Source organism: Girardinichthys multiradiatus, chromosome 22 (assembly GCF_021462225.1).
Source record: "Girardinichthys multiradiatus isolate DD_20200921_A chromosome 22, DD_fGirMul_XY1, whole genome shotgun sequence".
Taxonomy (NCBI): Eukaryota; Metazoa; Chordata; class Actinopteri; order Cyprinodontiformes; family Goodeidae; genus Girardinichthys; species Girardinichthys multiradiatus.
In genome coordinates this window covers 43,618,406-43,690,494 of record NC_061814.1, presented here as the reverse complement: position 1 = coordinate 43,690,494, position 72,089 = coordinate 43,618,406, and the positions used below count along the sequence as shown (strand labels likewise).

General features: G+C 42.6%; 3 protein-coding genes and 2 long non-coding RNA genes across 5 annotated transcripts; 4 read left to right on the top strand and 1 right to left on the bottom strand.

Annotated features, from left to right (window-relative positions):
* Positions 1–2,890: 2,890 nt before the first annotated feature.
* On the top strand, positions 2,891–11,362 carry LOC124859602. The gene is made up of 8 exons (XM_047352489.1): positions 2,891–2,981; positions 3,939–4,028; positions 4,105–4,194; positions 7,821–9,899; positions 9,978–10,682; positions 10,783–10,946; positions 11,049–11,161; positions 11,233–11,362. Exons 1-8 carry the CDS (start codon positions 2,921–2,923, stop codon positions 11,360–11,362), a joined length of 3,432 nt encoding a protein of 1,143 aa, XP_047208445.1. The 5' UTR covers positions 2,891–2,920.
* A 510-nt stretch (positions 11,363–11,872) lies between these two features.
* LOC124858928 lies at positions 11,873–17,531 on the bottom strand. Its single transcript, XR_007035976.1, has 2 exons — positions 17,403–17,531; positions 11,873–12,184 (listed from the first exon to the last, which is right to left on the bottom strand). It is a non-coding gene; the product is annotated as an uncharacterized LOC124858928 (long non-coding RNA).
* A 10,502-nt stretch (positions 17,532–28,033) lies between these two features.
* On the top strand, positions 28,034–30,311 carry LOC124858905 (D(1)-like dopamine receptor). The gene has a single exon (XM_047351241.1). The coding sequence runs from the start codon at positions 28,034–28,036 to the stop codon at positions 29,513–29,515; it is 1,482 nt and encodes a 493-aa protein (XP_047207197.1). The 3' UTR covers positions 29,516–30,311.
* Positions 30,312–40,824: 10,513 nt separating this feature from the next.
* On the top strand, positions 40,825–50,331 carry fgfbp3 (fibroblast growth factor binding protein 3). The gene is made up of 3 exons (XM_047351257.1): positions 40,825–40,977; positions 44,136–44,409; positions 49,399–50,331. Exons 2-3 carry the CDS (start codon positions 44,141–44,143, stop codon positions 49,841–49,843), a joined length of 714 nt encoding a protein of 237 aa, XP_047207213.1. The 5' UTR covers positions 40,825–40,977; positions 44,136–44,140; the 3' UTR covers positions 49,844–50,331.
* Positions 50,332–62,984: 12,653 nt separating this feature from the next.
* LOC124858924 lies at positions 62,985–67,188 on the top strand. Its single transcript, XR_007035972.1, has 3 exons — positions 62,985–63,243; positions 65,600–65,765; positions 65,975–67,188. It is a non-coding gene; the product is annotated as an uncharacterized LOC124858924 (long non-coding RNA).
* Positions 67,189–72,089: the final 4,901 nt, after the last annotated feature.

Genomic DNA, 72,089 nt, shown 5'->3' with positions numbered 1-72,089 from the left:
CAGCTCTCTAAATGAACCTATATGATTCTGCGCGGACGGAGACGTCGGAGGGGGAAATGTGCTGGCGCTCTGGTAAAACTCCTCAAAAGAGGACTTCGCACACCACTGCCTTCAATCCATCTGGCAAATGTCCACTCTCTAAGCAACAAGATGGACGAGCTGCTTCTCCTCACCTGTAAAAACACAGTTCTCTGCTTCACCGAGACATGACTGAGTGAAAACATCCCGGACCGAGCACTGCTGATGCCGGACTTTCAGCTGTTCAGAGCGGATCGCAGCGTGGAGCTATCGGGGAAGAGGCAGAATCTGCTTTTATATAAATGAAGGTTGGTGCAGAGACGTAAAAGTGCTGGGGAAAACATGTAGACCTGATCTGGAGGCATTTTATATAATCTGTAAACCGTTTTATTCACCAAGAGAGTTTTCCTCGTTTATAATAATCGGCTCATATTTTCCACCACATGGCTGCGCTTCTGCCGCGGAAAATCATCTTGCTGAGCTGATTACAGACATGGAGAAAAAATACATGGACTCTTTCATCATAATACTGGGAGATTTTAACAGAACAAACCTCTCCAATGAACTCCCCAAATACAGACAACATATTAAGTGTCCCACCAGAGACAAAAACACACTGGACCATTGTTACACAGCTTTAAAAGACTCATATCATGCTGTTGCCAGGGCTGCTCTGGGTTTTTCAGATCATTATCTAATCCACCTATTGTGATTATGAATCTGAAAATATTATTTAATATTTAATATTAATATTTTTATATTTTATCAAATAATATTTGGGTCTGTTAAGGGTTGTCCTGTGAATACCAGCCCAGTAAGGCGATGGTTTTAGGACAGAATAGAAAGGTGTGAGACGAGCTCTGACATTATTGAACAGCATAAACTCTGCACATATATGGAATGAATTCACACAATTTCTTAAAATACAAGAATTTATTAACAAAAATAAGTCAACTCAAATTCAAACATATTTCAATCAACAAACTCTTTACTTCTGTCTTTACTTCCATCCCCACTCCTCTTCTCTCTGTACACAAATGACTGCACCTCATCGGACTCGTCCGTGAAACTCCTTAAGTTTGCAGATGACACCACTGTCATTGGACTGATCCAGGACGGTGATGAGTCTGCATACAGACAGCAGGTGGATCAGCTGGTCCACTGGTGCAGTCAGAACTACCCTGAACTGAACCCACTCAAGACTGTGGAAATGGTGGTGGACTTTCGGAGAACACCACCCCCATACACCCCCCTCACCATCCTCAACAACACTGTATCAGCCGTGGACCACTTCAGGTTCTTAGGAACCATCTCCGAGGACCTGAGATGGTCTTCACACATAGACACTGTTCGAAAGAAGGTCCAGCAGAGACTGTACTTCCCGAGGCAACTCAAGAAGTTCAACCTTCCACAGGAGCTGTTGGTCATCTTCTACACTGCCATCATTCAGTCTGTCCTGTCTTCATCCATCTCAGTGTGGTTTGGATCATCCACAAAACAGGACAGGTCCAGACTGCAACGAATAATCAGAGCTGAAGAGAGAATAATCAGGACTGACCTTCCCTCCATCCAGGACTTATACAGGTCAAGGGTCAGGAAAAGAGCTGCTAAAATCTCTGCAGACCCCACACACCCTGCACATAAACTGTTTAGAGTTTTACCTTCAGGTGGCGCTACAGAGCACTGTTTACTAAAACCAGCCGCCACAGAGACAGTTTCTTCCCCCAGGCTGTTTCTCTGATGAACATTTAATAGAGTACAAAACAACAGCATACAGATGTTACAAATGTACCTTTTTTATTATATATGTGTATATTGTATATTGTAAATTTGTATATTCTTTAATGCGAAAACAAAACCAAAGAGCAAAGTGTACCGGAGTCAAATTCCTTGTTTGTATGTACGAACTGGGCAATAAAACTGATTCTGATTCTGAAACCTACCAAGTACTTTCCTGGAATTTTCAAGGAACTACCTAAGTTCTTTCTGTAACTTTTCTAGATGGTACTGGGTACTTTTCAGAACTTACTGGTTACTTTATGGAATTTCTAACAATTTACAAGATAAGTTCCTTGAACTTACTGTGTACTTAAGAAAATTTACTAGCTACTGTCCAGAGCTTGCCTGGAATTTAATTTACAGGTTACTATCTGGAAACAGTCGAGTGATTTCAATGAAAATATTTAGGAAGTTTGAAGAAAAAGTACATGAATGTGTCAAAAAGGTTCTGAAATATAACCTGTGAATTATGTAAAAATAACGGATGTATCATGCAGTTCTACCAGAACCATTTAAACGTTTAGGCTCCTGTAGATGGAGACTTTTTGAGCTCATCTGCTTTCTTTAGGTTCTGTGTTTGTAGTTCTGACTGCAGAGCTGACAGACTGTTCACAGAACTTCCTGTTGGGCCTTGCAGCTGCAATGCATTGCTTCCGTCCTGGTTAACACCAAACATCATTTCTGTGACTTTTAACTCATCCAGAAAGCTGTTTGGTGGTACATTTTTCCTTTTCTTCCAACATCTTTTATTTTCCTGTGGATATTTATGGACCATGTGTTGCTTTGGTGAACGTAGTTGATTTTAAACAGGTTTCATGAATAAAGTTGGTCGGGTATAAAAAAGTGTTCCCAAACCTGTTCATCCTTAATTATGTCATAGCTGTGGGTTTCACTGCTTTATTCGTTCTGCAGCACGTTACTGAGTTTCAACCTCAAAAGGACACAGGTCAAAGCAGCAAAAGGATTCTGACAGACAGGCTGTGGTTTCAAACCCGACTACAGCCTCCTAAAGCAGAACCGGAACAGTGCAAAAAAACACACAACAGATGGTTCTCAAGAAGAAGTTATCTCTTTAGTTTCACTATCAGTTCTGCCCGCAGGTTGGCTGAGATCTTTGTACAGCATGAGGACAGAATCCATGGAGCTGGCTGGGATCCATAATCCCAGTGTTTGCGGGTCTGCTGGTAGGAGTTTGTCTTTGTTTTCGGTTTTCCGTTATGAAAGGTTTATCCACAGGTGAGTAGTAACTAGTTACATTTACTCGAGTAACCTTTTAAAACAAAGTCTGCTCCATCCGTCTCAGTCGTGTCCTTGGGCAAGACACTACTGCCACCTTGTCTGCTGATGGTGGTCAGAGAGGCCGGTGGCAGCGATTGTATGACAACATAAACTTGTTTCTGTCTGGTGAGACACAGAAACATGTTTTAATGTTATTCTCATGTCTGCTGAGACTGGCCAGTGAATTTAAATTGTACATACAGTCGCTGGAAATACTTTGCACTCTTCTGATATGTATAAATTACTGCATGTAAATGTTGGTTTCTAAGGTTTTATCTTGTGGAAAACTGAGATTTAAAAATGTGCGTTTCTTTTGCCCACATTTTTAATTTCGTATTGATGTGATTTATTTGTACTCAGTTTTTATTTTTTATTCTAAGTACCAGCACCTACACCTAATTTTATATTTTGTCTGTATGATTACATCATTTAAAAAAAATAAAATCAGATTAATCTTAATTAATCAGAATACTCAAGTACTCAGTACCTAAGTACCCTTTTTACTAAATACTTTTTATTTTGTGACTAGTTTTTACTTCTACTTAAGTCAAAATATACTGAAGTACTTCTACTTTTACTTGAGTACAGGTTTTTGTACTCTACTCACCTCTGGGTGTATCAATGTGACCAAGAAAAACCCTAATGGAGAGGGATCATGGCTGCCCAAAATAAAAGCTGATGCAGAACAGTCACAAATGTGTTTTATTTTGGCTTTAGTTAACATATCATCTTTTTGTTTTCCTTTATTTTGTTTTTTATTCGAACAACAACTTTTACACTTTCTAAATGTAAAAGACAAACTTTTGCATTTGACAGGACTTTCATAAAATTTAGTTTAAAAGTCAGATTATTGTCTGTTTCAGGTGATCTTGAGGAGGATGAATGCATAAATGCAGCCGTTGGCATTGTGCTCAACCAGCCTACAACTCCACCTGGACCACAGAGAAAACGTAGTTAAGCAAATAGTTTTGTTTTCGCTCATTTATTGGATACTTCTCTCTGGTGTCTCTAATATTATTTTCCCATTAGATAACAGGACTCCATCCATCATACGGTTACTGTCACCAGTAGCCTTCTGTTGGGTTGTGTTGGTAATAATCACTGGTCTGCGCATCCATTGTAAGTATAAATTATGCAATCCTCATCCACATCCTGAAAGATTTAGATTTCATAATAACAAGGAGTGTGCATTGTCTGGGATCATTTGAGAGAAAATCATAACTCCCCTTGGAAGTCTGACATGGTGACGAAAACAAGACTTTACCCCAGAAAACCTAAACACGCCAGTAAAATGTAAACCCAAAATAAAATTAGATGCAGTTCAATCCTTTTAAGCTCACATAGAACTAAATACTGTTTACATTATACTTCTACATTATTATGACAGTAATTTCATTGGTTACAGAATCAGTGTCAGAGCTGACAGGCCAGTGCTGAATGCGTAGGATACAACATATGGTGGTTATTATTGGATGTATTACCAGGAATAAAGTGTTTATGCTTCCATACAAGCTGTTTCACTTGAACTGCTAAACTAGTAACACCGAGTCCCTCCGACTAGTTGTTGGCCTTCCACCATCTGTCTCCTACTGGTACTGTAACTAATGTTTACTTCAAAATATCTGAACTGTCCCTTTAATTGGCTAATAGGTTCACATCTCACATTCACTTTTGATGCTACAGATGGTGCTTCATCCCAAAGTCTAAACTCCATCCTGCATGTTTACAGTTAAACCCAGAAGTAATGACCAACTTGAGCAGATCCAGTGTTCTTTTAAAAACGAGGCAGTAGAAGAACCAGAAGGTTAAGCACAGCGCTGACTGGAGAGTGGATCTGTTGAGCTGAATTGGAGGCTCCATAGTTCAGTTAAATTATTACTGGGATAGTAAACATTCACAAACACATACTGGAAGTAAACATGCTGCCAGAATTGGATGAAAAGTTGTTTTCATCTGTTGTCCATGAATTCCCTGATTTCAGAATCACCACGAAAAACAATGAGCAATTATAAAAAATGTTATTACAAAATAAATATACGAAAATCAAGCAAAATTTGAATTTCAAAATTTCAAAATTTTGAAGAACTCTCCTTACAGCAGGTCTTGTTGGATGGTAAGAAGTTGTTATGTGAACAAACTGACTAAATGGAGAAGTCAGATCATCAAGAACTTTATACAAAAGAAGATTATTTGCATGTTAAATTGTGTTTTCCCAGGTCAATAAGTTAGATTTTTTTTCTATTTAACAAGGCTGAAAATATACTGATGTCTGACGTAAATAAAGATGGTAATAGATTCAAAGTTGTAACAATGACTGGTAACTTGGTGGTTGGGCAGTAATATGAAAGACTCATCTTAGCTGCTTCTACTGATGAGAGATTTCCTACAAACATGAACTTTTGCGACCTTAACTTTAACAAATTTCTCTTTAATGTTTAGCTTTATATGAAAGTTCAAAATGATTTACAATTTTAAAATAATAGTTTTCCAAAATAATTTGTGGCTTGTGCCCAGATTCAATAACATTGAGTTTATAGTAACTCTATATGACCTTGAGAATAGCATTGATCTAACCAGGCTGTACCTTGAACCAGGATCATCTGTATAAGAATGGAATATTACATCCATAAAATACTCTGGGAGATTACATATGTACAGAGGATCAGGCAGCAGACAAAGGAGCAAACCTCGGTGACCCGATCTCTGAATGCTTCGACTGGGGGACATTGAATGTCACCTCGCTGTGGGCAAGGAGTCTTAGCTTGTGCAGAAAGTCGACGGTATTGACTAGAAATAGTCGGGCTCGCCTCCACGCACTGTGCGGGCTCTGGAACCCAGCTCCTCGAGAAAGGTTGGACTCTCTTCTACTCTGGGGTGGCCGGCGGGAAGGGGGCCATTCCAGAGTCCCTCAAGTCTCTGGATGTTGTGGGGGCTGTCATGGTTGACACGCCTCTTCAACATTGCGTGGTGGTCAGGGGACAGTGCCTCTGGACTGGCAGACTGGAGTGGTGGTCCCTCTTCACAAGAAGGATGACCGGAGGGTGTGTTCCAACTACAGGGGGATCACACTCCTCAGCCTCCCTGGTAAGGCCTATGCCAGGGTATTGGAAAGGAGAGACCGGCCGATAGTCAAACCTCGGCTTCAGGAGAAGCAGTGTGGTTTTTGACCCGGCCATGGAACACTGGACCAGCTCTATACCCTTTACAGGGTACTCGAGGGTTCATGGGAGTTTGCCCAACTGGTCCACATGTATTTTGTGGACCTGGAGAAGGCATTCGACTGTGTCCCTCGTGGCGCCCTGTGGGTCACGAGGCCATCCGGTCTCTGTACAAGCAGAGCAGGAGTTTGGTCCACATTGCCGGCACTAAGTGGGACCTGTTCCCGGTGCATGTTGGACTCCGGCAGGGCTGCCTTTTGTCACCGGTCCTGTTCATAACTTTTATGGACAGGATTTCAAGGTGCAGCCAAGGATCAGAGGGGGTCCGGTTTGGGGACCGGTGGATTTGGTCTCTTCTTTTTGCAGATGACGTGGTCCTGCTGGGCCCTCTAGCCAGGACATACAGCATGCGCTGGGGTGGTTCGCAGCTGAGTGTGAAGCGGCTGGGATGAGGATCAGACCCTCCAAGTCTGAGGCCATGGTTCTCGACCGATAAAGGTTGGCTTGTTCTCTTCAAGTTGGAGGGGAGTTCCTGCCTCAAATGGAGGATTTCAAGTATCTTGGGGTCTCGTTCACGAGTGAGGGGAGAATGGAGCAGGAGAACGACAGACGGATCGATGCGGCTGCCGCAGTAATGGGGGCACTGTGCCGGTTCGTTGTGGTGAAGAGAGAGCTGAGCCGAAAAGTGAAGCTCTCAATTTACCGATCGGTCTACGTTCCTACCCTCATCTATGGCCATGAACTTTGGGTCATGACCGAAAGAACGATATCCCGGATACAAGCGGCCGAAATGAGCTTCCTCCGTAGGGTGGCCGAGCACTAGAGATAGGGGGAGGAGCTCGGCCATCCGGGAAGGGCTTGGTGTACAGCTGCTGCTCCTCCACACCATGAGGAGCAAGTTGAAGTGGCTCGGGCATCTATACCGGATGCCTCCAGGACCCCTCCCTCGGGAGGTGATCCATTTTCCAAATAGGATTTTATACATTTAAGTGACCTGTCCAGGGTGTACCCAGTCTCTCGCCCATAGACTGCTGGAGATAGGCACCAGCTTCCCCATGACCCACTATCGAATAAGCGGTAGAAAATGACTCACTGACATTTAAGTGTATACACAATCTAATCTAAAAAAAAAATTATGGAAGAACTCTTTCACTGAATGTGCCACATTATTCTGAAAAAGAAAGAATGGTTCCAACAACAGCACTAGTATCTAACAGACCTTTCTGTAACAGTTCCAAATAAGGCCACAAAAAGTTGCTTTGAAACACAGAAACTAATAAGGTAAACCAGGGATTAATGCTCAATTCACCATTTCCTCACCTCTTAGGGCCCAACCATTAGCAAATGCTAACACTTGGGCCCTGAAGAAGCAGTTGGTCCCTGACCAGGTCTCCACATCGCCTCTCACTGTCTCCATTCTTACAGGGGTACTCAAGTAATGATGATTAGTTCATCATTATGTCAAGAGAACTCAGAGTTCATCCCTGATTATGTTAGCACTCATCCGGCAAATAAATTCTACTGGAATGTATTTTACTTTTGTCGAGATTAACCTTAATAAAACTAAATACATTTTTGACATCCTAGATACTTCGGTCATTTCTGCTAAGTTGAAGGACTTGGAGGACGTCAAGCAACAACTCAATTTTCTGAAATTCCCAGAAAACTTGAAGGAAATTGTGCAGCTGACTGCAGTTAATCTGCGACTGAGTGAAGAAAACCACAAGCTAGCAGCTGAAGTCCAGATACTACAAGCAGATTTATTGAGATTACTGCGAAAACAAGACACCTCTACAAAAGACTGGAGAGAACCCCAATTTGAGTGGACAACACCGATGCCTGAAGAACAACGCTACTACTACAAAACACCCCGTCCTTACACCAACAGACCACGCTACTACATCACGCCCCGTCCTTACACCAACAGACCACGCTACTACATCACGCCCCGTCCTTACACCAACAGACCACGCTACTACATCACGCCTCGTCCTTACACCAGCAGACCACGCTACTACATAAGACAAAATCCTTTCAAGAGACCACATTACTACTACATCACGCCCCGTCCTTACACCAACAGACCACCCTACTACATCACGCCCCGTCCTTACACCAACAGACCACGCTACTACATCACGCCCCGTCCTTACACCAACAGACCACGCTACTACATCACGCCCCGTCCTTACACCGACAGACCACGCTACTACATCACCCCCCGTCCTTACACCAACAGACCACGCTACTACATCACGCCCCGTCCTTACACCGACAGACCACGCTACTACAACATCACCCCCCGTCCTTACACCAACAGATCACGCTACTACACCACACCACATCCTTACACCGACAGACCACGCTACTACATCACGCCCCGTCCTTACACCAACAGACCACGCTACTACATCACGCCTCGTCCTTACACCAACAGACCACGCTACTACATCACGCCTCGTCCTTACACCAACAGACCACGCTACTACATCACGCCCCGTCCTTACACCAACAGACCACGCTACTACATCACGCCTCGTCCTTACACCAACAGACCACGCTACTACATCACGCCCCGTCCTTACACCAACAGACCACGCTACTACATAAGACAAAATCCTTTCAAGAGACCACATTACTACTACAACATACCCCGTCCTTACACCAACAGACCACCCTACTACATCACGCCCCGTCCTTACACCAACAGACCACGCTACTACATCACGCCCCGTCCTTACACCAACAGACCACGCTACTACATCACGCCCCGTCCTTACACCAACAGACCACGCTACTACATCACGCCCCGTCCTTACACCGACAGACCACGCTACTACATCACCCCCCGTCCTTACACCAACAGACCACGCTACTACATCACGCCCCGTCCTTACACCGACAGACCACGCTACTACAACATCACCCCCCCGTCCTTACACCAACAGATCACGCTACTACATCACGCCTCGTCCTTACACCAACAGACCACGCTACTACATCACGCCTCGTCCTTACACCAACAGACCACGCTACTACATCACGCCTCGTCCTTACACCGACAGACCACGCTACTACAACATCACCCCCCGTCCTTACACCAACAGATCACGCTACTACATCACGCCTCGTCCTTACACCAACAGACCACGCTACTACACCACGCCTCGTCCTTACACCAACAGACCACGCTACTACATCACGCCCCGTCCTTACACCAACAGACCACGCTACTACATCACGCCTCGTCCTTACACCAACAGACCACGCTACTACATCACGCCCCGTCCTTACACCAACAGACCACGCTACTACATAAGACAAAATCCTTTCAAGAGACCACATTACTACTACAACATACCCCGTCCTTACACCAACAGATCACGCTACTACACCACACCACATCCTTACACCGACAGACCACGCTACTACATCACGCCCCGTCCTTACACCAACAGACCACGCTACTACATCACGCCTCGTCCTTACACCAACAGACCACGCTACTACACCACGCCTCGTCCTTACACCAACAGACCACGCTACTACATCACGCCCCGTCCTTACACCAACAGACCACGCTACTACATCACGCCTCGTCCTTACACCAACAGACCACGCTACTACATCACGCCCCGTCCTTACACCAACAGACCACGCTACTACATAAGACAAAATCCTTTCAAGAGACCACATTACTACTACAACATACCCCGTCCTTACACCAACAGACCACCCTACTACATCACGCCCCGTCCTTACACCAACAGACCACGCTACTACATCACGCCCCGTCCTTACACCGACAGACCACGCTACTACATCACCCCACGTCCTTACACCAACAGACCACGCTACTACATCACGCCCCGTCCTTACACCGACAGACCACGCTACTACATCACCCCCCGTCCTTACACCAACAGACCACGCTACTACATCACGCCCCGTCCTTACACCAACAGACCACGCTACTACATCACGCCCCGTCCTTACACCGACAGACCACGCTACTACATCACCCCCCGTCCTTACACCGACAGACCACGCTACTACATCACCCCCCGTCCTTACACCAACAGATCACGCTACTACATAAGACAAAATCCTTTCAAGAGACCACATTACTACTACAAAACACCCCGTCCTTACACCAACAGACCACGCTACTACACCACACCACGTCCTTACACCGACAGACCACGCTACTACATCACGCCCCGTCCTTACACCGACAGACCACGCTACTACATCACCCCCCGTCCTTACACCGACAGACCACGCTACTACATAAGACAAAATCCTTTCAAGAGACCACATTACTACTACAACATACCCCGTCCTTACACCAACAGACCAACAGACCACCCTACTACACCACACCACATCCTTACACCAACAAACCACATTATTTCCAGACATCACCAAGTTACTTCCACGGCAGAAAAAGTATAGTAAAATATTTTTTGTGATTAAAGTATCTTGCTAATCCTTTAAATCCATACAAAAAATTATTTCTTACTGAAATTGCTGCTATTGTTACTCTCAGAAAGGCAAACTGAACCTTGCCTGCAAGGCTGGCTCCACTTCCAGTCCAGCTGTTATATGATTAGCAGCCAGAACTATGCCGATTCGAAGACCTGGAACGAAGCCCGAGAGGACTGCAGATTAAGGGACGCAGATTTGGTCATTGTTAGGAGTCCTGAGGAGCAGGTTAGGCTGGAGACATGGTCGACACTTGTATTTAGCCGGCCTCAGCTAGCACATTACCCGCTGCTTAACTATGATTATTGCATAACTGTCTGTTTTAACCAGGACTTGATCTATAAAACAAGCTTTACTGGTGAAGGAACCAGCAGCTACTGGATTGGCCTCAGGATGGAAGGTGGTGACTGGAAGTGGGTCAATGAAAATGTTCTAACACACAGGTAAGAGATGAATCTAAATGTTATGAATAATGGACTCCACCCATGATCTAACAGGCTTCTCCTTCTTTCAGCTATTGGCTGCAACCACCTGCTGAGGAGCTTAACTGTGTGACGTCTGTTAAGGAGGCCAACGGATGGAAATCTGTGAGCTGTGATGACAAAAATGGTTGGATCTGCCAACAAAAAGCTCTGTCTGCATGAATTCTAACAGGACAGCTGAACTTCTGATTATTTCTGTCTGAAAAGAACAGATATGTTTACAATCTCAATGTTATATATCTATGTTGTGATATACACTGCTTATAGTATATCTAGATTTAGGGAGAGTACATATTTCTATATATCATAACATCATAAATCTTTTCAGCTTTAATTTGAGCTTTATTCTAAAAAAATCGGATAAGAAATAAGGCCGCTACAACCATTTTTATGACTCGATGGGTAGTAATGGCGTCTGCGTGCGCACGTCTCCATCTACAGGGGCCAGTAGGCCATGTTAAATCTAGTATTATATCAATGATCTGACACCTTTGTATATTCATGGTGAGACAAACTGCTGTTTAAATAAGTACTATAACTATTACTAGTTTAAACTATTGTTCTGATTCATGGGGCTACAGATTTATATTGTTTTACACACATTTGTTGCCTTTTGCTTTGATTTCAGAATATTCTACATTAAAGAAAATAAAGGCTTCTGTGTGGCTTAAAACATATAGAAGTTGTTTTTATTTCCAGAGAAAAGCTGCAAACCTTCCTTAAGGGTTTGAATGCATGATGGAGTCAGTTAGGCTTGGTATTGTGTTTCACAGAGTTCTAGTTGAGATGAGGTTCAGGTTGTGGTCCATTGTCAGAGTCAAAGGGCTGCAGCTGCATTCCTGTTCGGAGCGTTGATTCGATATGTGCACTGCAGTCTGGACTCCTGGCCTGGGAATCCAAACACGGCAGGGTCAGGACCTCAGCATATCTGATAGGTGTCACGGCGGTGGGGCCGTGGCCAAGCAGCGGTGGGCATAACTGGCCCTGGAATGACAACAAGTTCACTCAGAGAGTTTTCCACCTAATTGGCTAGTGTTTTTACCCAAAGCTGGAGCTTACACAGACCGTTTAACTCGATCAGTGTTCCGTTTTATTATCCGTTTTTATTTGTCACACAACGAGCTGCTGTTGTTCCCCTGAACCCAGACCTCGACGCGGTTCTGTTTTAACAACCTTTCCTTTAAACTATTATGATTGCATTCGATAGTTCAGCAGCAAATCCCAAAAACAAAGATCCAACAAGAAAACAAAGAAGGCACCAACTGAGAGCTGCCCAGACAAGGAAGTTCACAGGTTGGTAGTTATTCAGCGACAACTATAATGTTTTCTGTGCAAATTAAAATGGTCAGCCGAGGGCTGCAGAGCCACTGGACAGAAAAACGTAATCTAACTCACTTGTTATTGAATATATCTGCAAACTAAACTCCATGCAATGTATGAAGTGGTGATAGACCTTTTAAATAATTTGCATCCTTTTAAGAGTAAATAAATTATGAAACATTTGTCTCCTTCAGAAAACTGCTACTAACTTATCTTGCAGTGACAGAAGCTGAAACTGGTTGTTTCTCAGATCTTCTCTGTGCTGCAGGAGTTCCTTTAACTGTTCTGCACATGTAAATGAGCAGAAATAAGAAAAGGCTTGTTTGCCTCCACAGCTGCATTAGAATAATTTCCTCACAGCAAGAAGGTCCTGGGTCTGACTATATACATGAATCCTTTCTGCACGCTGTTTGCATGTTCTCTCTGTGCATGTGTGGGTTCTCTCTGGGTACTCTGGTGTCCTCCCACCTTCCAAATACATTTATGTTAGGTTACTAAACAGTCCAGGATGTGTTGGGTCTGCAGAGATGTTGGCTGCCCTTATCCTGACCCTTGACCTGTATAAGTCCTGGATGGAGGGAAAACCTGATTGTTGGTTGCAGTCTGGACCTGTCTTGTTCTGTAGATGAGCCAAACCACACTGAGATGGATGAAGACAGGACACACTTAATGATGGCAGTGGAGAAGATGAACTTCTTGAGTTGCCTCAGGAAGTACAGTCTCTGCTGGACCTTCTTCCAAACTTTGTCTATGTGTGAAGACCATCTCAGGTCTTGTGAAAGGTTGGTTCCTAGGAACTGGAAGTGATCCACAGTAGATACAGTGTTGTTGACAATAGTAAGGGGAGGGAGTGTCGGAGGTGTTATTTGGACGTTCACCTTCATCTTCACTGTTTTGAGCAAGTTAAATTCTAGGTGGTTCTGACAACACCAGTGTACCAGCCGATCCACCTCCTGACTGTATGCAGACTCGTCAATGTCCTGGATCAGTCCATTAACAGTGGTGTCATCTGCAAACCTCAGGGGTTTCACAGACGGGTCCGCTGAGGTGCAGTCATTTGTGTAGATGGAGAAGAGGAGTGGGGATAGAACACACTGGTGCTGATGGTTCTTGTGCGGGAGAATATGCTACCCAGCCTCACCTGCTGCTGCCGGTCCTTCAGGAAGCTGTTGATCCACTGACAGGTGGAGGCTGGGACGTTGATCTGGGTGAGCTTCTGGTGGAGGATGTCTGGTATGATGGTATTGAAGGCCGAGCTGAAGTCTACAAACAGGATCCTGGCGTACGTCCCTGGGCGGTTGAGGTGTTGCAGGATGAAGTGTAGTCCCAAGTTGACTGCATCATCTACTGACCTGTTTGCTCGGTAGGCAAACTGCAGGGGGTCCAGCTGGGGGCCTGTGATGTTCTTCAGATGCTTCAACACCAGCCGCTCAAAGGATTTCATGACCACATACGTCAGGGCTACAGGCCTGTAGTCATTTAGTGCTGGTGGGTGGTGGGTTACGATGGTGGGTTTCTTGGGTACTGGGATGATGGTGGAACATTTGAAGCCTGACACAATGTCAGATTGCTCCAGTGACTTGTTGAAGATGTGCAGGCTTGTAATGGGTTGTAAACTCCGACCAGAACAAACGAGAACTCCCTCGGTGAAAAAACATTTACAGTCTATAAGAAATGACTCCGGCAGAATAATTACACAAAAAAATGCAAAGTACAAGGGAGCGAAGTACCATCTGTGGTGCCATCTTGGATCGTACCACAACATCCCAACATGTAGCACAAGTCTGTCAGCCCTGTCCTGCTTTATAATATTAAATATTAAAGATACCACTTCCTCTCCTATGGTTTGCTACTTCTTTCACAGAGTTGAAAATCCATATAAAATAAATTCATATAAATGTGTGGCTTACTCAGGAGGCTCATGCTACTTATGAAATTTGCAAACATGTTTTAAAGTTTTGGAGTATTAGTAAGTAATATTTGTGAAGTTAGTAAGAAAAGCCAGGTGTTTCTGGAACCCTGCAGCTCAGCCGTACCTTCCAGCAGAAACATGTTTTACAGTTTAAACACCTTACAGATGTTTGGGCTTTAGCTGACTGAATTTGCATTTTAATCCCTTTTAAATTTTTTGCTCAATCTAAGTTTTATGATTTTTGAAATTTTCCCACAGAATGTTCAGTTTAGTGTGACGATTGACCCAGTAAAATATTAAGAATGTTTTTAAATTAAGACTCCTTTCATGTCCACAGTTTTATCTCCACATGTATCAGTCGTAGGTGTTTTCATCCGCTTTTACCTGCTGTGTTTCCCTCTGCTGTCAGACTTACAACTTTCTGTCCAATCAGCTCACAGGACAGAGACATCCATGAAATGGAAATCCCATATTAAACAGGTTTTTAGGATTTCCTTCTTTCATCTCCAGAACATTGCCAAAATTAGAAATATTCTGTCCAGGAGTGACGCTGAAAAACTAGTCCATGCATTTGTTACTTCAAGACTGGACTATTGTAATTCTTTACTATCAGGATGTCCACAAAATGCAGTTAAAAGCCTTCAGCTGATTCAAAATGCTGCAGCAAGAGTTCTGATGAAAATTAAAAAGAGAGATCATATTTCTCCTATTTTAGCTTCCCTTCATTGGCTCCCTGTTAAATCCAGAATATAATTTAAAATTCTCCTCCTCACATATAAAGCCCTTAATGATCTAGCTCCATCATACATCAGAGATCTGATTGGTCCATATGTTCCTAACAGAGCACTTTGTTCTCAGACTGCAGGTTTACTGGTGGTTCCTAGAGTCTCTAGAAGTAGAATGGGAGGCAGATCCTTTAGTTATCAGGCTCCTCTCCTGTGGAACCAGCTCCCAGTTTTAGTCCGTGAGGCAGACACCCTGTCTACTTTTAAGACTAGGCTTAAAACCTTCCTTTTTGATAAAGCTTATAGTTAGAGTGGCTTAGTTTATCCTGAGCTATCTTCCTTATTTTTTACCTCCGTCTTCTTCCCTCCCTGTTGGTTGGAGTAAGGGGGAGTCAGGTTTCGCCTAAACCGACTCAGTTATGGTTGAGGTGCAAACACACCCTCCATTTCTGCTACCTGTATGACCTCTTCTCTTCTCCAATGGTTATAATCAGTCTGACAGAGAGAGGTATCCCAATCATTGTGGTTTTTAGTATAACAATGACCATCAGTGGGACCCTTTGTGGGGTTCCTTGAGACGACATTGTTGTAAATAAGCGCCGTTTAACTAAATAATCTGAACTGAAACTATCTCTGTAGTTATGCTGCTATAGGCTTAGGCTGCTGGAGGACATAATGACCACTTTCACCCTCTTCGCTACATTCTCACACTACTCTCCAATTTTGCATTATTTGCTGTTATTTCAGCTTTTAACTTTGTTCTCTCTTTTCTCTTCCTAGAAGCTACACCTGGCCTGACTCTGTGTCTACCTGTGACACCTTTCTGGAGAGGGGAATCGTCCGAGCTTCTGCTGGCAACAACTTAATGCTCACCTTCTACAGATGATCCACATGGCCCTGTCTTTCAGTGTTTAACCCTTTCTCTCTCCTAGACATGGCTACTGACTGAGCTTCTACTGTACTAACTCTATGTTCTCTCTTTCAGACTCTAACCTTGAAAACTGGCTCAGAGTTTATCTGTTCTTTCTTTCTAGATGAAACGACTAAAGGAGCTACATCATTAACATTTACTTTTCCTTCCCATAGAAAGGACTCCTGGATCAGTGCTTCTTTGTTCTCTTTGTGTCTCTGCTCTGTTCTCTCAAACCCCCAGTCGGTCGTGGCAGATGGCCGCTCACACTGGGCCTGGTTCTGGTTCTGCTGGAGGTTTCTTCCTGTTAAAAGGGAGTTTTTCCTCTCCACTGTCGCTACATGCATGCTCAGTATGAGGGATTGCTGCAAAGTCAACACCAGTGACTGTCCACTGTCTCTACATGCTCATCCAGGAGGAGTGAATGCTGCAAGTCACTGACTGGATGCAATCTGCTGGGTTTCCTTAGATAGAAAAACTTTTTATCCAATTTGAATAAATAACTGAATCTGACTGAACTGTTCAATGGTTGGGATTAATTGGAATGTATGAACCTGACTGTTGTGAAGAACCTTGAGACGACGTGTGTTGTGAATTGGTGCTATATAAATAAACTTAATTGAATTGAATTGAATTGAAATGTCAGCTGTGAATTTTTCTTTTAAAACTGAAAACGAAGGCTCTCTTCAACCTGTCAGATCTGTTGCAGAACCTTTTGGTGGCCATCAGCAGGTTTTAACAGATGTTCAAGAACTTTTTCATACAAGTTCAAGTTTTGTTGTGGTTACTGTTTGATGGTTGAATTAAATGTTTTATTGTTTCTATCTGCTTTTCTGAAGAAAAGAATGGTGCTGTGCAGAAATCACCATAGCAGCTTATGTCATTTGATCATGGCAGCCACCAGAGACCTCGTTTAGTTTCATTGATTGTTTCATGTCTGATTCTTAAATCAAGAATGAAGTTCAGCTATTGGTCGGACTCTGTCATAGTTTAGTTCATTATTCATAACAAATGAGAAAACAATGCATTCCGGTTTCTTTCTTACATTTATCCCTAACCAAGCATGCCTCAGTCTCCTAATGGAGCAGCATGAAGTATGTTGTGTGTTATTTTATGCATTTCTTAACCCTTTCAGAATCATTCAGTTTTGTTTATCCTCCCAGACTTTAAGGGCAGTGCTGTGTTAGGTTTTCCTTTTTCCACATTTGGGAAGTCTCTGTTTCATATGGATTTTTGGAAAGAAATGCAACTTTAATTAGATTTGTTTATTACCTAAGACCATATTTGTTTGTCCAACCAAACCAGAGTAGTTTTTGGTAGATGCGTTCTGCTTACCTTAGAGGTCTTGAAGAGATTGCAGGGATCAGCTCAGGAACGGTTCAGTTAAAGCCCCTTGGTGTAGAAAGTCTCTGAGCAGAGCTGAAAACACGTCTGACCTGCTTTTGACCTGCTGCTTTATGCGCACACATCTTGCATGACTGGTTCAGACGGCCATTTTTTACAGTGTATCCGTCTGTCCCTGCTGTAAAAGCAGAGCGGCCTGTCTGTGTGTCTTTGTGTCTTTGTGTGAGTGTTGTTGCTGAGTGCAGTGACCTGAGGTTACACTCTCCCTGTTCCCGTTAGGGTAAATATCCCTCTATTAGCAACAAGTGATCTGAAAGCTCCGATCTGTCAGAGCTGCTGGAAGCTTTTAGAGAGACAACAGAGGAAAAACAGCTCCGTCTCTTTAACCCCTACACCAGCGGCTCAGGGCTTTGTTAACACTAGAGGAAGACCCTACTGCTGCGTGAACAATCAGACAGAATGTGGATTATCTTTGTAAGGTTTGATAAGGTCATCTGAGACAGAAAGCATCGTTCTGAATGAGGTCAAAGCAGAGAAGTAAGACCAAATTGACACATACTTCAATATGTTTTATTTTTATGTGATGTGCATACTTGTAAACAGGAAAGAAAATGTCTCATCCTTTCCAATATAAGTGTGGTATTCAGCCTCCTGGGTCAGTACTTAGCAGAACCCACTCTGGCTGCAGGTCTTTTGGAGTTGGTCTCTGTCAGCTGTGAACCTCTTTGCCTGTTCCTCTCTTCAAAACAGCTCAAGACTGGATGGAGAGCATCTGTGAACATCAGTTTTAAAGGCTTTCCACAGATTCTCAGTTGGATTAATTCTGGTCTTTAACTAGGACATTCTAACACATATTTATGACTTAATTTGAACCAGGGGTTCACAGTCCTGGTCCTCAGGGCCCAATGTCCTTAATGTTTAAGATGTATCTCTGCTCCAGTAGGTCAGTAGGTAAGATGCTGGTCCAGCTGCAGGTCTTTTGGGGGTTTGTTTGTTTTCACAGATTCTTGGTTGGATTTATGTTTGGACTTAGACTAGACCATTCTAGCACATGAATTTGCTTTGGTCTAAGCCATCCCATCATAGCTCTGACTGTATGTTCAGGGTCATTGTTCTGCTGGAAGGTGAACCTCCACCCCAGGATCAAGCCGTCTACTGCCTCTAACAGGTGCTTTGCCAGGATCCTGATCTTAGCTCCATCCATCTTTCCATCAACTCTGACCAGGTTTCCTGTCTGCGCTGAAGAAAAGCCTCCCCACAGCATGATGCAGCCACCACATGCCAACAGGTTCTCCCCCCTGAGCTTTAAAACTTCTCCACATCCTTCTCCCTGACCTGTCTGCTGTGTTCCTTGGCCTCCATGATGCCATTTGTTCTCTAACAAACCTCTGAGTCCAGAAACTGAACATCTGAATTTATCCTCAGAATGAATTACATCCTGGTGTTCACTGATTAGGTGACTTTTGAATTTAGATTGAATTTAAGGGTATCGTTCTTTTTAGATTTCAATTTTTCAGTTTTGTTATTTTCTGTCCTCTTCACAATTATGTCCTACTTTGTGTTGGTCTATCATAAAATATATTCATATGGTCGGGGGGTATGAATACTTTTGCACAGCTCAGTAGTTTTCAGTGTTTCCCAGGATTAGGAGAACCACCTCAAGATGCTCAGATGTTCAGAAGATTTATCTTCTTTTGTTCTGGTCGTGAAATGTGTGGTTCCTGCATTCATTTATTCTGCTAATTCAAACAACTCTTATCTCTGCTGCACACCGACTGACACGGTTGCTCTTTCTCTGACCCTCTGCATGCAGCATTAGACCAAAAATGGCTTCTGTCTGGCCTGACTGTAAATATTTATGAATATGCGAGGTGCTCAGAGGTTCACGGTCACATCTAAAAGGTTTACTGCCTGTACACTGTAATCAGTCAGATCACCATGTTCATGTCACGAGTTCAGGTGTCGGTCCTGCTTTGTGATCTCTAGTTGCAAACTTACACTTAGAGGACAGCAGAGGCCTCTTTAACTCTGCTTCAGTTGAAAGGTTTAGCTGCTGGAAAATAGTTTAAATGTGCTTTTTCTCACCAATTTCTAAAATGACTTAAATCTTACCTCAAGTGTACACTTGTCATAACATATTCAACAAAAATAAAGCTAAAGTAGAAAACATTGCTTGCAGGTGTGTGTTAAAACAATGCCTGGGCAGAAAAACATCAGCAATGACCTTCGAGAAGCAGCTTTTGCCGTCCATCAATCTGGGAAGGATTATAAGGTCAGCTCCATCTTGTTCTTGTTCATCTTTGCTACACGTGCAGATATAATAATGTTCCCTATGTTTGAATGAGCCCCTGTTAACCGCACACTTTCAGTAGCCTTACACAGAAACACTGATCGTTTTTCAGCTTGGAGACAATGTTGTTTTATTCACCTGCTTCTCCGGCCTGCAGGTTAAAATCTATCAGACTACGTTTTCCGTACGCTGAGTTATGAATTAAAATTTTCCCTGTGATTCAAAAAATGTGTACATCTGATATGATCAATAAACAGACAAAAATAAAGAGAGGACCGAACCAGCGTGAAGCAGCGTGAGATCACTAAATACAAAACATAAGAACTAAAGCAACACGTCTTTGCAGAACAGAAGTTAGAGTGGCTTAGTTTATCCTGAGCTATCTTCCTTATTTTTACCTCCGTCTTCTTCCCTCCCTGTTGGTTGGAGTAAGGGGGAGTCAGGTTTCGCCTAAACCGACTCAGTTATGGTTGAGGTGCAAACACACCCTCCATTTCTGCTACCTGTATGACCCCTTCTCTTTTCCAATGGTTATAATCAGTCTGACAGAGGGAGGTATCCCAATCCTTGTGGTTTTTAGTATAACAATGACCATCAGTGGGACCCTTTGTGGGGTTCCTTGAGACGACATTGTTGTAAATAAGCGCCGTTTAACTAAATAATCTGAACTGAAACTATCTCTGTAGTTATGCTGCTATAGGCTTAGGCTGCTGGAGGACATGATAAAAACTGGCTCAGAGTTTATCTGTTCTTTCTTTCTAGATGAAACGACTAAAGGAGCTACATCCATTAACATTTACTTTTCCTTCCCATAGAAAGTACTCCTGGATCAGTGCTTCTTTGTTCTCTTTGTGTCTCTACTCTGTTCTCTCAAACCTCCAGTCGGTCGTGGCAGATGGCCGCTCACACTGAGCCTGGTTCTGCTGGAGGTTTCTTCCTGTTAAAAGGGAGTTTTTCCTCTCCACTGTCGCTACATGCATGCTCAGTATGAGGGATTGCTGCAAAGTCAACACCAGTGACTGTCCACTGTCTCTACATGCTCATCCAGGAGGAGTGAATGCTGCAAGTCACTGACTGGATGCAATCTGCTGGGTTTCCTTAGATAGAAAAACTTTTTATCCAATTTGAATAAATAACTGAATCTGACTGAACTGTTCAATGGTTACGATTAATTGGAATGTATGAACCTGACTGTTGTGAAGAACCTTGAGACGACATGTGTTGTGAATTGGCGCTATATAAATAAACTGAATTGAATTGAAACCAAAGAGCTTCTCTGAATCTAGAACTTTACTAAATACATGAATAAAAGTTTTTTAAAAGTGGTTTTAAAAGTATTCACCTGTCCGGCCCGAACATGTTGGTTCTGGGCTTAAAATCAGACTTTAAATCAGAACGAAATAAGTAAAATTAAATTCAGCTCAGGGTGGGTCGATAATTCCTGACTGAAGCTTCAGGGAATGATGAGAAGAAAACTGAGGTTTCTGGGAGGAATCGATTTACTGATGAACATAATCAGGAATCAAGAGGATGAGCTGAACAATGAGGGAAAACCTTTATCCTGTTTAACTTCAGAAGGAAAACTCTGAAATCCTCAAGTTCAACTAAAAATATCTCCCCAGTCCAGTTGGGTTTTTAAAGGCCAGATAAAAAAACTTAACTCTACAACACATGAACCCTGAAGATGAAGATAAGATCTAAAGTAAGCACGAAACGCTCTCACACACTTATCCTGCAGGGTTCAGCAGTTGGTCAGTAGCTTTAAATACCATCCGGCCTCATTTTTGTCTTTTATTTTCTACAGCAAAGAAAACCCTTCGAAATAAAACCCTGTAATTAACTCAACGTTACCTTCACTCTTTCCAAAACAAGGGATTCAATGTGTAACTCCTCTGAGATTCACAACAAAACCAGCAGAGGTTTGTTTTTCACACAGCGTGAGCCATGACTATCAGAGCAGGGTTGAACGTTGAAATTCCTCGTCATTTTGGGTGGAATGATTCTAAATAACGACACTCGCTGAAAGGACCACCTTGTTTAGAAAGCACGGCTAAGAAGGCCCACACCTGCAGGTCATATGAAGGTACCTCATTACCTGCAGCTGTGAATCTGCGTCTGATTCAGTGACAATAAATTGATTAAACTCATGAAAAAAATCATTTGAATCTTGATTAACTTTGCTTGTGTTTTAAAGTTCAGACCCCGGTCAAATTGCAGGTGAGGGGAAGTTTCTTTTTCACCTGTATAACCAAAGTTTGAGGGATTTCTCTTCAGTTGATATTGATATTAAGGCAAGTGTTGCTGCCCATCAGTCTGGGGAGGGTTATAATGCCATTTCCAAACTGATATTCATCATCCTGCAGAGGAATGATTATTTACCCGTGGAAAACATTTCAGACGGCCGCCAGTCTTCCCAGGAGTGGACTGCCCAGGAGATTCAGCCCAAGGTCAGAGCGTAAAGCTCAGAGAAATGACCAAAAACCTAGGAGCTCCGTTTCAGACTCTACTGGCATCGGTTAGCAGGTTAAAGGTTAAAGTTCAGGAAAATGTGAAAAAGCCTGAACAAAGTAAAACACAGCATCAAAATCAGCACAAACACCTCAAACCATTTATCAAGCATGGTGATGGTGTGCTGATGATCCGGGCTTGTTTCCCAGCCACAGGAACGGGTCACCTTCCAGTTATTAAGTGGACCAGGACCTCCGTGAAATACCAGAACATTTCAGAGTGAAATCTGCCCAACAGCTGAAGCTTGGTCCAAACCGGGTCATCAACAGGACAGTGATCCTGAACAGAGCAGCAGGTCTACAGAAGAATGGCTGGAGTTTCCACAGACTGAACTCAGGCTTCCTGCTGCTTCTTAATTTTCAGGACAAGCTCACCTGTGAGCCACTCCCTCTGAACCACAGCGCTTTGTTTATCTACGGCAGAACGAGCTCTTCTTGGGATTGAGCTGCACTGGCGAGTTCCTGCAGAATGCAGCAGACAAACACTCAGTCAGACTCCTCTGTCACTTTACAGCAGTTTGTTTAAAGTCACGACTTTATGCATATATTTATCCGTGCATGCACCAACAAAAGCTGCACACATACACCTGCGTGATGCATAATCATTTACACTAACAGCCCATCCTCCACAGACACACTGAGTGTCTCTCCCCGCCCCTAAATAGTTCAACTAAAACAGTGATTAAGGTTTCAACTCTTCACCCCAACGTCAAAACCGTCAGCAGATCCGCACCAATTGTAATTACAGGCGAGGAGACGGGCGGCGGTCCAGCTCAATCAACCTGCTTGCGTCAAAGGTAACATTGCCTTCACCTCGAAGCAAAGTGTGCTCCAAACACATGTGAATGTTCAAAAAGCACATGTCAAAACAGTGTAGAGTAGCAACCGCTGAGGATTACAGGTCCTTCTCAAAATATTAGCATATTGTAATAAAATTCATTATTTTCCATAATGTCATGATGAAAATTTAACATTCATATATTTTAGATTCATTGCACACTAACTGAAATATTTCAGGTCTTTTATTGTCTTAATACGGATGATTTTGGCATACAGCTCATGAAAACCCAAAATTCATATCTCACAAAATTAGCATATTTCATCCGACCAATAAAAGAAAAGTGTTTTTAATACAAAAAACGTCAACCTTCAAATAATCATGTACAGTTATGCACTCAATACTTGGTCGGGAATCCTTTTGCAGAAATGACTGCTTCAATGCGGCGTGGCTATGGAGGCAATCAGCCTGTGGCACTGCTGAGGTCTTATGGAGGCCCAGGATGCTTCGATAGCGGCCTTTAGCTCATCCAGAGTGTTGGGTCTTGAGTCTCTCAACGTTCTCTTCACAATATCCCACAGATTCTCTATGGGGTTCAGGTCAGGAGAGTTGGCAGGCCAGTTGAGCACAGTGATACCATGGTCAGTAAACCATTTACCAGTGGTTTTGGCACTGTGAGCAGGTGCCAGGTCGTGCTGAAAAATGAAATCTTCATCTCCATAAAGCTTTTCAGCAGATGGAATCATGAAGTGCTCCAAAATCTCCTGATAGCTAGCTGCATTGACCCTGCCCTTGATAAAACACAGTGGACCAACACCAGCAGCTGACACGGCACCCCAGACCATCACTGACTGTGGGTACTTGACACTGGACTTCTGGCATTTTGGCATTTCCTTCTCCCCAGTCTTCCTCCAGACTCTGGCACCTTGATTTCTGAAGTGACATGCAGAATTTGCTTTCATCCTGAAAAAAGTACTTTGGACCACTGAGCAACAGTCCAGTGCTGCTTCTCTGTAGCCCAGGTCAGGCGCTTCTGCCGCTGTTTCTGGTTCAAAAGTGGCTTGACCTGGGGAATGCGGCACCTGTAGCCCATTTCCTGCACACGCCTGTGCACGGTGGCTCTGGATGTTTCTACTCCAGACTCAGTCCACTGCTTCCGCAGGTCCCTCAAGGTCTGGAATCAGCCCTTCTCCACAATCTTCCTCAGGGTCCGGTCACCTCTTCTCGTTGTGCAGCGTTTTCTGCACACTTTTTCCTTCCCACAGACTTCCCACTGAGGTGCCTTGATACAGCACTCTGGGAACAACCTATTTGTTGAGAAATTTCTTTCTGTGTCTTACCCTCTTGCTTGAGGGTGTCAATAGTGGCCTTCTGGACAGCAGTCAGGTCGGCAGTCTTACCCATGATTGGGGTTTTGAGTGATGAACCAGGCTGGGAGTTTTAAAGGCCTCAGGAATCTTTTGCAGGTGTTTAGAGTTAACTCGTTGATTCAGATGATTAGGTTCATAGCTCGTTTAGAGACCCTTTTAATGATATGCTAATTTTGTGAGATAGGAATTTTGGGTTTTCATGAGCTGTATGCCAAAATCATCCTATTAAGACAATAAAAGACCTGAAATATTTCAGTTAGTGTGCAATGAATCTAAAATATATGAATGTTAAATTTTCATCATGACATTATGGAAAATAATGAACTTTATCACAATATGCTAATATTTTGAGAAGGACCTGTAGAGGTTAGAAACAGCAGCTGAGAAAAAGCACAAGCTTCAGACAAGCGCAGATATCCAACCTGTTTATTGTTTCTTTTCTCCACTCTCTATTTTCTTTACTGGTTTATTTCATTCCTACTGTCACCAAGAGCTGCTCAATTATAAACGTTATTTTCCTCTGCGTCTAACATCTTCATTTTAAAGTGGTAGATGTTGTTTTTCTTACTTTCTTTTACCCAATAAATGTATAAAAACTGTTACAATGGCCCAACCCCGTGGAAAGCTTCATCGCTAATATATGAATTTGGAATAAATTATGAGATGGATGCAGCAGTTTAGCATGCTAACACTGGCTGGAAACTATGCAAACAATATGAACAAATCATCCTAGAACCTTGAGGAAATTACAGACCATGTAGGCTCCCTAAAAATAACCTAAACTCCTAAAATAGATAGATAGATAGATAGATAGATAGATAGATAGATAGATAGATAGATAGATAGATAGATAGATAGATAGATAGATAGATAGATAGATAGATAGATAGATAGATAGATAGATAGATAGATAGATAGATAGATAGATAGATAGATAGATAGATAGATAGATAGATAGATAGATAGATAGATAGATAGATAGATAGATAGATAGATAGATAGATAGATAGATAGATAGATAGATAGATTGGCCTTGATATAACCAGTAAAAACTACGACAGCGCAAAAAGACACACAAGAAGAAAAGTGGCGCCATCTTGTGGGTAAATCTGTCTTTACGGCTGACAAGAAGAAAGCAAAATTTCTTCCGTGAAAAAGATTTTTATAATAATTCTGCTATAACTACCTACAATTTGCAATTCATTTGTTTTGGGTTAAATGAAATCCATCAACGTTTTGCTGAAGAAGAGCAAAAACTAAAAAATCAGCAGCAGTCTTTAAACTGCTGCTGATCCACTGAAATGAACAAGTTAAAATAGACTCCTATTTTAACTTGTTCATTTCAATGGATAAAACTGTGGATTTATTGTTTAACGGGGAAGTGGGGAAATATGTCTCTCTTTTTGGATTCTTCCAAATGAAAATTAATTAGGAGACTTTTCACATAAATTACTTTTAAAAACCAAAAAATCCCAAAATAATCCCAAAGCAGTTCCTAACCAAGTTCCTGTTATAAATATCAAGCAGAGCTTTAAAGCGTTAGCTGTAAAGCTGCACTTGTGAAAGTAAATCTGTTGGGCTTTTTCTTGGGACTCGGACAACAATTCTGAGCTACTCTGCTGGACAGGACGCAGTTAAAAAAAATTATAGGATATATAAAAAATGATTTTATCCTCTTCTTGGTGACCAACATGGTGGTGCAAAGCAAAGCGGTAAAACTCTGTAAACATTTAACACATGCATTGGATTAGAGGGAAATGATTTCACACAACTCATCTGCACTGATAGATTAAATATATTAGCACTGCTCAATGAAAAATAAATAAGATCATTACCAGAAGCAAAACTTTGGAAGTTCATTTTCTTTATTTCTTTACACTTTTCATGATTAAACTGAATTCAACCAGCAGAGGGCGATGTGGAATTGAAATAATAACCAGTCGCCTGCTTCCTATTATATTGACAACATATTCACGACAGAAAGCATAGAGATGATTCTTATCTAATTTATTTGACCTTTTAAACAAAAATGAGTAAAAAAATGAGTGGTCTATTTAATAGCATTAATTTGAATGTTTTTGTGAAACTGTAACTTGGCATTGAGCAGGAGACTTGGCCGGAGAAGACCCGAGGATGAAGATGGATCAGTCTCAGGTTGACCCATCATTTCTGCACAGACAGGCCCCTTGTTGCTGTTACTGGTCATCAAAAAGAGGGAGACTGAGACCAAACAACAGTAAGCTCAGCTGTCCAAATGTTTGGACCTGAACAACCTCCTCATTGTATTAAAATACCTGCATCTTCCTTAGCAGCAGGATCCAAGGAGAAAAATTAAACATTAAAATGAAATTATTGTGAAATAATCTGAGAAGAATCTGTTCAGATTAAAAAAGACAAGGATCATTTTTTTCGTTATCTCTGCTTCCAGTTTAACCAGTAAACAGGCCAAACGGTGTACACGATGCCAATGGAAATAAAAAACAGGGATAAGAAAAAAGATGAGATTATTTAAACTTTGATTTGATCAGTGAAACAAAATCATACTCTGATGATTTTATTATTAATTTATACCCAATTCCAGCAAAAATTATTGATAATTGATGATGGTTAAATTGATCGATATGGAATAATCTGAAAATAAAGTAAAATCTGATAAATTACAATAAATAACAGAACGAGTAATAAAATAAAAGAAAGAAAAAATTGAATAAATTATAAAATCAACAAATTAAAATAATAAAGGAAAATAAAAAAATAAGCAACATAAAATTTGAATGAATGAATAATTTATTTTAAACAATCCAGCAAAATATTAACATGGACACATATAGACATATAACTCTGTGAATACAAACACCATATTATACATTTATATTTAGTGAATATGCCTGAAGACATGCTCACATATAAAAACAGAAATACTGCCACAAAATGAAAATATTGACATGAAATAAAGAAAAAATAAATAAAACACATTTTTATTAAAACAGTTAAAATAAATGATTGAAATAAAATAATTGCTTGATTTTTGTTTTGTTCTTGGTTCATTATAATATTTAGCTTCAATAAAAATAAAAGAAACTCTGAAAGCTGAAAAGAATCCAGCAAGCTACTGTTTCAGTATTTCCTTCTTTTATTTGATTTCATTTTGAACCACTTTCCTCCTGCAACAGGAAGCCCTGTTGCTCTGGTAGAACCAGAACAAAAAGTTGTTCTGTGCAGCTACAGAAAGCTGTGAAATTAACCCTTTTCTGAGGCTCAAAATTGACGACAGGAAGACGCTGGCTGACAGTAATCTATTACCTGCGTTGAGATATTGAGCGCTGCAGCAGAGAGTGTGAGTGCGGAGCAGAGCTAAGTCCACAGTGACTCACTCAGCGGTAAAACACGGACATAGTCTTCTCTCAGTGTGGAGACCCACCAGGATTCACCAGTTCAGCAGCTGATCGGCTGTCGGGTATTTTTACTCCTCTGCGGAGGTATTTTTCTTCCTTTGGACTGATTTGTGCTTCAATCTGGGAGAGAAACTGAGAAAATCTGCAAATTCTCATTGGGTTTTATTCTTCATTCAGACAGAGGATGGTTTCTGTTTCAGGTCCATCTGGAGCGTGGAGAGACAAGTTTCATTAACGTTAAATTGTTTGATCAGCTCGCATCAGCAATTCTTCGCTAACCTAATGGAGAACTACACGGTCCGGAATAATTTCACCCAAGTCCTCTCAGATCTGGGTGGGGTGGGTGGTGAGGAAGAGTGGGAGGAGGAAGAAGAGGACAGTGGAGGGGGGCATGGACTGCGCATCCTCATTGGCTGTGTCCTTTTCCTGCTCATCGTGTCCACGCTGCTTGGAAACACGCTGGTGTGCGCCGCCGTCATCAAGTTCCGGCACCTGCGTTCCAAAGTCACCAACTTCTTTGTGATCTCGTTGGCCGTGTCCGACCTCTTTGTCGCCGTGCTGGTGATGCCCTGGGAGGCCATCACCGAGGTGACCGACACATGGCTGTTTGGAGGCTTCTGTGATGTGTGGATCACCTTCGACATCATGTGCTCCACAGCCTCCATCCTCAACCTGTGCATCATCAGCGTGGACCGCTACTGGGCCATCGCCAGCCCCTTCAAGTACCAGCGAAAGATGACCCACCGGGTGGCGTTTGTCATGATTGGGGTGGCATGGATGCTTTCCATCCTTATCTCCTTCATTCCAGTGCAGATGAACTGGCACAGGGCTCAGGAGGAGGTGGGTGATGGGATGATGGAGGAACTAGGGACCATACTGGACAGGAACTTCACAAACACCAGCAATCTCAACAGGAGCACCATGGCAGCCATGAGCTGTGTGGCTAATCTGAACAAAACTTATGCCATCTCCTCTTCCCTCATCAGCTTCTACATCCCTGTTCTGATAATGATCGCCACTTACACGCGGATCTATCGAATTGCTCAGACCCAAATTCGCAGGATCGCGTCTTTGGAACGGGCGGCCGAGCAGGCTCAAAACCAGGGTTACGGTGTAAACAGGAACCAGCAGCAGCACCGGGCGACTGATGAGGCCTCTTTGAAGTCGTCCTTTAAGAAGGAAACCAAAGTTCTGAAGACATTGTCGATCATCATGGGGGTCTTTGTGTTTTGCTGGCTACCGTTCTTTGTTCTGAACTGCACCGTGCCCTTCTGCGACCCGCCGTGTGTTAGTGACACCACCTTCACTGTTTTTGTCTGGTTCGGCTGGGCCAACTCTTCTCTTAACCCGGTTATTTATGCCTTCAACGCAGACTTCCGCCGAGCTTTTGCCACCATTCTGGGTTGCAACCGCATCTGCTCCAACAACACAGTGGAAGCTGTGAACTTCAGCAATGAGCTTGTCTCTTACCACCATGACACCACGTTCCACAAGGAGGCACTGGTTCCTGCACAGCCCCAGCAGCGTCCTCGTAACCTGAGCATCGGTTTAGACGACTGTTTGGAGGACATGAGCGCACAGTTTGACGAGGAGTCCAACATCTCCAATGGTTCTCCGAGCCAAGGCAGGCTTTTGATGCTTCCTGCCACAGTCCAACTGGATGACAACACAGAGATTTCTCTGGAAACAATCACGCCAATTACCTCAGCATTAAGACTTGAGAGTGAGGTTTTCATACCAGGACAAGTCCAACAGGATGGATAGTGTCAAACCTGAACTAAGAGCCATAATGATACAGATGAACTCAACAACCTCGTCATTCCAGTATTAAGGTAGCAATGGTAGTCCACGGTGCAAACTGGCCATCAATAAATGCTCTGAAATTCTGAGATATCCACAAGCGTGAAAGAAACTGTTTTGGCCAGGGTTACTAGGGAAATCACAAGCATTTGTCCTGAACCATCTCGGTAAAAAAGTAACATCCTTTTTTATAAACAATACATCAGCCACAGCTGATCACCACTCTCACCTAGAACAGGACATACATTTGCTTTTACTGCTTTTTGTTCAGTGCCAAAAGGGAAAATAACGTGAGAAAAGGATCTAGTTCACTCCACACCAATGCAATGCACAAATGACTGGTAAGGATGACACACAGGAGCTTGGAGAGCCACCTCCTAGTTTAAATTCAGTGGTTTTTATCATCAACAGTGTGTTAAGTGTTATTTATTCCACCAAACAACTGAATGTTTTAATTAGTTTGTGTTTTGGGTAAACATGTGTGTTCCTCTCCTTAGTGTTTGTGTTTATAAGGGTGTAAAAACTTGTGAGCTGCTCTGTGGAGCACATCCCGCTGTGTTGTCAACCCTACCCTGGCATTAGATGGCAATTCAAGATAAAGATTTCAAACTGAGACATGAGACATTCTTTGCACCAATGATTGTTTGTAGATATGTGAGTATTCTGAATTAAGAAAGGTGTTTGACCGTAAGCAGATGAACGTCCTTGATGGTTAAAAAATGTGGAGACTGTTGGTGCATTTAAGAACAAGCAGCCGCTGAACTCCCACGTGACTGATTTAATTTAATTTCAGCATCATTTGTCGGTGAAATCGTTTTGGGCACCTTTTTAGTTTTAGGCTTTACTGACATCTTTGTATTAAATGTTACAATAAAAGAAGATTGATCTGATGGAGTAAAGAACTGATTTCTGAACAGCTTAGTAAAAATATTACACCCAGTCGGAGGAAGGTCAGCCCTGATGATTCTTCTGCTGACCTGATTGTTGGTTGCAGTCTGGACCGGTCCTGTTTGGTGGATGAGCCAAACCCCACTGAGATGGACGAAGACAGGACAGACTGAATGATGGCAGTGGAGAAGATGACCTGCAGCTCCTGTGGAAAAACCTCTTGAGTTGCTGCAGGAAGTACAATCCAAACATTGTCTATGTGTGAGGACCTGAGAGAGGATGGTTCCGAACCGGAAGTGGTCCACAGTAGACTCAGTGTTGTTGAGGATGGTAAGGAGAGGCATTGTGGGGGGCATTCTGCATCATCTCCACTATATTGAGGGAGTCATGCTCCAGGTGGTTCTGACCGCAACAATGGACCAATTAATCCACCTCCTGTCTGTGTGCAGACTCGTGACTGTAACACTGTAATCACAAAGTACAGGAGAGCGAAGTACCGAGACCAACAGCCACGGCGCCATCCTGGAAGACGATCAGAACAGTGGTCTTATTCTTGTTCTCTACTTCAGGATCCTCCAAATAGAAAGTCGAGCTGCTAAAAGTCCTCCTGAAGGAGGCCGGACATAACTTCCAGCGGTGATGGTAGTTCGTGTCTCTCTGACACTCCAGCAATGTCATCTTCTCTTGCATTGTCGACAAGTCATCCTTAAATATCGATTATTTCCCGTCCAAGCACAGAGACTTCTCCACCTTCTACTGAAAAACGACCTGGATGGTCTTTAATGGACGTCCAAATGAAAGAGTCCTCTGTCAACAGAACAGGGCGCGTCCATCTCTCATTCTACCTGCTGAGGGTTAATAATGTCACAAAACATGAAGGAGCGGACTGCACTTCTAATTCTGCAGATTTCCTCAATAATTTCATTCAAGACCAACAAAAAAATCGAAGGAGATCATCCTGGAAATGAAGACACTTCAGTTATAAATAAATGAAAGGAAAATTCCAGGCTGGACGACTCGTTTCACTCATGTTCTTGTTCATGGGTTTGCTCAGGTTTCATGGTTTCACGGCATGCCTCCTGTTGCCCCTTTCATCTTCAGTCAGACAGGAGTTGAAACAGAGCCGAGGCTCTCAGGGGCCATTCAGGGGACGCCACTGTGACCCTCACAGGTGTGCTTTGTAGCAGCCAGAGATGGAAGCACCACTGCAGCTCATATTTTAAGTAATCTGGATTCCTACCAAAATATGCTGATGATCCCTGAATAAAACTGAGATTTAATCCTCAGAAATATTTCATAAAGATTTTATGGGCCTGAAAGAAACAACTCATTTCAATGAAAGGAAATGAAAAAACACTCATCATAGACCTTCTCAGGTCACGATCTTTCCAGAGAAGCTGATCTTTGTGTTTTCTTGAAGCTAATCAGTTTTTCTTCTCGACAGTCAAGAACCTCCTTCCTGCGATGCTTTGATCACCGACTGTATGTCTCTGTTTACCATCAAACCTTCCCGCGCTCTCTGTGTGACGCTCCTGCAGTGAAGTCTGTTTAAATATTTAAGGTGTAATGAGACCATTTTGACACATTTGACATAAAAGCTGATGCAGCCTGAGGCACTTTTAGATCTGCTACGCTGCAGGCGCCTCAGGAAAAATTCTTGGTTTTTGATTTTGTTGCTTTGAAATTTAAGTTCTTTAGCTGTCGTTTACTCCTTATTGTTACGTTATTTCCTGATTTTAGAAAACAAGAAATATTATTAGTAAGTACACATATTTAAAAGAATTGAAGCACTACTATTTATCATTTTGTGTCCTACATGACTTTCAGCCCAACGTTCTCCAAAAACTGGTCTGCAGCCTGATCTGGAATTACTTTATCTGTATTAAACCATTAATCAAGACCACTTTAAAGACCACATGGTGCAGAGCTGCAAGGCTTTATTTAGCGAGGATGTTCTAGTTGACATACAGCATTTCAGGGTTTCAAAATAATGCTTCTGTACCTCAAGTTTTGTACCAGCAGGAGACTGCAAGGCAGACAAAGTGAATATCTTTCTTCTAACACATAAATCATCTTTACATGCCAACAGTGATGAGCTCCAGCTCAATGAGTTTCAATCGACAGGGAGCTCTTCTGCCATCTCATCCCATCTTCTTCCTTCTCCAGCATCAGTGAAACGGTCACACAGACGCAGTGGAGGTCATGGCTTGGTGTTTTAATCACTGCAGTAATCAGAGCAGAGGAGGGCACGGCGCCGGCAGAGCGCTGATTGCAGCTGCCACTCCGCGACTGTTCAGAGACAGAAAGTGGGCTCTTCTGTTTGCCGTCAAGGACTGTGGATCATCACCCATTCATCTAACGCACACAAACACTCTTCATCCAGATAAGGAGACGGGAAAGTCACCTCACAGAGGCTTTATCTGCTTTACAGTCTGCTGGAGGAGGCAGTGATAGAGAGAGCTGGCAGCAAGTTAACGTCTCTTTATTTCTGAAAAAGCCACCAAGGAGACAAAGAAAATCACTATGAGCAACTGAAACTGGCTTTTAAATCAGACCCACTGGGTTGGTTCCTCTTAAGTGAACCCACCAAAACAAATGAGTAGAAACAAACTAAAACGCAGAGCTTTACTGCTTATTGTCAAGAAAGCTTCAACACACCACTCAGAGCTCGTCTCCTCAGCGCTGTTTCTCTCAGAGGAAGTCCCCACTGCCTCAACTCTGTATGGTTTCGTTAACATAGAAAGTTCTTGTGGACTTTCTGGTTCTGCCGTATATTTCATTCTGTTAAAATGGAGTCATCTGTCAGGAGGTGGGATTCCTGCAGGGTCAATGACTCAAAGCATTGCACCGGCTTTCTGCTGTTTCTGAGCAGTTTCTGGTCATTGCTGGAAACACAGGCCACTTTTCATCATGGTTAATGTGCTATTTTACCCAACATATGTTTTGGCGAACAAAGCTAATGTCATTTTTAGATTTAGCTCATTTTCCCAATAAATGAGGTGTTTCACTTTCTAATCAGATAATATTCTCAGAAACAACCAACAGAGGGCGTCAGAGCCCAGCTGCACAATCTGTACACCGCTGATGCTCTCCCGCTCCATTCCTTTAGTTTTTTATACACCAAATAAGCTTTCACATATAAAGTCATGGCAAAAAGTAAGTACACCCTGTGTCGGTCAAAGGGTTTACATGTGAGCAGACAATGAAAACAATTTAGTTCTCTTCAGTTCTTAAAATGAGTTCAGATAATTTCTGAAGAAAAGCAACAGACAGTCCAGCCCAGCTCTCATTTCTTTCCAACATGGAACCAAGCAGTCAGATGTTCCTGTGATCTTCTAAAGGGGTCCTAAACAGTGGTTTTCTATATGTGCTGATTGATCCTAAGCTAACAGAGAACAGAAGAAGACGTGTCTGGCCTCAGAAGAACAAACTAACTCCAGCTGATACTGAAGATAATGTCTTTCGGAAGCAGGAGCCAATCCAGCAAAGATCTGAGTCACAGGTTCCTCCAGACCCTCCATCAGTCGACCATCCAGTAAGGCCAGGGCTGGCTCTTGGCAGGTGGCTGCCTGGGGCTTCAACTACTGAAGGGGGGCATCACTGCAACAACACAAAAAAATCAATTAAGTGAAATAAATAACAGCAACAATGTGCAGCCCTGACTGAAAATATGTTGCATATAAACATTATTTACCACCGTGTAGAGGGTGGTAAGTGGTTTACTGGTTTACCAGTCTGTAAAGATGTATGGTTTCCATTATTGAAATTCTGTTAAGAGAAAGAAAATGTTAGTAATGATGTTGTACATGCTTTATTTGAATATTTCACTGTATTTCAGTTTTATAACTTTAAGATTTCAGTAAATCACACTCAACTTGGAGACAAGCCTACTGAGTCTTTATGTTTGCTACCTGTCTATCAATGCAAGGGACAAATCTGTCAGGACAGAAAAGTAAAATGAAACCCACTCAGTGGAGCAGACAACAAATCAACTGTGAACAGCAAGCGTTGAAGAAAAATATATATAACAAACTTTAGATTCAGGGAAGAAACATAGCAAAGAAAATAATAAAGAACGTCAGTCTCAGCTCCAGACGAGGTCACAAGTCTCAGTTTCCAATTAGTCCACCAGAACCTCATCGTGTACATCTCTAAGCAGCAGCAAGAGTCAACGTGTCCTTTGCTGAAAAGAAGCAGCCATCATGAAAGAAAAGGCATTGACAGAAGCAAAGTTATCTGTGCTAAAACAGGAAAAATAAGCTACAGAATAGAACACACCAGAGACTATATAGAAACCCAGTCATTTGAAAAACATAGTCCTCAGGATCTTCAGGATGCCATGCCACCGCACACAACTAAACAGGATAACACTCTGATCACCTCTACCTCTATCACAAACACACATGCCATTCAAGGAGGAAGGGATCAACAGCTCATTGCTACTGAGTACTACGCATCCCACTGTTATGACTATGAATCTGAGAATATTATTTAATATTAATATTCTAATATTTTATCAAATAATATTTCGGTTTGTTAAGGGTTGTCCTGTGAATACCAGTCCAGTAAGGTGATGGTATTAGGACAAAATAGAAAGGTGTGAGACGAGCTCTGACATTATTGAACAGCATAAACTCTGCACATATATGGAATAAATTCACACAATTTCTTAAAATACAATAATTTATTAACAAAAATAAGTCAACTCAAAGTCAAACATATTTCAATCAACAAACTCTTTACTTTGCTAAAACAATCCAACTAAACCAAGCAGAATGAAAGAATAATGAAGACTAATGGACTATGTACAATATAAACAAGTTGATTAAAGATGATTAGAAACCATGACCAAAAAGAGTGATGCAACATTACCATGAAATGTTTATGTTTGAGAACCAAGGATTATCTTGAAGAATCTGGAAATGAAGTTAAATTAGTCTTGGAACCAATTTAGACAATAATCAGCAACATTTAGACAACCATTCACAATGCAAGATCAGATAAAATATTATTTTATTTAAATAATGTTTTAAATAATGATCTGCTGAATAAAACCAACCTTCTGGATGACTAATTCTCAATGGTGTCTAATTAACTGCCTTTATTTAGGGTTAAAATAATATTTAAAGAAATATTATTAAGGGAGTATTTTGGAAAAGAGCCAAATCTTTCTGGAGAAATGAGGCTTAATGATGTTTACTTAGTTATCAAATTTAGTGAAATAATGTTTAGGGACTATTATTCACTAGCTTGAAACTAACAACCTTTCTCGGTAAATATTCTTTAGCAACAAGCACATGTTCTAAGCTGTCAGCAGTTAAAGCTAACAAAAGAAGCTGATAGCTTAGCACCAGAGTCAAACACACACCTTTAAAAATACCGTCAATAAAAGGGTTAAAATGCATAAGCACGGACGGCGCGTTATGATCAATCTTCTGTGTTTAAAATCACCCTTTAAATAAAGTTTGTCTTAACTTTTAAAAAAAACACTAACACAGACCACAAAGCTGAACACGTGTGCTGCAAATAGCCTGCTAGCACCAAGATAGCTGAGTTCAAGACAAACAAAACCAGACTTCAGAAAATGAAAACGTTCCGATCATTTCACCCTAAATATCTCTCTATTACGCTGCCCAAACCCTAACCTCGTTTGAAAGGTGTTGAGGAGGAGTTGTCCGAGCGACGACGATGTTTGAAGAAAGCTCTGTGAACAAAGGGGATAGATTCAGCTAACCTTCGTAGCTGTTTGATGGCGCAGCTTGCTCCGTCCGCTGACCAAACGGCATGTTACTGGTGACCATGGTAATGCGTCCGTTGTCCTCCTTCTGGAAACTGCTCCACTCAGAGTCGTAGAGACAGCATCTCTGCTGGAAACTCTATAACACAGCTTGATTTTGTAGGCCTCAGAGAGAAAAGTCAAGCCAGGCTTGTACCTTAATTCCCGTTCATGAATGAATCTCCCGGATACACGAACAGTGATTTATTATCTTAGTGCATATAATCGATGATTGTATGACACTCTCGGATCCAGTTGAAGAGTTATGTCTGTTTGCCAGCAAAGAGACATTACCGCGCTGTGCCTCCCCTATCCCGGTCCCGCAGAGGAGTAGTAGAAGAGAAAGGACCATTGGAAAGGTGTAGGTTTTATACGGGCAGTGGCATCATGGGAAATCCGCTGCTACCCCCCTTTCCCCTTCTGAAGTTGTGCTGGAAGTCGGTTAACTGCAATTTATTTTGAAAGTTCCAGAAACGTTTGTACAGGAGTTTTCATGTTGAAATCCATGGCTGTAGTCCCAACAACACCTTCTCTTCTGATACCCGAGGCAGGAACACAACCTGTGATTCCTGACGAACTGAGGAAGTATACAACTGCTTTGCAACAAGCAACTCACCAGGCTCAGAGTAAGCAATACTCACCTTCAACCCCGCAGACCAGTGATCTGTTATCTTATGAGGAAAGAAACAGTCAGCTCTGGGCCTCTCGCCTACGTTGATCACCCTGAAAATTACTGGGCATAAAATTCATCTTTTCTAGTGGCCTCAGCAAATTTCAATCTATCTCACCAGGAAGACTTTAACCTTCTTAACGAAAAGCTTGTCCTGAGTCATTGGCTCAAGCAAAGCATATAAGGTCAGTACATGGTGTTGAAGGCTGAGCTGAAGTCTACAAACAGGATCCTGGCGTACGTCCCTGGGCGGACGATGTGTTGCAGGATGAAGTGTAGACCTAAGTTAACAGCATCATCTGCCGACCTGTTTGCTCGGTAAGCAAATTGCAGGGGGTCCAGCAGGGGGCCTGTGATGTCTTTCAGGTGCTTCAACACCAGCCGCTCAAAAGATTTCATGACCACAGACGTCAGGGCTACAGGCCTGTAGTCATTTAATCCTACGATGGTGGGTTTCTTGGGAACCGGGATGATGGTGGATCGTTTGAGGCAGGAGGGGACCTCACATTTCTCCAGTGACTTGTTGAAGATCCTTGTGAAGTTCGGAGCAAGTTGATGTGCGCAGGCTTTCAGACATGATGGGGAGACGTTATCAGGTCCTCCATCTTTCTTTGTTTTCATGCGCTGAAAGAGCCTGTTTACATCTTCCTCGGAGATCTTTAGTGCAGGCAGAGGATCTGAAGGTAGGGGGTTGGTAGCTTTATGGGAGGAATTTGTTCCTGAATGGGATGTAGAGGAGATGATTTGAGGTGTGAATGGCTTCTTGTCATGTCTGCAGTAGAAGCCATTCAGACGGTTGGCCAGGAGACGACTCTGTTCAGGATGGGTGGAGGGGCTCTTGTAGGCAGTCAGGTTTCTCAGACCAGTCCATACAGCTGAAGTGTCACCAGTAGAAAGGATGTTCTTAAGCTTCTCACTATAGCTTCTCTTAGCTGCTTTGATCTCTTTTGTTAGTTTGTTCCTGGTGTGCCTGTACCGCGCCCAATCTCCACTGCTGTGAGCTTCTTCCTTTTCCCTGCGCAGATTCCTGAGGTGTGGAGTAAACCATGGCTTGTTGTTCCCAAAGGTGCAGAAGGTCTTGGTCTGCACACACATGTCCTCACAGAAACTGATGTATGATGTCACCACATCAGATAGTTGGTTTAAGTCAGAGGCTGAGGTTTCAAAAACAGTCCAGTCTGTGCATTCAAAGCAGGCCTGTAGCGTCTGCCTTGATTCCTCCTCCTCACATATAAAGCCCTTAATGATCTAGCTCCATCATACATCAGAGATCTGATTGGTCCATATATTCCTAACAGAGCACTTTGTTCTCAGACTGCAGGTTTACTGGTGGTTCCTACAGTCTCTAGAAGTAGAATGGGAGGCAGATCCTTTAGTTATCAGGCTCCTCTCCTGTGGAACCAGCTCCCAGTTTTAGTCCGTGAGGCAGACACCCTGTCTACTTTTAAGGCTAGGCTTAAAACTTTCCTTTTTGAAAAAGCTTATAGTTAGAGTGGCTTAGTTTATCCTGAGCTATCTCTGTAGTTATGCTGCTATAGGCTTAGGCTGCTGGAGGACATAATGACCACTTTCACCCTCTTCGCTACATTCTCATACTACTCTCCAATTTTGCATTATTTGCTGTTATTTCAGCTTTTAACTTTGTTCTCTCTTGTCTCTTCCTAGAAGCTACACCTGGCCTTACTCTGTGTCTACCAGTGACACCTATCTGGAGAGGGGAATCGTCCAAGCTTCTGCTACCAACAACTTAATGCTCACCTTCTACAGATGATCCACATGGCCCTGTCTTTCAGTGTTTAACCCTTTCTCTCTCCTAGACATGGCTACTGACTGAGCTTCTACTGTAACTAACTCTATGTTCTCTCTTTCAGACTCTAACCTTGAAAACAGGCTCAGAGTTTATCTGTTCTTTCTTTCTAGGTGAAACGACTAAAGGAGCTACATCCATTAACATTTACTTTTCCTTCCCATAGAAAGTACTCCTGGATCAGTGCTTCTTTGTTCTCTTTGTGTCTCTGCTCTGTTCTCTCAAACCCCCAGTCGGTCGTGGCAGATGGCCGCTCACACTGAGCCTGGTTCTGGTTCTGCTGGAGGTTTCTTCCTGTTAAAAGGGAGTTTTTCCTCTCCACTGTCGCTACATGCATGCTCAGTATGAGGGATTGCTGCAAAGTCAACACCAGTGACTGTCCACTGTCTCTACATGCTCATCCAGGAGGAGTGAATGCTGCAAGTCACTGACTGGATGCAATCTGGTGGGTTTCCTTAGATAGAAAAACTTTTTATCCAATTTGAATAAATAACTGAATCTGACTGAACTGTTCAATGGTTACGATTAATTGGAATGTATGTACCTGACTGTTGTGAAGAGCTTTGAGACGACATGTGTTGTGAATCGGCGCTATATAAATAAACTGAATTGAATTGAATTGAGTTTTGTAAAAACACTGTAAATATACATAATACAAAAATATTTTATTATCCTTTCATATTTCCAAAAAAAATTTATTGAGAGAAAAGTGGAACCATGCCAAATTCGTTGCTTGTGTTCAAAAACTTGACAAAAAATGCTGATTCTGGTTTCTTTTTCTGGTAACATTTAGTTATCTTCACATCTTAGAGGAGAAGCAGAAAGGCTTTAAAAACAAGAAAGATGTATCAAACTGAAAGGGACTGAATTAATCCTTCCATTCATTCCTCCCTCCTCAAGTCCTTAAACCCTCCTCTGATGTCCCTTTGACCAAACTTTAATAAATGACGCAGCCCAGCTTGAGGACTCTCACAGCTACAAACAAGGTGACATATTTGTTCCTGATCGATCCAGACTGGGCGGAACGCCGCATTTACTCTGCTTCAGTTCATCCTTCCCTCTCCGAGCAGATATTTGGCAGCCCTCACAGGAGGAAGGCTGCACGGCCTGAGCTGAATGAGAAGGAGCTGGCTACCGACCACAGGGTGTCAGTGGGGGGTTAAGCTGTGACCCAGATTCCTGCATAAGTCTTTGTCCTGCAGGAGAGGGAAGATCCTCCTCATTCGTTCCTCAGAGAGCTGAGGAACAACTAAATACAGAAACGCAGGGAGAGAAAATGAGATTCTGCCATGAAGGAATCAGAAAGCTGCTTGTCTTTCTGAAAACCTCCCAGTTAGGGTCATCATAATGCTGGTAAATCCACAGCAATCAGTAACCATGGACACATTTTAAAGGTAAAATAATAAGTTATACTTAGTCTGATCAGGACTAATCATGATCTAATGCAAATATTATTATAGTTTGTGCTGCATGTATTAGGTTTTCAGTGTTTTTCAACCAATCAATGCTCCGATCTTTAGGGAATCTTTTTCTTCTAGCCTTGTTCTCCATCATGTTGGAAAATCCACAGATCATCACTAAACTGTCCCTGGGTTGTTGGAGGAAGTTGCTCTTGCAGGATATGCTTATAACGTTCTTGGAGGATACTTTGACAATAAATCAATGAAGAAATAATTTAATTTGTGCAGCTGTCAAATCTAGCTTTCCCACCATCTGTACTCAGGTGACCCTTGCAGGATTGGGGGGAGCTATCTACTAGCTATAGCAAAACTTGCTAATGAACCTACTGGGCATGTTTCTGAACAGTTGGAGCAAGCCAGGCCATCTGGACAGAACCACAGAGGGAGAACAAGCAAACCCCAGACTCAGAAGACCCAGGCTGGGCTTAAACCAATACATTCCTGCTGCAAGCCAGCAGTGCTAACACCTGTGTCATCGGGCTGTCTTTCATGTACTGTTTGTTATTGTAAAGAATAATGTGAACATTCTGCTGTTCATCTTGACAAATAAAGGATACAGCTGAGAACAAACAGGTAAAAGTTTGAAATATTGTCTGTGTGGCACAAAAAGAGAAATCCTGCAGACATTGTGCGTCTTTCTCACAGATGTACACTGAGGAGGGTTAATGTGGGAGGGTTCCTGGGGCAGTTCTTCGAATAGTTTCCCCCCTGCACCCCCTCTTTTTTCCTGCTCCTCCTTTATCCTCGTCTCATGCCCCCTTTTATCCCAGTGTCTGTGGCCCCCACGTTCTCACAGCGACTCCGACCTCTGAACAGCATCCCAGGGTAAGAACAGCAACCTTCTGCTCAAACTGCAGCAACTAACTCTGCTTTTACTGTCTGAGCAAAAACCTGTCAGGAACAAACAGAGAGGATAACATTATGACTTATTAATGGGGTTGGCTTAGGACGAAGAGAAAGAGGAGATCAGAGCAAGGAAGGTTATTGTTGTGCTGGTTTCTGTTTTTGTTTGACTTCTCCCACAAACTGGTTAGAAGCTGTAGTGGAAAGGTGAATTTTTCTGCTGAAAGGTTTGTTCTGTCAGTTTTCTTTAAAGGCAGACAACATTTGAGTGAGGAGAAATTCCACAAATCTCTTGGACTTGACCTTTGCTCTTTAAAAATGTATTTCGCTTTGATTTTGGAGCTTTTATAATACATTTTATGCTAGTGGGAAAGAGGAGTGGTTCTGTTTGGTCTTCTTGAACTTTAACTTCGTGAGGAAACTGAATCTGACAGTAATGAATTTGGCAGAGCTGAACTGCGTGTTTCTAGATTTCCACTGGATTTTGACAATAAACCGACCTTCACAAACATCAAGAACATTTGGGTCTGTTCAACATTCAAGATTGGCTGGTTTATTATTTCCTTTAATTTCCCTCTGATTAGGAAAGGTTTCATTTATTTGGTTGCACAGTTACACTGCATGAAGCATTAAGCTGTAATTTGCATTATGTTGCAGTATTTGTAGTATGATAATCTTTGTTATATTTTTTGTTTTTGAGACCTGATGAGCACATTGTGGTGGGGTTACCATTACCGTTGATAGGTGTAGAGTTTGTGGAGAGACCTGAGCATGCCCAAACCTCTGCTGTGAGGTGGTGGTTTGTTATCATGATGGCTGCATTCTGGGGTCCTGGGTGGACTGCGGAGTGTGGCCATCATCAGAGAACTGGTGACTCATGCCAAGAAGATGACCCCAAACGGCACAGACCGTTATAAAGTTGTGGCAGCACTTTGGTGAGTCATCTTCTAGTCACATCAACCCCACTGTTTTCCAGCAACAACCAGTGGGATCAATCTGTAGCGGTGGTTTTCAGCTGGAATAAGGTGGCACGCTCCCTTCCTTCAGGGAGTTTGGTCTTCTGCATCTCCACAGGGTCAATATACACGGCCGGGCTGCTGTAGCCAAACCTTTGGTCACTCATGCCAATGCCAAACGTCGGTTTCAATGGTGCAAGGAGTGCAAATCTTGGGCTGTGGACAATGTGAAACATGTATTGTTCTCTTATGAGTCCACCTTTACTGTTTTCCCCACATCCAGGAGAGTTACGGTGTGGAGAAGCCCCAAAGAAGCGTACCACCCAGACTGTTGCATGCCCAGAGTGAAGCATGGGGGTGGATCAGTGATGGTTTGGGCTGCCATATCATAACATTCCCTTGGTCCAATACTTGTGCTAGATGGGCCTTCACTGCCAAGGACTACCGAACCATTCTTGAGGACCATGTGCATCCAATGGTTCAAACATTGTATCCTGAAGGCGGTGCCGTGTATCAGGATGACAATGCACCAATACACACAGCAAGACTGGTGAAAGATTGGTTTGATGAACATGAAAGTGAAGTTGAACATCTCCCATGGCCTGCACAGTCACCAGATCTAAATATTATTGAGCCCCTTTGGGGTGTTTTGGAGGAGCGAGTCAGGAAACATTTTCCTCCACCAGTATCACGTAGTGACCTGGCCACTATCCTGCAAGAAGAATGGCATTAAAATCCCTCTGACCACTGTGCAGGACTTGTATATGTCATTCCCAAGATGAATTGATGCTGTATTGGCCGCAGGAGGCCCTACACCATACTAATAAATTATTGTGGTCTAAAACCAGGTGTTTCAGTTTCATTGTCCAACCCCTGTATGTGGGTACTGCTCCTCTTTGTTGTTGTGAACTAAGAGCTAAAAAACGAAGATCTGGTCTGTCTATGTTCTAACTCTCACCTACTGTAATTATATATGGACCATTACTGAAAGAACAAGATGACTGAAGGATCTGAAATGAGCTTCCTTTGTTTGCTGGTTGGACTATGCCAAAGAGATAATGGAGCTAGTTGGAGAGCTGCAGTTGAGGCTGTGTGGGCATCTGATCAGGACGCCTTCTGGGCACGTCTCTTTGGAGGTTATCTGGGCACAACCAGGGGCTGAATATACTGTATATCTCGTCTGGACTGGAAAGGCCCTGGAATCCCCAGAAAGGGCTGGAGAGTGTGGTTGGTGAGAGGGATGTCTTGGATTCCCTACTGGTCTTGTTATGCCCGTGATCTGATTGTCAGAGGAATAACGTCTGCAGATGGACAGAGGTTGGTGAGGCAGATGAAAACCTTCTTACCGAGTACTGGGAGTGCAGGAGGATCATGTTACCTTTATCAAGGTTTTCCTATTGTGTTGCACTCCAACCATATTCTAAGTGGTCCTGAAGGTTGTGGAGAACATGTCAAGGTCTTCATCGAGCAGGAATGCACTGTAACCAGTTAGTTACCTCTTCTGTTGTGACATATTCTGTTTAGTTTCCAGTGTGCAATACTTGACGCGGCCAACATCCACTTGACAGTTCATGAAAATCCCACGGTGACAATGCCTGGATCTTAGATAATTAGGAGAACCTCCTTCCGTGAAGACTATCGAGTGACTGCTACACTCTAAATAGGTTTAGACCTTAAACATTTAAAGTGCTGCTTTCAATAAACAGTTACCAACATCCACATCATGGATATGCTCCCCATACTCCTCATAAAACCTCAATATGCTGCCACCTTGAAAATAAGAAGTGTTTCTCACACTTAAATCCCTGAGAGACCAGTCTCTGTCACGTCATAAAGAGCCCATAGTGCTTTAAAATTATCTGTGAAGACTTCACCAATTCCCTGTAAAGACCATCCAGTTTCAGTCATTCTTTTCATCCTGTGTCTAATAAAGCTTACCTTATTATGTGCCAATGCTGCTATTCCTTATTTAACTGAAGCTACAGTTGTTATAAAGAAAAAATACAGCATAAAAACTTCCAGGTCTTTGAAAGACCTTCTATGGACTTTTGCTGCTTGGAAGTAAAATAAACAGAAATGTGAGATGACTGCACACATTTGTACAGTGTTCTAAGTTGAAGGTTTAAATCTGCATGAGTGTTATTATCAGCTCAGATATTTGCTGAACTACATGTCTTTCCACAGCCACCATGCATGCTGCTCTGTGCACCTGTGTCTTTCTCCTCTGCCTCACCTTCCTCACCGAGGCCAAACGGCAGCCCGTCCAAGACAAACGGGAAAAACCTCACCAGCCTCAGTCGTCGCCTCCGCCAGCCAGGAGGACCAGAAACCGTTCAGTGCTCAGCTCTGGGGAGCTGACCACCAAGCAGGGCCATCGCTGCACATGGCAAACATCTGGTGAAGGTCTGGTGAGCCTACTGGTGAACTGCTCCATAGAAACTGACGGAGACCTAGAGAGGTGAGGCTACACGGTAGTTTAAAAAGCACATAGAAACATGTTGAAAAGTGACGCAGCCTCTTGTAATGAAGCAATAACTCTGAGTTATTACTTCTACTTTATCATCTCTTGCCTTGTTGGTGAGGATCTTTGGTCCACTGTTATTTCCAGGATTGTTTTTCTGCTCAGTTCCCTCCACACCATGTAAGTTAGGTTAAGGTCTGGACTGTGCTATTGGGCCAACACCTGGAGTGTTTTCTTCTTAATGAGTTTTGTTGTAGATTTGCTGTGTTTGGGGTCATTGTATCGCTGATGACCTGGTTTGGACCAAGCTTCAACTGGTTTACAAAGTTCAAGGTTGACTCATTAGCTTCTTTCACAAAACATAACCGTCACAAAACTGCAAAGACGAGCCCCCTCTGAGCTGCAGCTGGGCGTTCATAAATCACAAGTGGAGAAGGCGCTATCTGTGAGCTTTCAGGAGTGACGCTGGCAGTGCGGGACGACAGGAGGTGTGGTGTAGCATTCACATTAGCTTTTAAATCTGTGTCTGAAGTTTATGTTTTATGCATTTGGCAGATGCTTTTATCTAAAGCAACTTACAAATAAGGATATAACAGTGCAGTTAATATCAAAGCTAACAACAAGCTACTGAGAAGCAAGACCACTAGTCAGGATCTGTCCGAGGTGACACGGGTGATAGAGCAGTAAGAGTGGATGCTTAGAGGCAGTAAGGAAAAACAGGGAAGGAGATCATAAAGAGTTTCCTGAAGAATGACTGGGACGCCCTGATAGTTTGATAGGTCAATCCACCATATTAGAACGACACATGAAAAGGGTCTGGATTGTCTTGACTGTGGTTTAGGCAATGCTAGCCGACCAGTCACTTGACAAGTCTCTCACTTGAGTAACCGAATCGTGCACTCAAGTATGTAGAAGTCTCTCCTTATTGTTCTCTACAAAACAGTAATGGCAAAATCAGTATAGCGATCCTGTTGTTACATCATCATACATCACAGACATATATCATATATATTTACATCATATATCTTCTCATCGGAAATGATTTCTGAGTCTTGTTTACACCAGTTTATCCTGCTGCTGGCTGGACGTACAAACCACACATCACTCTCTCTCCACCCATAAAGCCACTTGCCCCCATACAAGTCAGCTGATACAGGACTCTGACTACCTCGCCTGGCGAGTCAAGAGTGTAGCAGAAGAAGGGTACCTCGTCCCCACCTCACTGCATCAGTGCTTTCACAAAACCCATGGAGGCGCCAAACAGGCACCTTGATCCCACCTTGAACTATTTTGTGAAAGGGGGGAAATGACAGCAAGGTGTACAAGTCCTTTGGCTGCAAAGTTAAGCCCAGATCCTCAGCTTTATACCACCTTGCTTGACAGTTGGCATGAAGTGACATGGTGGTGTGCATTTGGCCAACATCTCAACTTCGGTCTCATCTGTTCAAAGGATGTTGCTCTAAAGGTCCGGTGCTTCAGTTAGAGGCAGATTTACGTAGTGAAGTAATGCCGCCATATTTCATATATTTAATTTTTAAAGACTGGTTTTTATTAACAGTGCGAATGTCATGGTGCATAGTAAGCATCTACACTTTGTTACATTGTGATATGTGATACTTCCAGCTGGAATCCAGACTGACGTGTAACCTTTCATACGCACCATATAAGGATCATTTGGACATCAGAGAAAAAGAAACAACCTGAAGTTATCTGATCCCACCATGCTTCCCCGTATGCGGTCTTTCAGCGCATGAAAACAAAGAAAGCTGGAGGACCTGATAACGTCTCCCCATCATGCCTGAAAGCCTGTGCAAATCAACTCGCTCCGATCTTCACAAGGATCTTCAACAAATCACTGGAGAAATGTGAGGTCCCCTCCTGCCTCAAACGATCCACCATCATCCCGGTGCCCAAGAAACCCACCATCGTAGGATTAAATGACTACAGGCCTGTAGCCCTGACGTCTGTGGTCATGAAATCCTTTGAGCGGCTGGTGTTGAAGCACCAAAAAGACATCACAGGCCCCCTGCTGGACCCCCTGCAATTTGCTTACCGAGCAAACAGGTCGGCAGATGATGCTGTTAACTTAGGTCTACACTTCATCCTGCAACACCTCGACCATCCAGGGACGTACGCCAGGATCCTGTTTGTAGACTTCAGCTCGGCTTTCAACACCATCATACCAGACATCCTCCACCAGAAGCTCACCCAGCTCAACGTCCCAGCCTCCACTGGTCAGTGGATCAACAGCTTCCTGACACACCGACAGCAGCAGGTGAGACTGGGGAGCATCTTCTCCCGATCCAGATCAATAAGCACTGGTGCCCCCCAGGGGTGTGTTCCAACCCCACTCCTGTTCTCTCTCTACACAAATGACTGCACCTCATCGGACTCGTTCGTGAAACTCCTTAAGTTTGTAGATGACACCACTGTCATTGGACTGATCCAGGACGGTGATGAGTCTGCATACAGACAGCAGGTGGATCGGCTGGTACACTGGTGCAGCCAGAACTACCTTGAACTCAACCCACTCAAGACTGTGGAAATGGTGGTGGACGTTCGGAGAACACCACCCCCATACAACCCCCTCACCATCCTCAACAACACTGTATCAGCCGTGGACCACTTCAGGTTCTTAGGAACCACCATCTCTGAGGACCTGAGATGGTCTTCACACATAGACACTGTTCGAAAGAAGGCCCAGCAGAGACTGTACTTCCTGAGGCAACTCAAGAAGTTCAACCTTCCACAGGAGCTGCTGGTCATCTTCTACACTGCCATCATTCAGTCTGTCCTGTCTTCATCCATCTCAGTGTGGTTTGGATCATCCACAAAACAGGACAGGTCCAGACTGCAACGAATAATCAGGACTGCAGAGAGAATAATCAGGGCTGACCTTCCCTCCATCCAGGACTTATACAGTTCAAGGGTCAGGAAAAGAGCTGCTAAAATCTCTGCAGACCCCACACACCCTGCACATAAACTGTTTAGAGTTTTACCTTCAGGTGGCGCTACAGAGCACTGTTCGCTAAAACCAGCCGCCACAGAGACAGTTTCTTCCCCCAGGCCGTTTCTCTGTTGAACATTTAATAGAGTACAAAACAACATCATACAGATGTTGCAAATGCACCTTTTTATTAGATATGTGTATATTGTAAATTGTAAATTTGTTTATTCTGTAATGCAAAAACAAAACAAAAGAGCAAAGTGTACCGGAGTCAAATTCCTTGTTTGTATGTACGAACTTGGCAATAAAGCTGATTCTGATTTTGATGTCTCACAGTTTCGATGCATTTATATACCTACACAGTCTAAACACACCCATCTGCACCATCATATGCATTTATACATAAATCAATACATTACTCCCAACACATACCTTAATGAGGAGGTCATACAAGATGTACTTACAGTGGGCTAATTAGAACCAGATCCAAGAGGGCTCAGAATACTGCAGTTAACCAAATCCAGGTAATATATCTATGCAGGGAGCCCAGCTTGCCTGTCTCCCTCTCACATTATATAAAATCCTTTCAGGCATGCAGTGAGACACAGGCTCCTCAATCCACAGTCTTACTGATGGTGAATTTCTGGATTTCAAGTTGGCCAGGTTCATTTTTTCTGCAGTGCTTGTAGGATAAGTAAGATAAAGTATTTCTTATAGTAATTCACATTAAGGGATATTGTGTCCCACAGAATCCATATTTTTGGGTCTGTTAAATTCTATTTCCTATTTCCTTTAAGGTTAATTCAGTGGTAAGAGATCACCATCAGTCACTTTACATCACTCACATCTGGGGGAATACTGCAGTTAATCTTATATAACCTAAAATATATTAAAATATATCAAACTGAATTTGCTCATGTTTTGAGGAGATTAACACAGTTTGTTCCAGTTTCACTATGATTTCAAGCTTCCCCCTTTAACCACAGCCACTGTCTGTTTCTCATTTTCCTTTTGGTGCTGTTTTTTCACCTACGAGTAACTTTCCATTAATTGTACCATATGGAAGATCCTCTGTGTTGATCCGCAATGTTTTTTAAATAAATTGGGTTCGAGAGGAGTTTCTTCTGGGGTATCTGGGAATGTTTTTTCAGATTTCTCCTTAACCTAGTCTTGGATTTGTAGGAATTTGAAGAGATTATTTTTTAGAAAGATTGAATTTTTCATTTAGTTGATGGTAGTTAGCAAATGTATCATTCATGTACGAATCAGCCACCATTTGGATGTTTCTGCCCTTCCACCTCTGCAGTGCTGAGTCAGTGATATGGTGTCAGAAGCTGGGATCACTCCACAAAGGTTTCCCTCTAAGACAGGAAACATCTGTATCTAGAAGGGAGTGAGATTCCTGCCAAGCACCAAATGTGTTCAATATCATTCAATTATCTGTAAGTGTTGCTAAACATTTCTGTTCCAATAAATGGAAAATCCTTTATCGGCTGAGCCATCATCTCATTTTGTTCTAGTGGTACCCAGCTAACCGCACGGTTTTCTGCATGCAGCCAGACCCAAATTGGTCGGTACTGAGAGGCAAGATAATAATCCCTAAAGTTTGGTGGGTGAAGTCCTCCCCTTGAACGTGGAGCCTGTAGTGAGAAATATTTCATTTAGAGAGAAGAAGGTTTTTTTTCAACCCTTTAAAATGATCCATACCCATTCAGTTTACCTCTGTCCTGTTTGACCTTTAACCTGCTGACTGAGGCCTGTCGAGTCTGAAATAGAAACCTGTGGTTTCACTCATTTCTCTGAGCATTGCTCGGTGACTTCGGCTAAATTTAACGGGAGTCAAAACTCTATAAACATTGGCGGCCGCCACAGATATTTTCTTTGCAGAATGATAAACTTCAGTGGTTGAATCTGTGATTGAAAGTGCATCTAGTGCAGGTGGTTCAACGCCTTTCTTGCCTTTCTGTAAGCTAGAATTCTGATTCTTTTTATTCTTCACCCATTTATTCCAAACATCATATTTTTGTTGTTGTTTACAGATACTGGTGTCGTTACGCTGGTAAACCTGACCTCTGCCAGGCCTATGGGGTCAAGTCCAGCCAGTACTGGAAGCAACTGGTGGGAAAGCTGAAGAAACGGGAGAACGCTTGTCAAGGAGAAAAAGTCTTGAAGGCCAAAACCTGCAAAAAGGCGCCTGGCGAGGCCCACATGAAGCTGGCTCAGCGCAGCGAGGAGAAGGCAAAGAATGGAGGCAAAGAGGGAGGGAAGAAAAGACCAGAAGCTGGAGTGAGGAGCTCAGATGGAGGGAAGGTGGAGAAGAGAAAGAAGAAGGTAAAGGAGGGTGAGGAGGAGAAGAAGAAAAGGGAGGAGAGGACTGATTTTGATGACGAAGGAATGATAAACGACATGGCGCCGTTGCAGACGTACTGCAGCGAGGGATGGCACTCTGTTTGCTCCTTTTTTGTCAAATTTTTTGAGGGGTGATCAGAAGTAGAGAAAGGTTTCTTTGATTGATGAATTAAATCTGATCGTGGAAGCTTCTGCTTTTTAACCTTGTGGGGGGTTCTGGGCAGCTCATTTCTAAGGATTTCTGTAAATTTCACAAACTGCTTTCTGAAGCTTAGAAGAAGACCAATTTAAATTACATTTGGTCTGGAACATATGGTGATCATCTGTTAATTTTTAGATCTACTACATCAAATTTACAACAATATAACATAAAACTGTAAACAATGTTAGAGGAAACTGATTACATTTGAACAGAAGCTCTGATTTATTACAGACATCAGCTGGAGTCTTAACCTCACTGTGACAAAGTGAAACTGTTTTATTTGTTAATGAATCAGAATTAGTTTTGAGATGAGTTTTTATTGTTCGTTTTGTTTTTAGAGATGTATTTGATGTTGGACCTTTTTTAACCAAATTCTGGATTTTCTTAGACAACATTAAATAATCACCATCATTAACTGTGATGATGTTTGTGGTCACTAAATCCATTCTTTCTGTGCTGACATTATATTCTAACGAAAACATTCCATAATTATTTGACAAGAACTGTGGATTTCATTTGATATGTGGGACCTAGAGCAGTGGTCTCTAATCCTGGCCCTCAGGATGGTTTCCTGCTCCACCACACCTGATTCTAATCACTGCGGTGTCATCAAAATCTTTAGAAATCTCTAAATGACCCATTCATTTCAACAGGTGTTGAAGAAGCAGAACAGTCTCCAGTTCTGCTTCTTGGCTCAACTTTATAGTTAGTGATGTTCTGGAACTCAAAACTGTTTGCGAAGTCCTTTTATGAGTCCTTAAAGGACTAAAACTAGTTGGGTCAGAGTGTGTGACCCAAATCTGTTTGCCAAAGCCTCTGCAGAGCAACACTGTACATAATGGCTAGGCTAAACATGGACATCAATCATCATTTGGTGTTAGAAGGTAATCCTTCCCACTGAGGCTCAGATGCTAAAGGTAAGCTAAGGCTAAAGATACGGTTTAGGAAAGTTTGGTTTAGACTGCGTAATGCAATAGTTCAGCAGAAGGACTGAAGGAAGGTAGCTGCTTAGGTGAGCCAATAAAATATCTTGTCCAACTGAAAAAAGTTTAAGTGATTGAGGTGTTCAGGGTGTAGACACTAAAACCTGCTTAGGATGAAGCAGAAACCTTGGTTAGGGTTTGGCAATGCCATTTAATTTTTAAGAATACGCACTAAAACTAGCTGTTTAGGAAATTAGGGATTTAGCTGAACATGTCCAACAAGGCCCATTTGTTGCATTTCTGGACAAAGTGTGCCTTTAAACATATTCGTATGCTGCTGAAAACAGTAAGAAAAGCCTGCTGGTGTAACTAAGGCCCAGAATGAATGCTTGGATTACATTCAGGATGTTGTGCAATGCTATGTGAACAACAGTATCATTAGTTGCAACGGTCTAGGGCCTCTCCAAGGTTCCTTACAATTGTCCTGAGAGCTGTTTACATCCTGGACTATGGCTTGTGTCATCTGCATACCAATCAATGCAGCCACTGAGTCCTTGCTGCTTTTCTTGCATGCTGCTCTACAGTAACTTTAATTAGAAGAATCTGTGATTTCTCCAGGAGTTCAGTCTTTCTTTTAAACTTCAGGAGCTCAACGTGTCTGTGGTAGAAAGAAAATGCTAAAAAGTTCATTCTGGAACAAAAAAAGGAAAACAAGCAATCAGGTGAGTACCATTAACCCTGGTTGTTACAAGCGTTTAACATCCAAACTCCAATCCCAGTGTTATAATCACAATTCCCACTTCACATCTCTACAGTGGTCTGATTGTCCTTGAACATCACACAGAAACACCCATTCAGACTCCCAGGAGGATTCAGCATGGGTCAGATCCTCTATGGATCAGAACACTGAAGGACCCCCATGTTGGATGCTGGCGGTCTGCCTGTTAGGACTCAGACACAGCGAGGGTCTGGCAGCCTCTGTCTTGGTTCAGATCAGCTTTTATTCCTAGGCTTTCCTTTATCAACGTCATTTTGTCCTCTTCCATCTGATTACTGTTGGTAGAAACCTGCATGGACTCTACAAACGGACACAGGATTCTAGTGAGACACAGACTTCTGTCCTGATGTCCACAAAACTGTTAGCTCTTCCTAAATTAAAAAAATCTATCAGATTTAAACACAATTAATGTATTTAAATAAAATGTTCATGAAAAGCAGTCTAAGTGCAACCATCAATTAAACCTTACTTTGTGCGTCATTTAAACATTTCATTGTTTTACCGTTCTGATGGTCTTTGCATTCAGTGGTGGAAACATGGAGGCTGTTGTATCTTTTAATATTGGAGGCTAATTTGTGACCAAGCACACAGATAGTAAAGGTCAAACCAGGGTTAGGGTTGATTTAAGTGGAAAGAAGAGCAAAAATATACAAAAACACTGAATCCAAAAGAAAAAAAACTAAAACTAAAAATCAGGGTCATTTATCATACCCATTGATGACCCTGATCTCCTGTTTGAATCTGCCATCACAGCAGGTCTCTAAGATGTTCTGGTTGCTTTGCTGTTCCTTCTCCTCTGTTCCCAAATCCACACTCCTTCCTGAGTCTGAGATTCGACCAACAGCTAGAGACCCTTTCCAATGACCTGGAGGAACCTTCCCCCAGTAAGGCTGACAGGGGTCAACCCTCCATTGCTGAAACAGATCTGCAGGATTACCAACCAATCCAGATCCAGATTCAGATAACTTTATTAATCACAATGAGCAACTCATTTGTCACCTAACAGATACATTCACCTCTAACATGTATACACCAGGCCAAAGTCATTCATCAAATGAACACCTCCAACAACAGCTAAACCCTTTAACTATTGTACATCTTCAACACCCTAATAGCGGTGGGAGTAATTCTGGAGTACAGATTAGTTCTGGACTTTGGCACAAAGTAGAAATTCTCCTAAAAGGATGTGGTCAGGCTGGCTGATCATCCAGCCACATGTTTCCATGGAGGGCTCAAGACTTTCTGTTGAAGTCCAATCACTTGGAGCAAAAACAATCCAAAGAAAACCTGGGACAGGCCCATTAAAATGGTGTAGAACAGCATCAGAACTTTCCTGAGGCCAACAGAACTTTATTTTCCGTGGCACCCCTTTGTTTGCCTAACTTTAGTGGTTTTCCAGGCTATCCCACTGGTAGCAGAACCCACTACAGGCCCAGAACTCAATGTAGGCACTTTAAAGCCCTTCAGGCCCGGATGCACCTTTGAGGGGCTTAGAGGAAGGTCTGGGTTTCCTGTGACTCTACAACCTAATCACAGATAAGTGGAAAAAGATGGATGGATGGATTAACGGATGGATGGATGGATGGATGGATGGATGGATGATGGATGATGGATGGATGGATGGATGGATTAACGGATGGATGGATGGATGGATGGATGGATGGATGATGGATGGATGACGGATGATGGATGGATGATGGATGGATGGATGGATGGATGGATTAATGGATGGATTAATGGATGGATTAATGGATGGATGATGGATGGATGGATGGATGGATTAATGGATGGATTAATGGATGGATGGATGGATGGATGGATGGATGGATGGATGGATGGATGGATGGATGGATGGATGATGGAAGGATTAACGGATGGATGGATGGATGGATGGATGGATGGATGATGGATGGATGATGGATGATGGATGGATGATGGATGGATGGATGGATGGATGGATTAACGGATGGATGGATGGATGGATGGATGGATTAACGGATGGATGGATGGATGGATAGATGGATGGATGGATGGATGGATAGATGGATGATGGATGGATGGATGGATGGATGGATGGACTTTTTGCATGCATATGTATCTCCAGGAATCATTTGTACTTAAAAAAATGAGGGTAAAATAATGTTTAAAGGTGAAATTTACTTAAAAGTAAGGTTCTGTTGGTGATCAGATCCAAATATAGTGGCTTTCTTCCTGCAGCTGCAGAACTTCTAGTTCTACACTCAGCAAATCTCTGCTGCCATCTGCTGGAAAACATTTGCAAGTACAAATTGCAATTCATGGATGACTTAAGGGGAAATAAATCTTAAGTTAATGTGATGTTGTAGCAATTGAGGAACAAATGAAAACATCTCAGAGATTCAGGTTTACACTGACAGGTCTCTCCTATTTCTGGGAACAATTTATACTTTCATCCATCTTCTTCCTAACTTCCATGATTCTCTTTGACCTGCAGGACATTAACATCTGAACCAAATTCCTGAACATGATGACCCATTCTCATCTTTTTGGTGTTTGGATTTTATTGGCTTCTGTTTCTTCACCTGCTTTTTGACAACTGACCACATGTTCTCAGTGGGAGTACTCAGTGGACACAAACTGGGATTTTCCTGACCCAGTCCTATTTGTATGAAAGGGAACCAGGAGTGGGTTCCAACTATCAATAGATCAGACTTCTCAACCCCTGACAGATTGCTGAAGGAGAGTAAGGTAGTTGATTGGGAAACCTCAGGACCTCTTTGCAGATGTTTTGCAGATGGTGTGGTTCTGTTGGTGTCTTCAATGCAGAATGTAGGAGACGATGGATAGATGGACCAGGGCTTCATCTGCAGGAATGTAAGTGCTGCTTGTGGTGAGGAAAGAGCAGAGCCAAAATCAAACGCTGGATTTACTGGTTCGTCTGCGTTCTGACCCACATCTGTGGTCTTAGGATGAGATTCTGTTACCAGCTGCTGAAATGAGCTTCTTCCATTGAGTGGCTGGCTGAGGAGCTCCATCCTTCAAAGGGAGTTCTCCAGCTCGTATTCATCAAACCAAATTGGTCAAGTTGGTTCTGATCTTCAGATCAGGATATCTCCTGGATGCCTTCTGGGAGGAGACCCCTGGACAGATTCTGAGCCCACTGGAGGGACTTTCACTAACTGGCAGCAGCGAACAAGCTCTGCACTGGAGCCAACACGAGTCTTCTGAGGGGTGACATTCCTGCAGCTTTCTGTTAAAAATCTGTTAAAAGGTCTGAAGCTAATAACTATCTGAACACTCTGCACAATAATCTCAAAACAATATGAACTAGTAGCACAAAACATAACCTGCAGTGTATTGTCCTTCAGCCTTGCAAGGTTTGTTCAGCATCTCACCACCAGAGGTCAGTGTTGGATCTCAGTAGGATTGTCGTAATAAAGGAAACGTGGTTTAATATTAAGAAAATTTAGTTGCAGATCTGATTGAAACATTCCTGTCATAAAAATGATGATCTTGTCAAAAACACTGCTGTCACACCTGAACAGATAAAATATTACCAATAATATCAATCCCAGCTGCCAAAGAGGACTAAAGATCTGACCAGTTTCCAAAGATGACTGTAACTTATTATTCTTGATGACCCGTTTAACTGATCTTTAGCTGAGAAGTGGTCATTTCACAGAACTGTTGCCTCTTGCATAACAAGCAGATGACTTTTCCTCCCCTCGTTCTCAACGGCTGCTAAGTGATAAAAGAGTCTAACAGTTCTGGCCACTTCTCTGCCTTTAAAACACACAGATCACTCTCACCCTGGTCGGTTGAATGAAACATCAGACTGGTGAGCAGAGTGAATGATGTAATGTGTGATCAACAGCAGCATTCAGAGCTGAGCTGCTAGGTGAAGCTCATTTATGCCCCACAGGCAGCCTGTCCTCAGGGGTAAGATGGCAGGGCATGGGGTAAACCTTCCCCTCAGGAAAGATTTCACGAGTCACAGGAAATTACATCCTGCACCATCAGCTGCTTGGCATGACCAGCAGAAATACTCCAGAACTTGTCATGTAACAACGGAGATGTTTACTTCCATAAAGGTAGCAGAAGACAATGCTGTCCCTCTGGAAATAAAGACCGTGATGCAGAGGAGGCCGACTCTCTGGTTTTAATTATAGCTGCAGACTTTAAGGCAGAACTCTAGAAAATTGGACAAAAACAGGACCTCTACAGATAAATAATTTCTTCATCTAATATAAAACCTTCATAAAGCTAGAAGAGGATAAAGTCCATCAATAATAGTGGAGAACAAGAACCTAGGGTTTATTTTAAACAAAGTAGCCATACTGATGCAGACCTCTCTGTACTGATGACTTGATGAGTTTCTTCATAAATTAAACTGCTTCAGTCAGAAACAGATTCGTGGTATCACCTTTAAAGACATCATCACTGCTATGCAGATGATAGTCAGTTATTCACCTTGATTCACCCTAATGAAATGTCTAAACTCCAGTTTGTTAAAGTGCTTAAACTCTGTTAAACGCTGGATGGCAGAACGTTTTCCTTGATTAAATGAAGACAGAACTGAAATAATGCATGTCTGGGACAAAGGAAACACTTGGACCTCTTGGTTCTTTGATAGAATCATCTATTAGGAACCTCGGCAACCTCGGAAACCTCGACCCTTTGCTTTGGGTCGTACCTTTGCTGGACATGTCAAGTCTTTGCTGTGCTCCTTTTTTTACCATCTGAGAAATATTGTCAAACTTTAATGTCTCACGTTACGGAAATAATTATTCATGCGTTTGTTTCATCACAGTTGGATCATTGCAGTGCTCTCCACAAACGTCCCAGCAACACCTACCTGAATCGGATGCAAGTTGTTCAAAATGCTGCTGCAAGGCTCCAGGTTTTCACATGTGACTCAGATCTTGATGCAATCACTCTGGCTTCCAGTTTATCTTGGAGTACAATTTAAGGTTCCTTTACTGACTTGGAGAGCTCTTCACAGACAGGTACCAGGTTATCTGAGAGGACTTCTGGCCTGTTGATGGTGCCTCATACTATGATGAAAACATAGAGCTTTCTGTTCAGTAGCTACCAGACTCTGGAGCTCTCTTCCTTTGGACATGGGATTGGTGGACTCTGTGTGTCTTTTAAAAGCCAGTTAAAAGCATATCTTTTTTTAAATCAGTTTTTTTATTCATTTCTTTTGAGTTTTTAAGCATCGTTGGATCATGTGGAGCAATTGGTAATTTTCCATCTTGAAAGTTGCTATAGAAATGAGTTTTAATTAATTACACCATCAGTATCTGTAGTGGTGCGACATTTTGGTTTTTGCTTTTGGTTTTGTGTTTTTGTTTACCTTGTTAGCTAGATGTTTCTTATTTGTGTTATGTATTCATGTCTGTTGTAGTTTTCTGCTTTGGTTATCTTCTGCCCCCCAGTGTGCTCTCCTCACTCCTAGTCCCCTTGGCGTCGCTTTCCTGCTTTTTTTAGAAGGGTTTCCTTATTATGATGATTATCATTATTTTTCAGAGTTCTCTAGCACTCTCTTATTTATTAGTTTCTTTTCTTTTTTTACTACTCTCATCATTTGTTTTCCCCTTTTAGTTATTACTTGGTTTAAGTTCCCTTTATTCTCCTATTCTTCTTAGCTTTGTTCCCCTAGTTCATCCTTGTTCTCCAGCCTCTCCTCTAAAGGTTAGCTTTAATTATTGTTAATTATTGTTTTATTCTAGTCCTCGTTTCCTCTGCTTCATTCTTAGTTTTATTCTATCAGTGTTGGTTTGAGTTTGACTTTTGTAGTCATGGTTTCCTTATGGTTTCTGTTTTATTAAGTTCTTAGGTTCTTGTGTTCCCTCCAGTTTCTCATTTTCCTTCAGTTCATGTTTATCCTTGATTCTTACGCTTTATTTTTATCTTGGTTTATAGTTTCATTTAGGTCTGCTTACTGTCTTGTCTTTAGTCCCTTTCCTCATGCTTTAGTTTTATTAGGTTCACCTGCTCCCTCTGCCTCCTTGTCTCACCTGTTCTTAGTTCCTTTGATTACCTGCCTTTGTTCTCCCTCTGTATATCAGTTGGTTTTGTTTCAGGTATGAAAATAACTTTTAGAGCGGTAGTGTTGGTAAAAAGGCAGGTCCAGGTATAACTGGGAATCCAACAGATCAGAATCACAATCAGAATCAGAATCAGTTTTATTGCCAAGTTCGTTCATACAAACAAGGAATTTGACTCCGGTACACTTTGCTTTTTTGTTTTGTTTTTGTATTACAGAATATACAAATTTACAATATACAATATACACATATATAATAAAAAGGTACATTTGCAACATCTGTATGATGTTGTTTTGTACTCTATTAAATGTTCAACAGAGAAACAGCCTGGAGGAAGAAACTGTCTCTGTGGCGGCTGGTTTTAGTAAACAGTGCTCTGTAGCGCCACCTGAAGGTAAAGCTCTGAACAGTTTATGTGCAGGGTGTGTGGGGTCTGCAGAGATCTTAGCAGCTCTTTTCCTGACCCTTGACCTGTATAAGTCCTGGATGGAGGGAAGGTCAGCTCTGATTATTCTCTCTGCAGTCCTGATTATTCGTTGCAGTCTGGACCTGTCCTGTTTTGTGGATGATCCAAACCACACTGAGATGGATGAAGACAGGACAGATTGAATGATGGCAGTGGAGAAGATGACCAGCAGCTCCTGTGGAAGGTTGAACTTCTTGAGTTGCCTCAGGAAGTACAGTCTCTGCTGGGCCTTCTTTTGAACAGTGTCTAAGTGTGAAGACCATCTCAGGTCCTCAGAGATGGTTCCTAAGAACCTGAAGTGGTCCACGGCTGATACAGTGTTGTTGAGGATGGTGAGGGGGGTGTATGGGGGTGGTGTTCTCCAAAAGTCCACCACCATTTCCACAGTCTTGAGTGGGTTCAGTTCAAGGTAGTTCTGACTGCACCAGTGTACCAGCCGATCCACCTGCTGTCTGTATGCAGACTCATCACCGTCCTGGATCAGTCCAATGACAGTGGTGTCATCTGCAAACTTCAGGAGTTTCACGGACGAGTCCGATGGGGTGCAGTCATTTGTGTACAGAGAGTGGTGGAGGATGTCTGGTATGATGGTGTTGAAAGCCGAGCTGAAGTCTACAAACAGGATCCTGGCGTACGTCCCTGGACGGTCGAGGTGTTGCAGGATGAAGTGTAGACCTAAGTTAACAGCAGCATCTGCCGACCTATTTGCTCGGTAAGCAAACTGCAGGGGGTCCAGCAGGGGGCCTCTGATGTCTTTCAGGTGCTTCAACACCAGCCGCTCATGACCACAGATGTCAGGGCTACAGGCCTGTAGTCATTTAATCCTAGGATGGTGGGTTTCTTGGGAACCGGGAGGATGGTGGATCGTTTGAGGCAGGAGGGGACCTCACATTTCTCCAGTGACTTGTTGAAGATCCTCGTGAAGATTGGAGCGAGTTGATTTGATCAGGCTTTCAGGCATGATGGGGAGACGTTATCAGGTCCTCCAGCTTTCTTTGTTTTCATGCGCTGAAAGAGCCTGTTTACATCTTCCTCGGAAATCTTTAGTGCAGGCAGAGGATCTGATGGTGGGGGGTTGGTTGTTTTATGGGAGGAATTTGTTCCTGAATGGGATGTGGAGGAGATGATTTGAGGTGTGAATGGCTTCTTGTCATGTCTGCAGTAGAAGCCATTCAGACGGTTGGCCAAGAGACGACTCTGTTCAGGATGGGTGGAGGGGCTCTTGTAGGCAGTCAGGTTTCTCAGACCAGTCCATACAGCTGAAGTGTCACCAGTAGAAAGGATGTTCTTCAGTTTCTCACTGTAGCTTCTCTTAGCTGCTTTGATCTCCTTAGTTAGTTTGTTCCTGGCCTGCCTGTACCGCGCCCAATCTCCACTGCTGTGAGCTTCTTCCTTTTCCCTGCGCAGATTCCTGAGGTGTGGAGTAAACCATGGCTTATTGTTCCCAAAGGTGCAGAAGGTCTTGGTCTGCACACACATGTCCTCACAGAAACTGATGTATGATGTCACCACATCAGTTAGTTGGTTTAAGTCAGTGGCTGAGGTTTCAAAAACGGTGGTATCTATGAACAGGGAAGGAAAGCCTCAGTAGAGATGTTATAAAACCACTTACTGAAGGTTAAACTGGCTGACCCACAAAAAGACACAAAGTAAATGGGATCCGGTGGACACAGTCTGGGATCTTGAGTTAAACCAGTTGACCATCATAATGGGAGGGACAAAGACATGACAAAAGGCTAACCCAGTGATGCAGACATTTGCTTCTAAGCCGTCTAACTAGTCTCCATGCTGGATAATACAATATAAACTGAGAACGTTTGGTTTGGAAACCACGTTGGCATGGCAACAGTAAGGTTGCGATGAGATGTTCAGCAGTCTGTCCTCATCTCGTTGGGACGTCTCCTTCCACCTGGGATATTCTCTGGTAATGGATCTGAAATCTTAGGGCTCTGTAATGATAATCGTCTATAAATATTACTCTAAAGAAACAATTCTTCCACTTTATTTACCTTTGTGTTATCCAGTGCTGCTTAATGTTGCGCCATATGAAACCATCATTCAATGGGCTCCTTGCCAGAGGCGTGGCTATGATCCGAAGCATTGGTGGCTCAGTAGAAATGGTGTTGATGTTACATCCATCCATTCATTGCCTATCCCCGCTTATCATTAGAGGGTCGCTGCTGCCTATCTCATCTGGCGGGGTACACCATGCCAGACAGACAACCATGCACACACTAACACCATGTTCTGGACTGTGGGAGCAAGCTGGAGTACCCGGAGAGAACCCATGGACGCATGGAGAGAATATGGAAACTCCATGTAGAAGGATTCCAGGTTTGAACTCTCAATCTTCTTGCTCCATGGTAATGGTGCTAATAGCTACCCCACCATGCATCCTTTTCATACAACAGCAGTAGAAATCTTTAGGTAATATCACATTAAAATAATATAGAACAGTTAGTACCAGTCCTCAGCCAATAGTCTGGGTTTCTGAAGGAATGTTTCCGTTGGTTGTGTTTATCGTTAGCGGCCTGAGTAAAGGAAAAAGTTGAATTTTCTACATTAACAGCTGAGCGGTTGCTCAACAGACACAACTGACTGATGTAACGAGATACAAACAGTCAGAAACTGTGAAATCATATTTTCCTGTCAGCCAGAACAGCACTACAGTGGCTTGTAAAAGTATTCATACCCCTTGAACTTTTTCACATATTGTCAAATTATACATGATTTCTTTTTTTTTTATAAATAAAAAACTGAAAAGGCCATTGTACAAAAGTATTCATCCCCCTGAGTCAATACTTTGTGGAACCACCTGTTGCTGCAATCACAGCTGTAAGTCTTTTAGGGTACGGCTCTACCAGCTTTGCACATCTAGTGACTGAAATCTTTGCCCATTCTTCTTTGCAAAACAGCTCAAGCTCAGTCAGATTAGATAGAGATCATTTGTTTACAGCAGTTTTCAGATGTTGCCATAGATTCATGATTGGATTTAGCTCTGGACTTTGACTGGGCCATTCTAACACTTGAATATGTTTTGTTTTGAACCATTCCATGGTAGCCTTGGCTTTATGTTTAGGGTCGTTGTCCTGCTGGAAGGTGAACCTCTGCCACAGTCTCAAGTCTTTCGCAGACTCCAACAGGTTTTCTTCCATGATTTTCCTTTATTTGGTTCCATCCATCTACCCATCAACTCTAACCACCTTCCCTGTCCCTGCTGAAGAGAAGCAGCCCCAGAGCATGATGCTGCCACCACCATATTTGACAGTGGGGATAGAGTGTTCAGAGTGATGGGCAGTGTTAGTTCTCCATCACACATAGCGTTCTGCATTTTGGACAAAAAGTTCAATTTTGGTCTCGTCTGACCAAAGCACCTTCTTCCATGTTTGCTGTGTCCCCAACATGGCTTCTGGCAAACTGCAAACAGGACTTCTTATGGTTTTCTTTTAACAATGGCTTTCTTCTTGCCACTCTTCCGTAAAGACCACATTTGTGCAAAGCACGACTAACAGTTGTCCTGTGGACAGATTCCTCCACCTGAGCTGTGGATCTCTGCAGTTCATCCAGAGTCACCATGGGCCTCTTGGCTGCATCTCTGATCAGTGCTCTCCTTGTTAGGCCTGTAAGTTTAGGTGGACAGCCTTGTCTTGGTAGGTTTCCAGTTGTGCCAAACTCTTTCCATTTCCAGATGATGGATTGAACAGCACTCTGTGTTTATCCCTGACCTGTCTGATGTGTTCCTTGGACTTCATGATGCTGTTTGCTCCCTAATATTCTCCTATCCAACCTCTGAGGCCGTCACAGAGCAGCTGTATTTGTACTGAGGTTAGATTACACACAGGTGGACTTTATTTAATTTAATTCAATTCAGTTTATTTATATAGTGCTAATTCACAACACATGTCATCTCAAGGCACTTCACAAAAGTCAGGTTCATACATTCCAATTAATCCTAACCATTGAACAGTGCCGTCAGAGTTAGTTATTTAGTCATTAGCAATCATCAGGCAACTTCTGAAGGCAACTGGTTGCATTCAGACTAAAGGGGGATGAATACCTTTGCACACCGCACTCTTCAGTTTTTTATTCGTAAAAAATTTTTTAAATTATGTATAAATTTCTTTCCACTTCACAATTGTCTACCACTTTTTGTTGGTTTTTCACATAAAACTCCGATAAAATATATTTATTTTTGTGGTTGTAATTTGACAATATCTGGAAAAGTTCAAGGGGTATGAATACTTTTACAAGCCACTGTATCTATGTGTGTAGCAGCCATATTGGGTCTTGATGCCTCAGTTGGTGAAACATTTCAGAATTTCAAGTTTCCTTTGGGTCGGTATTTCTGATTTCCAACCTCAACAGAGGTTCTTCCAATGTATTAGTCGGACTGATTTAAATGGGATACAAATAAATAGTGCAATACTGCAGCTATCAGTGCCTTTTAACATACGGCAGCCAGTTTGGATTTTGATATTGGAATAAACCAAACCCCACCTCCACCTTCTTCAAATCTAAATTGGTGTCAAACATCTGCACTGCTATCATTTTAAAGATGTAAATAAAAGTTTCCAGAGGTCATCAAAGATCAACCAACCCCCCCGCCATATCTAAAAACTGAAGGTTGTGTGGTCAGTGACTTTTTTTACTCCAGGTGCTGAAATTTGAATTTTTATGTAAAGATGTAATACAGACACATTTTTACATTATAATTTGAACTCTGTGGATTGAAATGTTTCCAGGCAACCAAAATTCAAGTGAAACTGTCAATAAAATTCTTCCATCTGAGCCAATAACAATTAATTATTTGGATTTTTACTAATATATTTTTTGTGATTATTTGAAACATAGTCTTTATAAACATTAGTATTATTCAGAATGTTTTTGTGCTTCAAACAAACATCTCCGTTGACAGAAGGTAACCGGCCTGCTGCAACCACGCAACGCCACCTGTTTTTGGAGGGACAGAAACTCAGGCAACACGCTGCTGTTTAAGTCGTATTTCTTTGTTCAACCAATAACTGAGATCGGCAGAACCAGGACCCACTTCAGAAGCTTTTCTGTGAAGTTTTCCTCCTAAAGCAACAGGCTGCAGGTATCACGGTGTGTTGCAGGAACGTGTGCAGCTCAGTTAAGTGTGAGAACCAATCTACATTTTCTCATGAAGCGAATGAACAGGTGTTTCCCATTCCTCTGGCTGATTAGATCCTTTCAAGCAACACCACACCTGACGAGCATCTTCCTGGTTGCTGGTTAATCGGATCGGACACATTACAGCTTGATGATTATTGCGACAGAATTTGATTTGATGCGTTCAGAAATTCGACCAATAGAATTCTAGTTGACTGCATGAAAGGAACAAAAGTTTTCGCTTGCTCACTTTCTTTAGATTTAGAAATTTATACTGGAACAAGCTGGAAACCGCTGTTTTTCTGTGACAGCTGAGGTTTTAAACTATGATTCCAGAAGGTCCACTTTAGTAGAAGTAAAGCAGAAGGATTTTGCAACAAAAGCAAAGTATTCTAAAAAAACAACATTGCATTTATTGCATTTATCCACATTTGTCAAAATAAAATGACTAGACATCCTGCAGGACAAATACTGCACATTGTCACAAGTAGGATCCACTAAATTTCTTAAAACTGTCTAGGTTAATTTTTGCAGAAGCCATCTTGTTCTCCTCTATAATCTGAAGCCTGTGGGAGCTACAAGGGCAGACTTTACAGAATATTCTCCGTCTCTTAAAACCAACCAGAATCATCAGGTTTGTCAAATAAAGCTGCAGCTGCAAGTGTTTTCCCTGGTTTTAAAGCTCTGCCAGCCTCCTCAGACACACAGGACTGGACTTGTTTGTGAAGAGTCATGGGGGTGTGTCGCTGGTTACATAAGGTCGGCATTATGACCTACATTCTTGCCCGCGCAGCCAGCTGGAGCTAAAGGAGCTTAATACACATTTAGAAAGATGGAAAATATCATACCACCGAGCACGTAGGCAGCATGCTTGCTCAGGCCCGCTTCTGCCTGGTGTAAACACAACGACACCTCTTCTTCAGGGCAAACATTAACACAGTGGCTATTTATCAGCATGGCTTCACTCAGGCTGCAGCTTACTGATCAGCTCTGATCATGATTAGGGTTCGCCTGTTTGGGTGTCTGAACGGTGCTGTAGTTGTCCTGGTTCAGATACTGCGCAGCTCAGAAAACAGTGATGGGTTATGGTTAGATGCCTGCAGAAACATATGCGATCATATTCCTGACAGATGATCATGCAGTGCTGTATAATCTAACAATGCTAAACACAAAACCCAAAGCTGCAATAATGCAACAAAACACAGCCAGAACCTTGAGCCAGACCTGAAAATTAGCTTCTGCTGAGACAAGAGATCATGCAGGTCTCATTCAGACCTGGATGAGACCAGGTCTGAATGTTTAACTGAATTTAAACATTTTGAGAGGTGTTACCATGGCAACCCAAGGTGCTAGCAGACAGTCACCTTTGTGACACAGACATTAGGCTGAAAATACCCGGCTAAGCTGTGAATCCTCTTTGTGGTTCACCTCTCTAATGTGGAGTTATGTTCTTGGTGGTCGGCTCTGTTCGGTTTGATGTGCACAGACTCTCTCAGGAGAGCTGAAGTTTATTTCTATTTCTGCAGCTGGTATACAGAGTCAGGACACAGCGCGCTGCTTGAGCCCTGCGAGACATCTCAGAGGTCACCTGCTGGAAGTTTATTCCTAAAAAAAGGCCAAAACATTGATAACACACCAATTCTTTAAGTCGTTCTGACAAAAATCCCAAGAATCAAAATCCTTGTTTCAGAAACAAGCAACAACACAGAAGAAGAAAGGTAACCTGAAGCAACCCCTGTCATCGCTGTCTAACCTGACAGGTTTATAGTTGTCATCTCCATTAAGGATGAAACTCTTCACAGCATCTAAATCCATCCCACCAGGATTTAATCAGTCCCTGAACTTTGCTGTTGGATTCTGCAGCCAGCAAAATCTGACGGAAACTGGACCAGAGCCATCAGGGAATCTGAGGTTCAGAGCAGCAGGCTTTGTCCCCTCAATGTCGATGTGTGCATAAAGGAAAGCAGGAAATGCAACAGTGTTTTATTTAGACTTTTCTGTTAGTTTAATATTTGTGTTGGTCCGAACATTAATAAAAAATGCAGCTGTGCAGAATCAGGTATCTGTGAGTACTAAATACTACAACTGCTTTTACAAAATGCTTTTACCAAATATAAGCCAAATATATCATTTTTGATAGATAGCTTTTCAGAAACAATGTCTGTTGGACTGATGGGACCAAAGTAGAGATGTTTGGTCATGATACACAGAACCATGTTTGGAATGAGACACACCTCCTACTAATTGTAAAGCATGGTGGTGGAAGGATGATGATTTGGATTGTTTTGCAGCCTCAGGGCCTGGACACATTGCAGTCTGTGAGTCATTGATAAAATCTGAGTCCATCTCTCCAACAACTGAAGGTTGGCCCAAACTGGATCACCGACGGGATCCCAAACACAGCCGCATATCTACAACAGAATGACTGAAACAGAGAAGAATAAAGATGTCGGAATGGCCGACAGCTGGTGCTTGGCCCAAAAAGGATTCCTGACTGTTTCCATTCTGGACCCCATGCAGCCATGTCAGGTTAGAATGAGATCTGTTGGATCAAAACTGTTTGTGGTAAACAGAAGAATACATAAAACCTTCTGAGCTGTCTGTGTCTTAAAAGAAATCCAGGTCATGTGACTGCTGTCAGCTAATCCTGATAGCCTCTGCTGATCTGTGTTGACCTTTTCTACATGAATGGTAACCCTGCCAGCTGGAAGTCAAACGGATGGTGTTTGTCCTTCCAGGTGCTGTCTCCACCTTCCCGTTTCCTTCAGATCTTCCAGATCAGAGATTTCAGAAGAAAAGGAGAAGGTGTTGTGTTGACTGGACTGCTAAATGTTCAGCATTTTATTTAAAAACATTTAGTGGGAAACATCTTGTAAAACCCATATAGTGCAATACACAAATTTAATAAAACCTATTTAGGTACCCAGAAGGAACGGTCTGATTATGACTTAATTTAACAAACAGACAGTACAGTGATAGGTATCTGCAGGGAGAGAAACAACTTTCATAAACAATAACAAATTCCACTAATTTAGTGAGTTTTCTGTTACAAAGAAATAAGAAAATGTCTGTTTCTGTTGTGAATATGTTATGAAGAAAGATATCAGCCAAAGATGAAGAAAATACATACAAGTTCAACTGATCAGGTTGCAGTGCGTGGCGTATAGTTGTAGAGCAAAGCAATGCACATAGAGAAGCCTCAGTCCTCAACACAGCCGTCCCGGGTTCGAGTCCCGACCCGGAGACCTGTGCTGAAGGTCTTCCCACTCTCTCCATCCCACTTCCAGTCTGCCTGCTTTGGACAAACAACAGAAAGAAAGGCCACTAGTAACACAAACAAAAACCAACATTTAAAGTTCAGGCACTAAGTTTGGTATTTATGGATGGGAGGGATGGGATAAAAATTAGAACTACCAGGTTCTGGGGAAGAGGAGAACCACAGAGAAGCTTCATAGGTCTCATGCAGGATGTGGTGTGACAGAAGGATGTTATAATGGAGGAGATGATCAGTTTATTTAAAGTCAACTTTCAATCAGGAACCAATGAGGAACAAGGAGAACCAGTTAGTTAATATACAGAGTGAAGTGCAATGTGAAACAATGGGAAGGGAGGCAGGTAATCACGTGATTAATGACGGGTGTGATGACCAGCTGAGGGAATTACGTGACTGTGGATACTGGTGCATGGGAACAGAGAGACATGGGGAAAACTGGACTAAAGACACTCAAGGAAACAGATCTAAGGAAATGCATAAACATAAATACAGTGATCAAAATACTAACAGGGAAGGCAGGGACATGAGGAACAACCTAACTGTAAAAGCAAAGGTAAACAAGCACAAAAATGTGTCTCTGGCCCTGTCTTTCAGTGTTTAACCCTTTCTCTCTCCTAGACATGGCTACTGACTGAGCTTCTACTGTGACTAACTCTATGTGCTCTCTTTCAGACTCTAACCTTGAAAACTGGATCAGAGTTTATCTGTTCTTTCTTTCTAGATGAAACGACTAAAGGAGCTACATCCATTAACATTTACTTTTCCTTCCCATAGAAAGGACTCCTGGATCAGTGCTTCTTTGTTCTCTTTGTGTCTCTGTTCTGTTCTCTCAAACCCCCAGTCGGTCGTGGCAGATGGCCGCTCACACTGAGCCTGGTTCTGGTTCTGCTGGAGGTTTCTTCCTGTTAAAAGGGAGTTTTTCCTCTCCACTGTCGCTACATGCATGCTCAGTATGAGGGATTGCTGCAAAGTCAACGCCAGTGACTGTCCACTGTCTCTACATGTTCATCCAGGAGGAGTGAATGCTGCAAGTCACTGACTGGATGCAATCTGCTGGGTTTCCTTAGATAGAAAAACTTTTGATCCAATTTGAATAAATAACTGAATCTGACTGAACTGTTCAATGGTTACGATTAATTGGAATGTATGAACCTGACTGTTGTGAAGAGCCTTGAGACGACATGTGTTGTGAATTGGCGCTACATAAATAAACTGAATTGAAACTGAACTGAAAAATATTCAGCGACAAACACCACTAAATAAAACCTGACAGAAAGGAAATTTAAAAAAAGACAACTAAACTAAATAACAATCATATAATCACAAGGATCTAAACAAATATTAACTAGACAAACGTAAACTACTAATCAGAGGAACAAGGAAAACTACTAACGGCAAAGTGAACAAAAACAAAGACCAAAATGGCAGAACCTGACAAAAGATGCTGGAGAGGGAGAAGATTATAGATGATGGAGCAATGCAGAGTCATTTACTGTGAATAATGTAGGTGTACGAATACAGCAGCTTCCCAGGTTTTCTTCCTCTCTATTTTATCAGAAGTTATTCTGTTGAAAGGCAACAAACTATGACACGTAGTTTAACATATAAATTGTTGCTGTAAATAATATTGGCCATCTGTGAATAGAAATCATCACATTAGCACTGTAACTATGTGTATATAAATAGTTATAGGCCTATATTTTTCATAGAAATTTCAACCCAGCTGTGAAAGAGGGCCAGTCTGTCACTTTTCCTCCTCAGTAAAATTGGTACCCTGGTTTGGACCATTGTTGCCAAAAACAGTATTAGGTTAAACTCTTCAGGGCAATAAATGAGGGTCGTGCAGCTTCCTGCTGTAGCATTCAGATGAACAAGCCCATCTAAATGATTTAGCTGAGATCCGGGAGAGGGAGCTGAGGTCAGAACCTCCTTGTCATCAACTCGACCTGCTGTTTTTTAGAAGACAAATACTGGGTGTGACCTGAAATACGCTATCACCTATGTCAAGCACGGAGGTAGAAGAATTATGCTGTGGGCTTCTATTTTGCTGCTAAAGAGACAGGATGATGTCACCTCATTGAGTGACCAAGGAATGGGGCCATGTCCTGTAAAATGTTGGACAAGAACCTCTGAATGGCAGAAGTATCCCCTTACAGGGGCTCTGAGATCTAGCCAGTCTCCAGATCCACACCAACAGAATATCTTTGAAGGGACCTGAAACCTTGACAGCCGAAAGTTTTCTGTACAGAGGAGTGAGAACAAGAAACATCTAAGTGTTCCAAGTATGTTTTGTTGTGGAGATCAAAACTAATCTCCCTTAAAGACATGAAAAGCAAATTTATGCAATGTGTTTTCTTGAAATATTCTGTCTTTCACTGAAGTGAAACTATCATAAGAATTTGACACTCTCAGTTTCTCTGTTAGAGGGCAAGCCTACAAAATCAGCAGGTCAAATAGTCATTTGATCTATAGGACGCCGGCCTGCCTTGGTCAGCCAGCAGGGGGACAAGTGCAGCCATCATGTTATCAGGCAGGTATGAGATGGTCTGATAGTTCCAACCATGAGTGAAGGTCAGCGTACACAGAGAGCCCTACACAGTTTTATTAGCGGTCATAGTTTAGAGGTCACATTTGCACGGTTGTATTGTGCAACTGAATGGTGTGTTTACAGTGGCTGGTTTTAGTCATGGGATCAGGCTGCTTGGCTGTGGGCCTCCTTTCCCTTCTGCAGATGACCTTCAGGAATCTTTGGAAGCTAAAAAAAGAGATGGATTAAGGGGAATGGTTTTGGGTCTGACACCAAATCAACATCTCTTATTACATTCTTTAAGACTCCTCTTTGCCAACATTACATTCTTCCCAGGCAGAACTGACTTTACAGATATTCTAACTAATTTTCCAGAAGTAAAATTAGGTTTTAATATTCCCACACACAAATTAGGAAGCTTTAAAAGAGTAATTGTTTAGATCCTTGAAAAATTGAATTCTTGACTAGAAGATTTCTTTTGTATTTCAGTTTACAGAAATAATTGTTTTTCAACATTATTATAAATAGCTTACCATAATTAAGTTTGTACTTTTCGTCTTCCTTACTCTCTACAGGAATGGCATACTGTACAAGGACCCAAATATAAAGAGGGTTACCGTGTTCTATTCCCACTGTCCAGCTCTTTTGTTGACTTTGTATGGTCCCAGGCTAAAATCTGCAACGACCCCAACTATTTAGTTAACCTTCCTCTTCTTTTACTTTTTGCTAAAAACTATAAAACATGTTTCATTCTTGTACTTGTACTCTTCTGCTTTATCTGGGACCGGATTGTGGGGGCAGCAAACTCAGCAGACGCCGAGATGTCCCTCTCTCCAGACACCTCCTCCAGCTCCTCCGGGGGGAGCCCAAGGCGTTCCCAGGCCAGCTGAGAGACATAGTCCCTCCAGTCCATCCCCTGGGCCTCCTCCCGGTGGGACGTGCCTGGAACACCTCCCGAAGAAGGGATCCAGGAGGCATCCTAACCAGATGCCCGAGCCACCTCAACTGGCTCCTCACGAGGAGCACCAGCTCTACTCCGAGCCCCTCCCGGATGGCCGAGCTCTTCACCCTATCTCTAAGGGAGTGCCCGGCCACCCTACGGAGGAAGCTCATTTCAGCCGCTTGTATCCAGGATCTCGTTTTTTCGGTCATGACCCAAAGTTCATGACCATAGGTGAGGGTAGGAACGTAGACCGACCGGTAAATTGAGAGCTTCACTTTTCGGCTCAGCTCTCTCTTCACCACAACGGACCGGCACAGCGCCCCCATTACTGTGGCAGCCGCACCGATCCGTCTGTCGATCTCCCGCTCCATTTTTCCCTCACTCGTGAACAAGACCCCGAGATACTTAAACTCCTCCACTACCTCCCACCTAAGGAGGACAAGCCACCCTTTCTTGGTTGAGAACCATGGCCTCGGACTTGGAGGAGCTGACCCTCATCCCAACCGCTTCACACTTGGCTGCGGACCGCCCCAGCGCATGCTGTAGGCTGCGCCTAGAGGGCCGGAGGGAGATATGGCTGTTTGAAATATTCTAGGGGGGCGCAGTAGATTAAAATTTGAATGTAATCCTATTAGAACTGTTTGAAGGTTGACAAAGGTCATTTATAAACCACATGGTTTCATCCAGCAAAAAGCCACACCCCCTAAATATGCTATTTATTTTTTGTGATTTTGATAACTTCTAAACCCCATGCCTGAAGGGCATATTGACCAAATCTGAAGTCGATATCTCAAAATCCCAAAGAGGAGTTCGTCATTTATGAAAGTTAAAGATGGCCAAAAAGTTTGACCCAAAATGGCCGACTTCCAGTTGGTTTCACAACATTCCTCGAAGGTACATTTCTTCTTGATTTGGAGGGCTCTACTTGCGTACCAGATTTCAAATCTCTATGATTTACCAGTTGGCCTATCTTCCTTAGAGGGGCGCTGTAGAGATGTTTGGACACAGCCATTTTCAGTTCTATTAAAATTAAAAAAAATATTACTGGGGGAGAATTTTGTGCAGTGTTTGGTGAGTTTTAATTTATGTTTAGGCCCCCAAGAAGCCACACAAAGAGGCTGAAGATAAATAATTAGTCCTTAAAATACAATATTTTCGCTGCTCAGGCCTGACAAAGCACCGTATCAGATAAAAATATCTTAAGTTAAAACAATATCATGATGAAAATAATGATAATGCACAATTTTAGAGGCTCTGTGGTTTTGAAAGTCCCAGTTCAAACTGAGACGATGCTCCAATAAGGCCTCAGGCAAAGATAAGTTAGTTTTGTTTTTATGCGTCGTTAGATCTAAGTGACTCGTAATGAGTTCCTGGTACTTCCTTTGTTGTTGGGTCACTTTCCCTGTTTGGTACCATAAGGCATAAATAGTGGAGACCATCACCTGCTGCTAAGTGGGAGAGGCAACTCCTCTGGTGAAGCTGTATCTAAATTTTACTCAGTGTTTGATTGGTCGACTTACTCGGGCCGGATGAGTCCACCAAGGAGGTGAACACTAAGGCTGAGCTGATGTCAACTGGTATCGCGCTTTTCAGAATGTTTTCTACCTAGGTCCAGTAGGAAAGCTGATCAACCATTTCTCAGAGCTTGCTCTGATTGTCTGCATCATCCTTTCATTTATTTTCTGTAAAGCTATAACCCAGTTATAGTAATAAAAGTGTGTTCCTCTTGATTTCATAACCCCGGTTCTGTCAGCATAAAAACATGACATCTTTCTTTTAGGGTTTTTAACGGAGCATGTTAAAAACACATCAGGAGGGAATGATGTGCATCAGTCTACAGTTTGTCATATGGACTTTAGGTGAAATATCTTCTGTTATTTCATAACTGTTAATGATTAATGCACACTGCCCTATACGGTAATATGGCCCTGCTGTGTTTATCTGCCTTTTGACCAGACCTGTCAGATCTTAACCTGCTGTTAGATACATGGGAGAAGAGCATAAAACAAACATGCTCAGTGAAAACAGCAAATGTTGCTATTCTGCAATTGTTTTACATTTAAACGATGGCTGACGTTTGCAGAAAACTAGTTGCACGAAAAACTTGAA

Coding starts and splice junctions, on each gene's coding strand:
- LOC124859602 (XM_047352489.1), top strand. CDS start 2,921: ATGAGGACAGAATCCATGGAGCTGGCTGGGATCCATAATCCCAGTGTT. Junction 4,029..4,104: donor TGGACCACAGAGAAAACGTA/GTTAAGCAAATA, acceptor TTTTCCCATTAG/ATAACAGGACTCCATCCATC. Junction 4,195..7,820: donor CACTGGTCTGCGCATCCATT/GTAAGTATAAAT, acceptor TTGACATCCTAG/ATACTTCGGTCATTTCTGCT.
- LOC124858905 (XM_047351241.1), top strand. CDS start 28,034: ATGGAGAACTACACGGTCCGGAATAATTTCACCCAAGTCCTCTCAGAT.
- fgfbp3 (XM_047351257.1), top strand. CDS start 44,141: ATGCATGCTGCTCTGTGCACCTGTGTCTTTCTCCTCTGCCTCACCTTC. Junction 44,410..49,398: donor ACTGACGGAGACCTAGAGAG/GTGAGGCTACAC, acceptor TGTTGTTTACAG/ATACTGGTGTCGTTACGCTG.